The sequence below is a fragment of the Monodon monoceros genome, unplaced genomic scaffold (assembly GCF_005190385.1).
Source record: "Monodon monoceros isolate NGI ecotype Baffin Bay Population unplaced genomic scaffold, NGI_Narwhal_1 Super_Scaffold_6, whole genome shotgun sequence".
Classification (NCBI taxonomy): Eukaryota; Metazoa; Chordata; class Mammalia; order Artiodactyla; family Monodontidae; genus Monodon; species Monodon monoceros.
Genome location: NW_021703783.1, coordinates 42,411,938 through 42,476,195, shown reverse-complemented (window position 1 = coordinate 42,476,195; position 64,258 = coordinate 42,411,938). Strand labels below are relative to the sequence as shown.

The 64,258-nt window shown below is 48.5% G+C and overlaps 5 protein-coding genes and 1 non-coding gene across 17 annotated transcripts in view; 2 read left to right on the top strand and 4 right to left on the bottom strand.

The window, feature by feature from the left end:
• NABP2 (nucleic acid binding protein 2) overlaps nucleotides 1-1,576 on the bottom strand; it is a 6,649-nt gene extending 5,073 nt beyond the window's left edge. The window contains exon 1 of one of the 3 annotated variants that reach the window (XM_029205160.1): nucleotides 1,530-1,576. The gene's annotated coding sequence lies outside the window, so the exon portion shown is untranslated. Of the gene's footprint in view, nucleotides 1-900; nucleotides 1,069-1,248; nucleotides 1,442-1,529 lie in introns of those variants that run through there. The other 2 variants (XM_029205158.1, XM_029205159.1) reach the window with 2 other exon arrangements.
• A 41-nt stretch (nucleotides 1,577-1,617) lies between these two features.
• Nucleotides 1,618-28,017, top strand: RNF41 (ring finger protein 41). Of its 3 annotated transcripts, XM_029205458.1 has the most exons (8): nucleotides 1,643-1,803; nucleotides 4,239-4,422; nucleotides 17,344-17,391; nucleotides 18,817-18,929; nucleotides 22,671-22,942; nucleotides 23,644-23,779; nucleotides 24,198-24,301; nucleotides 25,101-28,017. In XM_029205458.1, the coding sequence occupies exons 4-8, from the start codon at nucleotides 18,840-18,842 to the stop codon at nucleotides 25,450-25,452; spliced, it is 954 nt and encodes a 317-aa protein (XP_029061291.1). In that variant the 5' UTR covers nucleotides 1,643-1,803; nucleotides 4,239-4,422; nucleotides 17,344-17,391; nucleotides 18,817-18,839; the 3' UTR covers nucleotides 25,453-28,017. The 3 variants fall into 3 exon arrangements, with proteins under 3 accessions (XP_029061290.1, XP_029061293.1, XP_029061291.1); XM_029205457.1 differs by lacking the exon at nucleotides 17,344-17,391 and having other exon boundaries at nucleotides 1,618-1,803; XM_029205460.1 differs by lacking the exons at nucleotides 4,239-4,422; nucleotides 17,344-17,391 and having other exon boundaries at nucleotides 1,639-1,803.
• Nucleotides 28,018-35,488: 7,471 nt separating this feature from the next.
• TRNAS-CGA lies at nucleotides 35,489-35,570 on the bottom strand. The gene has a single exon. It is a non-coding gene; the product is annotated as a tRNA-Ser (tRNA).
• Nucleotides 35,571-36,373: 803 nt separating this feature from the next.
• On the top strand, nucleotides 36,374-55,567 carry SMARCC2 (SWI/SNF related, matrix associated, actin dependent regulator of chromatin subfamily c member 2). Its single transcript, XM_029206449.1, has 29 exons — nucleotides 36,374-36,586; nucleotides 38,658-38,777; nucleotides 39,398-39,483; nucleotides 39,936-40,017; nucleotides 40,113-40,205; nucleotides 40,802-40,871; nucleotides 41,100-41,169; nucleotides 41,871-41,946; nucleotides 42,116-42,247; nucleotides 42,353-42,468; nucleotides 43,141-43,265; nucleotides 44,276-44,335; nucleotides 44,493-44,530; nucleotides 44,799-44,929; nucleotides 45,212-45,283; nucleotides 47,034-47,147; nucleotides 47,586-47,739; nucleotides 48,421-48,513; nucleotides 48,748-48,867; nucleotides 48,959-49,021; nucleotides 49,354-49,612; nucleotides 49,851-50,012; nucleotides 50,285-50,349; nucleotides 50,541-50,676; nucleotides 50,753-50,919; nucleotides 51,318-51,452; nucleotides 52,452-52,833; nucleotides 53,160-53,243; nucleotides 54,139-55,567. Exons 1-29 carry the CDS (start codon nucleotides 36,476-36,478, stop codon nucleotides 54,213-54,215), a joined length of 3,393 nt encoding a protein of 1,130 aa, XP_029062282.1. The 5' UTR covers nucleotides 36,374-36,475; the 3' UTR covers nucleotides 54,216-55,567.
• A 724-nt stretch (nucleotides 55,568-56,291) lies between these two features.
• Nucleotides 56,292-59,532, bottom strand: MYL6 (myosin light chain 6). Of its 4 annotated transcripts, XM_029206466.1 has the most exons (7): nucleotides 59,389-59,532; nucleotides 59,091-59,118; nucleotides 58,091-58,234; nucleotides 57,712-57,885; nucleotides 57,537-57,614; nucleotides 57,187-57,231; nucleotides 56,292-56,483 (listed from the first exon to the last, which is right to left on the bottom strand). In XM_029206466.1, the coding sequence occupies exons 1-6, from the start codon at nucleotides 59,389-59,391 to the stop codon at nucleotides 57,203-57,205; spliced, it is 456 nt and encodes a 151-aa protein (XP_029062299.1). In that variant the 5' UTR covers nucleotides 59,392-59,532; the 3' UTR covers nucleotides 56,292-56,483; nucleotides 57,187-57,202. The 4 variants fall into 4 exon arrangements, with proteins under 4 accessions (XP_029062299.1, XP_029062298.1, XP_029062297.1 ...); XM_029206465.1 differs by lacking the exon at nucleotides 57,187-57,231; XM_029206464.1 differs by lacking the exon at nucleotides 59,389-59,532 and having other exon boundaries at nucleotides 59,091-59,163.
• Nucleotides 59,533-59,766: 234 nt separating this feature from the next.
• MYL6B (myosin light chain 6B) lies at nucleotides 59,767-64,046 on the bottom strand. 5 transcript variants are annotated; one of them, XM_029206459.1, is made up of 8 exons: nucleotides 63,851-64,046; nucleotides 62,310-62,608; nucleotides 61,568-61,595; nucleotides 61,212-61,355; nucleotides 60,809-60,982; nucleotides 60,202-60,279; nucleotides 60,010-60,047; nucleotides 59,767-59,872 (listed from the first exon to the last, which is right to left on the bottom strand). In XM_029206459.1, exons 2-7 carry the CDS (start codon nucleotides 62,496-62,498, stop codon nucleotides 60,019-60,021), a joined length of 642 nt encoding a protein of 213 aa, XP_029062292.1. In that variant the 5' UTR covers nucleotides 62,499-62,608; nucleotides 63,851-64,046; the 3' UTR covers nucleotides 59,767-59,872; nucleotides 60,010-60,018. The 5 variants fall into 5 exon arrangements, with proteins under 5 accessions (XP_029062292.1, XP_029062291.1, XP_029062294.1 ...); XM_029206458.1 differs by having other exon boundaries at nucleotides 62,310-62,544; XM_029206461.1 differs by having other exon boundaries at nucleotides 62,310-62,525; nucleotides 63,851-63,889.
• Nucleotides 64,047-64,258: the final 212 nt, after the last annotated feature.

Here is a 64,258-nt window from a genome sequence, read left to right as displayed (position 1 = left end):
GGCGGGCATCCTCCAGCCAATCAGCACCTCCCGCCCCCCCCCCCGCGTCCCGCCTCCAGTCCCCACCCGGCCAATCGCGATCCGAGATTCACGCGCCGCGAAGCGGGTGGGATTTTAGGTATTAAAGGAGCCAGGGAGAGGGTTGGCTGCGCAAGAAAACACGTGGACCACCAGGGGGCGTCTCAGGTACCAATTTTCCTCCACTTGACTAGGAGAATGCACTAAGATTTGTTTCTCCTAGACGTGACCCAGTGGAAAAAGAAGCAAAGGTTTTTGGAATCCGGAGGACAAAAGTATGAAACCCGGCTCATAACTTCTTTTCTCGACAGTTCTTCAATATGTGATTCCATTTTGCAGACGAGAAAAAGAAGTTATATAAGAAGCTGTGTCTAGCACACAGCAGGCAGTTTCCTCCTCTTCTCCAACTGCTTTAACTCTCATCTTTATTCCTGATTTGGGGTCCTCAACTTTAATGCACTATCCAGCTTGGTCAAGATCTCTGGAAAAAGCAGCATTCACAGCAGAGACAGACAACAGGCAGACTCACCCCCTCCCCCTTTGGAAGTAATGGAATCTGGGGCACCGAAAGCAGCATTTGCATTAGACTCTCCCAGTTTGAAAGGCACCTGTTCCTAATGCACTTATCTCACTAGATCTCAGGGTCCCCTCAGAGACTGAAAAGAGGCCCGAACCTTTAGTTCCCTTTGAGACTTGTTACATAGTCAACAAAAGGCAGCTAGCTCTGTAATGTTGCCTATAGGCCAATTATATATAAACAATATACGTACATGTGCATTACCATTTGCTTGGCGAATATCCATATCAAATACTGCTTACTATCAGATTAGCCTAAGAGGCCATGTAATTGTAATGCCTTGGTTTGCTTAATCAATCCCTTACCTTCTCCTAGAGGGCTTTAGGGTCCACCTTGACTTTCCTCGGAGCTCAAGTTCTCTCCCGCCCACACCCCCAGCCATGGTGCTGTACCCTAAGGAAATCAAACCACAACCCGGGAAGAGGGACATTTTATCTCCCTCCTCTCCCGTTAGGTGTTTCAGGGAACTGTACAAGTGTTTGGAAGGCCGACGTAAAGACGTCAGGAGTGCGACTGGGAGAGAGGCGGGCAACCCTGGATCAAAGTTGTCCGGTCAGACACTCCCCCATTCCCCACCCCGTGGTCGCCTTGTTGACTACATATCCACTCCCATGACCATGAGTCATGAGATCGGGAGGCTCCGGGATGCTGACCACAGCTCTGGAAACGGGAGAGGGACCGGGGAGACGGCAGATCACTGCAGGCCAGCCTCCTAGAGACGATCTCGCAGCAAGCCGCATCAGCTTTAGGGCACGAACACGTGCACCCCTCCAAAGCGAAGTCTCGCGCTCCGGGAGAGTCGGCCCCCAGCTCTGCCGCTGACGCTCACGCTGGGAAGAACATAGAGCTCTCCCTCCCAAATGGCTATCTAGTTCTCGCTGGGACCATAAAGACTTCCGGTCTAGAGCGGAGGCCTGGCTAGCCTTCCACTCACCTCGTTGGCCGCTTGTGGCTTCTAGTTCGGGGCTGAGTTAAACAAAGAGGCGGAGTTTGGTGACGAGCTTCCGCTAGGTTGCGTAGCAGCGGTGGGCGGGGCAAGGGATCTGTCCCACACCGCGAAGAGTGGTCGGAACCAGCTCTCGTCTTCTTCCCCTTCCCCTTCCCCTCCCAGGAAAAGCTGGGACCCGGCACCCTGGCTATCCCTTGGCCGCTGCGGCCTCAGCTCCAGCCAGGCCTGGGTACGGAGAGTCCAGACCGCTTCCAGGGCGGTGCGTATGGCGCCTGCGCGAGCTCCCACCTAAAAGAGGGTGTGGGAGGGGAGGGGGCAAGGTCCCAGGGGGGTTGGGACGGGGGTTCGAGCTATTGGAGGTCAGGAGGAGGGATGGGAGTAAAGATGAAAAATGGAGGAAGGGAGCAGTAATAGGGAGGAGTCTAGAGGTGATACAGGGGCGCTGATGGGTGGGTTGTTGGGGAGGTCCATTGGAGTGGGGGAGCCTTAGGAAGTGCGGGAGGGGGCCTGGGCTGGCTGGAGGACAGGGAGGGGGTCGAATTGGGGGAACCACGTGGTGTTTAAATGGGCAATGATTGACGGGCCGGAAGGGGAGGCAGGGAACATACTGGGGGTCAGTGTGGGCAGGGGCGTCGGAACCTGAACCCCCGCCCTCGAAGCGCCATAGCTTGGCTCCTCTCCCATGCCTTGTCTTTGACAGCCTTGTCTTCCTCCTCCATTCCTTCCCCCCTCTCCCTCCCACCCCTCCATGAAGGAATCTCACATTCCTTACATCCCTGCCCTGGATTGCCAGTCCCTCTTCACACACTTCACACACCGGAAAGCCTTCTCCAAACCAGAACGCAGAGGAAATTGAGGATTGGGAAGGAGGGGGCCGGAGAAGGAGCAGAAAGCTGAGAGGGGTGAGGGTGTTTTGCCTGAGGGACTGACAGACATCTCCATTCAGAAACTGACTTCATTCTACCTAGTAGCAAATGTGGCTGTTAGAGACCACTGAATCACCGTTCTTGGGGACTGGGCTGTGGTAGTGATAGTCTAATCCCTTCCTATACAGGTGGTTTTAGTCTGACAATAGAGCAAGAAGCTGACAATGTTGCAGGCTGATAGTTGTCCCCAGATAGGAATGGCAGGGAATCGGAGTGATGCAATAATGTTACTGCCCTGTGTGTCCAGCCGGCTTTGTGGCTGTGCCTGGTTCCCAGTAATGGGAAAGAAAGAACAGGCTTCTTTCAAGCATTTCCTCATGGGCCCTCAGTACTCTAAATTTATTTTGCAGTCTGTTACTACAAATACCTTACCTATGAATAGCGGTATTCAGTATGCTTTCACATTTATTATGTCATTTGCTTTTCCTGGACAATATGTAAGGTCGATAACGCAGTTATCATTTTCCTTACTTGACAGGTGAAGAAATTGAAAATTACAGAAGGGATACATGGCTTGTTAAAAGCCATACAGTTGGTAGAACTGGGACCAGAACCCAAGTCTCCTGACTCCTGGTCCTCCTCTCAGTTGAAAAATCCTGTTTTGTTCTGGTAAAGGGAGCAGTGAAGGACGATTGGTTTTCCCAGGCTAGATAACTGTTTGCTTTCTGAGTCTGAAACTTGTCACTGGAACACTGAACATAGCCAACAGCGCTGGCTCCTGGAAGCATTTATTGACGTGCAGGTGCTTGTGCCAGGCTGTTGCTGTGGTCAAAATGGAAGAAGCATTATACCCTCCTCTGTATTATGGATGGGAGAGACAGATCAACTTCCCCCCACCTCCAACTACAGGGAAGAGAAAGTGGATCTGGCCTTGCACTTTTATCCTCTGATTAGTTTTAAAATACCATACTAATGTGTTATGGCTGATGAACGTAGTAAACTAATGAGCACGTATACCAGACTCAGGATGAAATGGTCTCTGTTTTATGACTAAAAATCGTCATCCTTTCTAACATAGCTGTTAACATTGATAGATGTGAAGGTAAGGAAAGGAATTTGAATAGTTTCTATTCTGCGTCTGAAGCCTTGTCTCCTTCTACTTAGTTTCATCCTTTTAGTAATGAGAGTCTGGTCAGCTTAATCATACTGCTACCTCTAGTCTTTCCAGTTTCCTACCCTAGAATAATTTCCTGATTCACTGCCTCTTCATTTTTTTTTTTAAAGCCTGATCCCCTCAGGAATATTTCTGGACTTGGAAGTAGAATTGCACCTGTACCAACATTCTTGAGCATCTTCTTATGAAACAGTATTTTCCAAGTGGAGAGTAGGACAGAATTCTTTTTATATGAAATAATTTTTGTGAAAGCACTCTGGAAACATTAAAGCATCATACTGTACGTGTAAGCTGTCATGGCTCTCTGCATTGTATAGCCACGGATTTAGACTCATTGACATTACTTTTAGTTGTATGCACTGAATAAAAGAACCTTTTTCTATCTCAAACAGCTCCTCTTCCCTACCTTTCTTCTTGTCCCTTTCTCTCCCCCTCTCAGCTATGTTTGAATCACCTGGTCCGTGCGTGTGATTCCTTAGCTGATGATCTCACTCCTTAGAGGGTAGCCTGGATGCCTAGCCTTGAAACCTATAGTTCTTAGTGGAGTTGTCTCGTCCTCCTCAACCAACCACCAGATCCCAGTCTGTCTAGTTTCACTGCCAAGTGCAGGTAGTTCTCCTGACTCACCTTTTTCTTCCTTGTTCCTATTAATAGAGTGCTCCTGATTGTGACATCACATCCATCCCCTTGGCAATGGAGCTTGTCCCTAGGAAGGAAGACTCAGTCGGAGAATAGCCAACAAGATGGGTTACTGGGAATGTCTCCTGAGTGGCACTGAGTGGAAGCATCAGGGGGTTGGAGCCTTGTGAACAGGGAACCTGCCCCCAACACTTGGAAGGTAAAGAGCCTTGATTCAGAATCCCATTCTGGGCTAGAACCCTCTTCTCTGCCAATCCGGGTTCCTTCTGCTCTTGAAAACCTGATTCTCAAAACTCTTTTATGTATAAAACTTTCTGTGATTAACCCACATCAATCTGTTCTTCTTTGCATACTTATGTCTTACGTGAACTATTAACTTTTATTTGTTGGTAAATTGCTTAGTAAATTTTACTCTTTTTATGTGTTTTATATCCTGTATACTCAGCCATTGGGCTCAAGCCTGCACCTTAGTTTGAGGACAAGGATTGTGTTTTCTGTTTCTTTTACATGTCTATACTGGCAAGGGGGCTGTGTATATAGGATGAAGATGAGGTTTGGGGTAACCACACAAATAGTGCTTGGTGCTGGTGATCCAGTGGGAGGTCCTTGCTGGTCTTTGAGGCCTGGTAAGCCTCACTTTAGGTGTTAGAGTTGTTAGTTGGGAGTTCTGGAAGAATTGTGTGCCCTCTGGATTCTTTTTTAAATTGAACCAATTAAAACGTGCTGAAGAAGCCTAACTTTAAAAATCTCCTGTGCTAAATCTAGTCTGGATCACAGCATTCTGGAAGTAAATGGGACTTTAGAGGCAATGAGGAACCTGAGTTCCTAAGAGCTCAGTTCTCTAAGAGGGGGAGTAACTTCACTCTAAGGATTCTACTGCTTAAATGAAAAAGACCACTTATTTCACTTAGAAAGTGAAGAGGGTTGCCAAAAGAGAGCAAGGCCAGACTTTGCTCTCATAAAGCCAGGGCACCTTTTATAATATAATTATCCCCTAATTTAGCCTATTCTTGTACTTACATAGAATTTATGTAGTTTCAGATGTTTCATTTCATGTGGAGTAAAGGGAACTGAGGCCCAGAGAGGTTAAGTAACTTGCCCAAGGCTACACATTGGTCGGTAATATAGCTAGAACTAGGACTCAGGTTTCTAGATTCTCAACTCAGTTTTCTTTTTTTCCAGATCTATTTCTTTATTGGGAGACAGGGAGATAAGATGAAATGTTTTAGGGACACCTGTGAGACACCTCCACCACCTACTTTCTTCACTAGGGTGAAATTCCTAGGAGTCGCCTGTTTCATTACACTGGGGCAGGTTATGGGGCCCTTTTCCTATGTGTCTGGTGATTTGTAGTAATTGGGCTGAATCCTCAGCTCTCTGCACCTTTGCTGTATTTAGGGCATGGAGGAGAGAGAATTAGAAGGAGACTACAGCACATATACTTGGCTTTTACCTGTATGCTTTTGCCACGAATTGGTGACAGCATGCCCAGTTACTCTAAATGGGTTGGAGTGGTTGCTGTAACGTTTCTCTTCGTGTGTGTGCGCCTGTGTGTGTGTGTGTGTGTGTGTGTGTGTGAATGTGCATGGTTTGTACACCTGTACCTGGGTTCAAGAAACCCTGAATAAGGGAGGATAAATGTTCAGGCTCTGTTAGAAACAATCTGTTTTTTAAAATTTATTTATTTTTCGCTGCATTGGGTCTTTGTTGCTGCACGTGGGCTTTCTCTAGTTGCAGCGAGTGGGGCCTACTCTTTGTTGCAGTGCACGGGCTTCTCATTGTGGTGGCTTCTCTTGTTGCGGAGCGCGGGCTCTAGGCACACGGGCTTCAGTAGTTGTGCCATGTGGGCTCAATAGTTGTGGCTTGTGGGCTCTAGAGCGCAGGCTTAGTAGTTGTGGCTCACGGGCTTAGTTGCTCCGCGGCATGTGGGATCTTCCCGGACCAGGGCTGGAACCCGTGTCCCCTGCATTGACAGGCGTATTCTTAACCACTGTACCACCAGGGAAGCCCAGAAACAATCTGTTTTGAATTCCTAGCTCTCTCTAGGGGTAGAACAGTGAAAACAACTGCAACAGTAAGTTAAAAGGGTATAGGAAGGGGTCTAATAAAGTTCTCACATTTTTATAATAATGCTGACCAGGAATATAGAGAGACATCCCAGTGTAACAGTGAGGAAGTATAGCAACATAATTACCTGGTTTGGTTCTGGCCTGTTGGGAATGCAGTTTTCGGTTTGGGTTCAGGATGTTCAAATCAGGGAATTTGGCAGAACTCCTATAAGTCTAAAGGGACACCTCAGTGCTACTTTAGTTCAGCTCCCCAACTTGAGTAATACCTTCCAAGGCCTTTTCCTATTCCATAACTCAAGGAGAAGATCTAGGAAACTGTGCTTCCAGTGGATGTGGTCACTGGCTGTGACTCCTGAGGTCCCCGTGGTTTCGGTTTTATTAAGGCTTCTGCCCCTAGGGCAGTGAGCGGTTGAGTTCTTGTACTGCATCCCCCTTGAAATGATAACCCACCCCAGTGACAGCCCGACAGCAGTGTTGAGAGTCCCCGAGGGTAGAAGGAATAGTCAAGGAGCCTAGCCTGTCAGCTTGACTGTCTACTTAGGGGCAGGGCAAGACGAGGCAAGGAGCTAGATTCCAAGATTGTGTATAACCACTTCAACATTTGTTTCCCATAGATGACAAATAGGAAATGCCGTAATCAGAATCGAAATCTAAATTTCCCCTTAATTCTCGAGGCCACACCTCTGAAAGGATATAGTTATAGGAGGGTAGATAAAACAGGAGCATCTCCAAGCACATAAAGTGGAGGTTTCTATTTAGAAAGAACAATGCCCAGCATCTTTGCAGAGTTTTGTAAACCTTGACTTTATAGTAGGAACTTTGCAACTCCTAAGCCTGGCTGGTGGCTTCCCACACCCTCTGGCCATCTCTGCACCAACTGAGGCTGTTTCTTTGGGGAAGTTCTCTGCTGTTTCTTTTGGCGATGTAGGATCCCCTGAGACCCCATTATGATAACTTTTCAGAATTTGTATTCCCCCTTAAGATAACATTGTTAGCACTGTTTTAAAATGAAAGCACAGTGAAGCTATACAATACAGGCTCTCAGCCTGCTTTCTGCATTGCCCCACAGCAACAAGGGAGAAAAGGGTACTGTTTTAATTTTTGCCCCTTGCTCTAAAGTAACTGATTTTTAAAAATAATTAAATCTTGCAGAAATATGTAACGTAGATCAAAAGTATAATCTCAGCATCTAGATTTTTAAAATGTATACGCTACGTATACCACTTTAAAAAAACAGTTTTTATAAAAATGGGACCATACCGTACAAAATGGGACCATACTATTTTTGCAGCTTGCATTTTTCAGTTTGAGAGGCAGTTTAGCACTGCAGTTAAAGGCTTGAGCTCTGGGGCCAGTCTGCCTGGGTTGGAATCTGTCTCCACCACCTGTTAGCTATATGATTTTGAAGAAGCTTTTTAACCTTTCTGCATCTGTTTTTCATCTGTAAAATGTGGATCATGGTAATGCCGACCTCACACAGAGTAACTCATAGAGTTATTTTAATAATTAGTTGAGTTAATATACGAGAAATGCTTAGAATTGTGGCTAGCATATAGAAATAAGAAATATTGATTTAATTATTATTTAATCATATAAGTAAAACATGATCACTGTTTAAAAAAAAAATAAAAGAGGAGGAAAAGCTAAGAGCAAAACTGTGAGGGATTTCCCTGGTGGCAAAGTGGTTAAAAACCTGCCTGCCAGTGCAGGGGACACGGGTTCAAGCCCCGGTGCGGGAAGATCCCACATGCAGCAAAGCAGCTAAGCCCGTGCGCCACAGCTACTGAAGCCTGAGTGCCTAGAGCCCGTGCCGGTGCTCTGCAACAAAGAATAGCCCCCGCTCGCCACACCTAGAGAAAGCCTGCGCACAGCAATGAAGACCCAACGCAGTCAAAAATAAATAAATAAAATTAAAAAGAACAAAAAACAAACTGTGAGTGAAATTAAAAGTACTGATAGGGCTTCCCTGGTGGCGCAGTGGTTGAGAGTCCGCCTGCCGATGCAGGGGACACGGGTTCGTGCCCCGGTACGGCAAGATCCCACATGCCGCGGAGCGGCTGGGCCCGTGAGCCATGGCCACTGAGCCTGCGCGTCCGCAGCCTGTGCTCCGCAACGGAAGAGGCCGCAGCAGTGAGAGGCCCGCGTACCGCAAAAAATAAATAAAATAAAAGTACTAAAATTCTATACTTAGAGACAGCTTCTCTAATATATATCCTTCTAGATGCTCTCCAATATAAGTGTGTACACACATAAAATTTTTTAACAAACATGGCACTATAGTATATATAATATGTATGTGTTATTTTACTTATATATAAGTAAATTTATATATAAGTAAATATATATGAATAAATTTATAAATGAATAAATTTAAAAATCTAAATAAATAAATATTAATAAAAGCAAATATATCTAAGTTATATTAATGCTACATTGTATCCCATTTTATGGATGTAAGGAATTATACTGGATATTTGTGTCATTTCTGATTTTTTTTTTTGCTATTATAAACAATGTTTAGATAAACAACTTAGTATATTGTTTTGTACACTTGTGTAATTATTTCCTTAGGCTAAGTTACTGGAATTAGGATTGCTAGGTAAAAGGTAAAAAAATATACTTTTTTTAGGGGCTTCCCTGGTGGTGCAGTGGTTGAGAGTCTGCCTCTCAACCCGGTCCGGAAAGATCCCACATGCCACGGAGCGGCTGGGCCCAATATATATATATATATGCTTTTTTAGGACATTGGTTTTTTTGTTATGATTCACCTTGATTAACTTTTTCTTGCAAGAGTACATTTTTTCCAGACCTTGCTATAGTATATTACATGTTATATGTATATGCTGTATATGTTATATGACATAAATGACATACATAGTATATGTGACATTGAGTATTTTGGACATATTTTTTTATTTAATCTTAACACTTTCACAATTTAGGATAATTATAAATTTATTTCTTTATTTGAATATTGAGTGAACACACAGAGAAAATCTTTTTCAAAGGTACAAAGGGATAACTGAGGAAATTAAAATTTTCCCCCTGTTCCTGTCCCTTAATGACCCTTCCTGAGAAGCAACCACTGTTGGCAGTTTCTTATGTATCCTTGTGCAGAGTTCCATGCATATGAAAGCATAGTCACATACATATTATTTTTGGCACATTTATGTGGCACATCATGGTGGCACATTTACATATACTATTATATACTGTAGTTTTTTTCTCTTAGTGTATCTTGGAAGACTTCATACCTGGTTCATTTTAAGGCAGCAATAATTTTTTTCCTCTGATTGATTTAATAGCTATTGTAGAGAAACCAGATTACAATTTGTTTATTTGAGGTAGATATTGTAAAGTTAGCAGTTCAACAGGTGAATTATGGATATTTGGTGATATTTTTGCTATCATGTAGAGGCTGTCTCAGGTAGCACCTATTCTTGACTCTTTCTCTTGTGCCTTCCTTTCATCCCAACTCTGTGTGTTTGTCTTGACTATGAGAGTGGTGGTAGCTATCATCCAGAACAGCACTAACCAGTGTCAGTTTGCATTAATTGAAGTAGAGAGGAAAGGTGCTAATAGTCCCATTGTGTTCATATTGGTCAGTCCACAGGTGAAGCTCTGGGTACCCTGTTTTAGAGGGACATAGGCATTCTAGAATGCTATGGGAGATTTGAGTTTAGGCTAGATATTTCTCATCTGTGCTCCTGCTGCACCCTATCTTGGCCTTTCCCTGGACTGTCAAAGCACAGGGTGAATGACTGTTGGGTACTGTGGAGAGGATTCCAGCCCTGGGATGTTAAACTAGATGGTCTCTTATGGCCCATTCTAACTCTCAATGCAAAAATAAGACTGTCTGAATTAAGTCAATAGGGAAAACTTCTGGGTGAGATCAAATTCTGTCACCTTTTATTCCTGAACTTCAAAAGTAAAAACATTCCTATACTTTTTACTCTTAAGTAATTTCTAAATTGAAAAAAATATTTTTCCATATTTGTGGAAGACTGTTTAAAGTTGAATTATGACAAAAAAAATGTATGCTCAATAAAACGTTTGATAGTTAAAAATAGAAGAAAAACATTATTCTTAGTTCTACACCTAAATAAAACAATTGTTATTGTGATAATTCTTTCTGGTCTCTTTGTACATGGATTATTTGTAAATATATACGTTTTTGTTTTGTTTTGTTTTTGCGGTACATGGGCCTCTCACTGCTGCGGCCTCTCCCGCTGCGGAGCACAGCCTCTGGACGCGCAGGCTCAGCGGCCATGGCTCACGGGCCCAGCCGCTCCACGGCATGTGGGATCTTCCCGGACTGGGGCACGAACCGGTGTCCCCTGCATCGGCAGGCGGGCTCTCAACCACTGCGCCACCAGGGAAGCCCAATATATACGTTTTTAAACAGATCTGTATTCAAATTTGTGTCGTACTCTTTTCATCTATTATTGTATCATGTTACTGTATATTCCTCATAAGCATCATTTAAAAATAGATATGCTGGGCTTCCCTGGTGGCGCAGTGGTTGAGAGTCTGCCTGCCGATGTAGGGGACACGGGGTCATGTCCCGGTCCGGGAAGATCCCACATGCCGTGGAGCGGCTGGGCCCGTGAGCCATGGCCGCTGACCCTGCGCGTCCGGAGCCTGTGCTCTGCAACGGGAGAGGCTGCAGCAGTGAGAGGCCCGCGTACCGCAAAAAAAAATAAATATAAATAAATAAATAAATAAATAAATAAATAAAAATAGATATGCTATTCCATCAGATGGGCTTACATTACCATAATTAAGCATAACTATACCTTCACTGTTCACTTAAATGAATAAGTGATTATCTGAATTTTAAAAGTTTACGGGTGTGATTTTTGAAAAACTATCTGGGCCTCTTTTGGTACCATCCTTTCTTTTTTCCTGCTTTAAGTGTGTCCCTCTTCCTGTTTGACATAATTCCGGATCCCCTTCCTACCTTTTCCCCAGTGACCAGATTCTCTCCCATCTTTACTTTTCCTTCTTCACTAGTGCTTTCCTCTCAGTACATAAACATCCTCAAACCTTTCTCATCATAAGGAAAAACACCCCTACACAACCCACTTCCTCAGCCTCCAGTGCTCTTCTAGCTGGTTCTCTTTTCCTTCCTTGGAAATCAAGCTTTCGACAGGGTTGTCTTCAGTCCCCATCTCTCTGTCTCACCTGTTCACTGTGAGCCACTGCAGTCTGTCTTCCACTCCCAATGCCTCACTGAAACTGCTCGCCACAGTGCCACCCAACTCCATGGAACCGCCTTCTGCTGTGGTGTCCACAGTCCCACATCCTGGCAGTTTTTGCTTTTTTTAATTTGACTTGTGTTTGCAGTTTTTGACACTTCTTTTCCCTCTAAGCATTCTACTTCCTTAGCTTTTGTGTGTTTGGGGGGGTAAAAAACACATAACATAAAATTTACCACCTTAACCATTTTTGAGAGTATATAGTTCAGTAATGTTAAGTATTTTCACATTGCTGTGAAACAGATCTCTGGAACTTTTTCATCTTGCAAAGCTGAAACTCTACTCATGAAACAAGCATTCCCCTTTCCCTCCCTGCTCCCTACACCCCCAACTCCCTTAACTTTTGTGACCATCTTCTCTCCAGGATTTTCTCTTATCTCTGGCCAATCTTTCTCAGTCTTCTTTTGCAGGCTCCTTTTTGTCCCCCTTTTTAAATGTCACTGATAAAGTATTTTCATGCACTGTTGTTGGTAGTGTAAATTGAAAAGGCCTTTCCAGAGTACCATATGGAAGTGTCTAGGAAAACAAATAGCAGGCACACCATTCAGTACCGCAGTTCCACCTCTCAGTGGAATCTGTCCTAGGAGAGAGATTTGTTCTTGTGCTCCAAAAAATCTTGTTACAAGGGATGTTAACTGCAACATGATTTGTTTCAGGGGAAAACTTGGCAGTCAGGCAAACTTCAGTCATGAGAGGATAATGGCAGAATACGTTGTAATCAAGGCTTAGACTGGTGGATTGGAAATTCTTACCACTAGAATATAAACTACATGAGAGAAAGACCCTTATTTGTCTTACTCATACGTGAATCTGTGCAACTTCCTTGGAGGTCCAGTGGTTAAGACTCCGTGCTTCCACTGCAGGGGGCGCGGGTTCGATCCTTGGGGAACTAAGATCCCCCATGTAGTGCAGCACAGCCGAAAAAAGAATCTGTATAGCAAAGAAGGGCAGTTGAAAGAATGAATGTTCACCAATCAATGGATGGGGAGAGGAAGGTGGGAAGAGAGGCTATATTCTTTTTTTTTTTTTAAATATAGATTTATTTATTTATTTTTGGCTGCCTTGGGTCTTCGTTGCTGCTCGTGGGCTTTCTCTAGTTGTGGTGAGCGGGGGCTACTCTTGGTTGTGGTGCGCGGGCTTCTCATTGCGGTGGCTTCTCTTGTTGCAGAGCACAGGCTCTAGGTGTGCGGGCTTCAGCAGTTGTGACTCGCGGGCTCTAGAGCCCAGGCTCAGTAGTTGTGGCGCATGGGCTTAGTTGCTCCGCAGCATGTGGTATCTTCCTAGACCAGGGCTCGAACGCGTGTTCCCTGCATTGGCAGGCGGATTCTTAACCACTGCGCCACCAGGGAAGTCCCGAGAGGCTGTATTTTTTTAAAATGAAAATATAGTCATATATACTTGTGAAAAAAGAAAAACTAAAAAAATAAGCAAAGAGTCAGTGCTCCCCAGGGTTCTGTAGTCTTCAGACCAACCCTTATTTTCTGTTTTCATTCTGTATACTTTCCCTGTGTGGCCTCTGAAAACCCATCAGCTACTACCTTCATGATTTCTACTTGGAATCTCAAACTGTACATGTCTAAAACTAGGATCATTGTTTTTTTACCCCATCCAGATCTTTTTTTTTTTTAATTCTTATATTGGTAAATAAGAATTCACCACTACTTAGCCAAGGCAGAAACAAAAGAGTCATCTTTTTATTACTTCCTGAACTAATATAGATTCAGATTCCTTCTTTTTAAATTTTTATTTGTTTATGTTTTTTTTGGCCACGCTGCCCAGCTTGTGGGATCCTAGTTCCCCGACCAGGGATCGAACCCGGGCCCCCCCGCAGTAGAAGCGCAGAGTCCCAACCACTGGACTGCTTGATTCCTGATTCCTTCTCTGAAATGTCTTGCTTTGAGCCTTTATACTTTTTCTTAATCTGAATTTTTACAATAAACTCCTACAAAGGTCTCACTTTCTCTAATCTTCCCTACTCCGTATATTTTCTGTACAGCTACCAGAACCTGCCAGCCTAAAACAGAAAGCTGATCATGTCAGTTTCTTAAAAATCCTTCAGGTGTACACACACTTAAAGAATCTCCCCTACAACATTTATACTAATTACAAAGGAAAAAATAATAACTCTTAGAGTAGAGAAACCTGACAGACAGCACTTAACCAGAGGGTCAAAGTTAGTATCACCAGGAACAGTACAAATCAACATTATGTGCTCCTGATATGATGCATTGAGAACACGATGCCACTTCCTTGGTATTTTTGCCCAAAATGAAACCTGAATTTAATCATGAGGAAACATCAGACAAATCCAAATTGAGAGACATTCTCATATACCTGGTGTGTATTCTTAAAAATGTCAAATTTATGAAAGACAAAAAAGATTTAGTAACTTTTTCAGTTAAACGATTAAAGAAGCTTGACAATTCAGTGCATAACATAATTCAGCATAATCTTGAATGTTCTTTTGCTAAAGGAGATTATTGGGACAGTTGGAAAAATTGGAAAAAAGGTTTGTAAATATAGTATTACATCAGTGTTAATTTCCTGATTTTCATAATCTTACTATCAATATATAAAATAATGTTCTTTTTAGGAAATACAGTACACAGTAAAGTTATTTAGGGTTAAAAGCATCAAGTCTACAGTTTACTCTTAAGCAGTTCAGAAAATTTTTATCCATCTATCAGTGTATATATATAGCAATGATAAAATAAATGTGGTTAAATGTTAACATTTAGGGAGTCTGTATGAAGGATATATGGGATCTTTGTAAGTCTGAAATTGTCAAGATAAAAAATTAAACCCTGTAAATTTATGTCAACAAAAATCCTTCAGGTGCTCCCATAGCTTTCAGATTAATTCTGATCCTAGTGTCCTAGCGCCTTCATTAGTCCTAATTTAAACCATCCCTCTCCAAACTTCTAATGCTGTATGCTGTCTCTTTGTTGTTGTTTGAGCCAGGATTCTTTTGGCTGTAAGATACAGAAGTGCAGGGACTTCCCCGCTGGTCCAGTGGTTAAGGCTCCGTGCTCCCAATGCAGGGGGCCTGGGTTCGATCCCCAGTCAAGGAACTAGATCCCGCATGCCGCAACTAAGAGTCTGCACGCTGCAACTAAAAGATCCTGCATGCCGCAACTAAAAGATCCTGCATGCTGCAACTAAAGATACTGCACACGGCAACGAAGATCCCGCTTGCCACAACTAAGACCCGGTGCAGCCAAATAAATAAATAAATAATTTTTAAAAAGGTACAGAAGCCCAACTCAAAGCTTAAGCAAAAAGAGGATACACAGGGCTTCCTTGGTGGCACAGTGGATGAGAGTCCGCCTGCCGATGCAGGGGACACGGGTTCGTGCCCCAGTCCGGGAAGATCCCACATGCCACGGAGCGGCTGGGCCCGTGAGTCATGGCCGCTGAGCCTGCGCGTCCGGAGCCTGTGCTCCGCAACGGGAGAGGCCACAGCAGTGAGAGGCCCGCGTACCGAAAAAAAAAAAAAAAAAAAAAAAAGAGGATACACAGGGTGTCTCGCAGAAGCCAAAGATAGGAAGGCAACTGGGTCTTGGGAACAAACCAGTCACTCTGAAGCCTCAGGACTTTCCAGCTCCCATCCAGGCCTTTCTCACTGTGTCTGTTTCAGTCTTTTCTTTCCCTCTGTAGATTTGTCTTCCTCAGTCCACATTACAGGCAAAGAAAGACCAACTCATCTTTCTTGGTATCAAGCTCAAATTCTCAGAGATAGGATCCATTGGCCCTGCTTGGGTTGCGTGCTCACCCTTGTCCCAGTCAGCTGCTGCCTAGGTCTCACAGTACTAGTGAGGCAGCTTCTCCTGGAGCCATGTGGATGAAAGAGAAAGGGAGTAGAATTCCTAAAGTGAACAACGCCATGGTCTGCACTACAGCGCTCAGTAGTGGAGGTCCACAGGACAGTGACACTGGACTGCTCTTGGCTGTCTTACCACTGTCCTCATTGTTCAGTTCAGTGAGTTGCAACAAGGAGAATCACAAGGGGCCTTAGTTCTGGTTTCACATTTCACTTTATGATGTCTTTAATATTACCCTTCATGCACTCACTCTAATCCATTACTGTTGATGGATTATTCAAGGGAATGTTGGCATAGGAACAGAAGGTCAAAGGTCTGAGGAGAGACAAATAGATGGATATCCCTATTTTAGAGGAAGATAGCCAGACCAAGGTGGTTTAGAGTGACAGTTTCAGGGGGATTGTTAGTAAGCCCAAGGCCCTGAACTTAGGCCCTAGAGATGGAGGAACAAGAATACAGAGAAGTGGTGGTGATGGAGGTCAGTGTAATCGTAGCAATGTCATTGGGTATCGTTGTTCCTATATAAAATGGGTAAAGAAAGATAAGTGGTTCCAAAGTGAGCCTTGTGATTTCTTGTCTCCATTAGCCTACATTAATCAGGATTTTTGTCAGTTTAAAGAGATAAAAACCCAGCTCAAACCAGCCTAAACATAATAGGGAATTTACTGACTCATGTAACTTATGTTCAGAAAGTGATTGTGGCGTCAGGCATGGCTGAATCCAGGCCCTCAAATGATTTCACCTGAATTTGATTTCTCAGCTCTGCTTTCTGCATTATGGCGTCATTTTTTTTTTTTTTTTTTTTTTGGCCATGCTGTGTGACATGTGGGATTTTAGTTCCCCGACCAGAGATTGAACCCATGCCCCCTGCAGTGGAAGTGCAGAGCCCTAACCACTGGACCACCAGGGAATTCCCAATTATGGCGTCATTCTGTAAGTAGGCTGTCCTCATTAATGGCAGAGATGGTCACTGACCACTCTGAATTGTACATCCTACCAGCTATGCAAACCCCATGAGAGCTCCAATAGAAGTCCCAGGCATCTCTCTCACTGTCCTAGGTTGGGTCACATGTCCGCTAGGAAACAGGTTCTGATTCCTGAAGGAAAATTGTGATGCTGTTTACAGAAAATGGGATGTTAGGTAGACAAAATACATGTCCACTGTACTCTGCTGGGAAGCTTCCAGTTAAAGCAACATTTAATCACACCAAACATTTTACTGTTTTGTAAAGAACTGTGCTTGGTGCTAAATTGGATGTAGCACTTGAGTTCCTACTCTTAAGGAATTTCTAATCAAGTAGTAGAAATTAGATATGTACATAAATAGGGAATTCCCTGGCGGTCCAGTGGTTAGGACTCCGCACTTCCACTGCAGGCGGCACGGGTTGGATTCCTGGCTGGGGAACAAAGATGCCGTGTGGCTTGGCCAAAAAAAAAAAAAAAATGTATACCTAAATAATGGTTACTCTTGTGTATTGAGTGCCTAGTATGTGCCAGCAGGCATTGTGCTAAATGTTTTATATGTATTGTTTTTTTGAGGGCAACCCTGTGAGAGTCACTTCTGTTGTTACTTATACCAATGTTATCTGTTTAAAAAGCCATGCAGGCTTAGGAAGTATACTAAGCCTGCCCAAGGTCACACAGCTAATGAGTAGTGGAACCGGGCATCTAAATCCAGTCAGTCTTGACTCAGTCCAGTGCTGTACTTTAGCTTGCACTTGACCTATCAAGGCCTGTCTGCATCCATCCCATTCCCCACCCTTTTATTTATTTATTTTTAAAGTTTATTTATTTATTTTTAATTTTTGGCATGCCACAAAGCTTGTGGGATCTTGGTTCCCTGACCAAGGATCAAACCTGGGCCGTTGCACTGGACCGCCAGGGAAATCCCTCACTCCCCACCCTTTTAAATTGAACAGCCTGATTCTGAATTCCTGAGAACTACATGATTGACTCAGCTCATTTTTTTCAGGACATCACAGCTGATGGCTGGTCTGCAGATTGTCTGCCCTTATATCAGGTACCCATCCTTGCTCCAATTAGCCCACTGGCTGGATGTCCACAGGGGAATTGCACTTACTGTTCAGTGATGTCTTGTTTGGGTTTGACCCTTAGGAGCCCAAAGAAGGGGCATGGCAGCCTCGCTGCTCTTTGTGTCTTTGTTCTCCTGAACTTCCCTCCCATCACCACCACCTAAATTCAGACACTCACTACTTCTCTTCTGCCTAGATGTTCTTCCTGTCTCTAATCTCACCCCTGTTTACAGAGTGATTCTAAAAAAGAACTTTTATCACATCATTCCTTTTAAGTCTTTCAGTGGCTCCGCATAGCCTTCAGGGTAAAGTCCTAACTCCTTACATAACACTTCTCATGGCCTGGCCCTTACTTGCCTTTCCAGCCTTGTATATTGACACTCCCTCTCTTGCACCCTTCAGATCGAACTTTTTCTGAACCACTTAAAGTTGTCTGAACTCATCATATCCCCTCTTACCTTCTTTTTTAAAATATTTATTTTAATTTATTTATTTTTGGCTATGTCGAGTCTTAGTTGCAGCACATGGACTCTTTAGTTGTGGCACGCGGGCTCCTCCTTGCGGCATGCAGGCTTCTCTCTAGTTGTGGCGCGTGGGCTTCAGAGCATGTGGGCTCTCTAGTTGTGGCACATGGGCTCAGTAGTTGCGGCACGGGGTTAACTGCCCCAGGGCACATGGGATCTTAGTTCCCGGACCAGGGATCGAACCTGCGTTCCCTGCATTGAAAGACAGATTCCTAAGCACTGGACTGCCAGGGAAGTTCCCTTCTGGGCTCTTAATATGCTCTTTCATGTGCCTAAAACCCTAATGCCCCACCCTGCCCTAGCTCCCCCCGCCCCCCACACACAACCTAGCTAACTTCTTGCTCGTCCCACTGGTGTCCTGGAAAGCTTCTCAGCCTCCCTCTCCTTTCAGCCTGGGTCAGGTATCCACATCTCTTGGTCTCATAGTGCCCTGTGCTCACCCTAAAAGCATTAATCACTTCATTTTTTTTTTTTTTTTTTCGGTACGCGGGCCTCTCACTGCCGTGGCCTCTCCCGTTGCGGAGCACAGGCTCCGGACGCACAGGCCCAGCAGCCATGGTCCACAGGCCCAGCCCCTCCACGGCATGTGGGATCCTCCCGGATCGGGGCACGAACCCGCGTCGCCTGCATCGGCAGGCGGACTCTCAACCACTGCGCCACCAGGGAGGCCTAGCACTTGATATTTTAAGTGTATATTTATATAAAATCTTTTCCCATTAGAATTAAATTTCTTGAGTCAGCTCCCCCACCCACCCAAATGACTGTCACATAGTAAGCTCTCAGCAAATATTTATCGGACAAATGAATGAATCTTGGCAATGAGATCAAGTTGGCACATATCTGTAATCTTCTGAACTGGCCTCTTTTTTCCTCTGTTGTTCATTCCAGGACCTGGGTTTCAGTGATGAGACATGGGGTATGATGTAACCCGTTTCCAGGGGGATGTTGACGAAGACCTTATCTGTCCTATTTGCAGTGGAGTCTTGGAGGAGCCAGTCCAGGTGAGTCGGTCTGATGGCAGGTTTGGTGGGGCAGTAGATGACAGTGGAGCTAGTACAAAATATTCAGGGACTTCCCTGGTGGTGCAGTGGTTAAGAATCTGCCTGCCAATGCAGGGGACACGGGTTTGATCTCTGGTCTGGGAAGATCCCACATGCTGCAGAGCATCTAAGCCTGTGCGCCACAACTACTGAGCCTGCGTTCTACAGCCCGCGAGCCACAACTGCTGAGCCCACATGCTGCAACTACTGAAGCCCACGCACCTAGAGCCCGTGCTCCACAACAAGAGAAGCCACCGCAATGAGAAGCCCGTGCACACAACCAAGAGTAGCCCTTGCTCTCTGCAACTAGAGAAAGCCTATGCACAGCAACGAAGACCCAACGCAGCCAAAAATAGATAAATAAATGAATTTATATATATGAAAAGAAAAACATAATTGGAACATTTGGAAATTAAAAAAATATATATTCATAGGAAATGGGGCCACTGTGTTCAGGCCCCCCTTCCCCCACTCCCCGCACTCCTGACACACACAGAATAGAGGTTTGGTGCAAAGGAGCAGTGGCCACTACAAGAGGAATAGGGCCTTCCAGAGTCTGTCGAGAGGTGGACACCACAGAAGTACAGTGGTTCAGATTTTCTTCAGAGGTCACCGTGAGACTTCTGTGCTGTAAAATGGTCAGCTGTTTGTTTCTGTCCTCTTGACAGTAGTTTGGTAGCTTCTTTTTCTCTTCAGGGGCTCTGACTAGGTTCCATCTTCCTACCCATGACTGAACTCCTGGACTCTTCTAATAAGTTCTCTCTCCATTTTCATGATACAGTGTTTCAGGTAATCAGCCGGTCTTCCTGCGGGCCTGCGTACTGTTTAACAAATAGCAAGTGGGGAACTGTGTGAACTGACCTAGTTTCTTCCTGGGATTTACTGAAAAAAAAAAAAAAAGTTTTTGATGCAGCCATGTACTCTGCATTTTGATATGAAAGCTGCCACCTTCACTAGGTCATTTCTCTACCAGCTTTGCCAGACCAGAGATAATTGTATCTTCCTGGGGCAAGTATGAGGAGAAGCTCATGATTACCAGGCAAGTATAATGAGTGAGATGAATTCTTAACTGTTGTGTTCATGGGACACCATTCTGCACGGTCCTTATTGCCTGTACTCTGTAAATACCGATTAATCCTCTGCCGCTCCTGGCTGGCTGGAGATAATCCCATTTTCCAGACCAGGACACCAGTCAGTGAGGTCGCATGACCCTTCCCCCACGCACTGCTAATACCACTCCCTGGGGCTCCCCTTGATTCTTGGAGTTTATTCTTACTCTCCAGTTTTCAACTACCCAAAGGAGAACAGATGCCTGAGCTGAATGAAAATCAGACTGCATTCCAGTGGCAGCTAGCCCTGGACCATTAGAAGCAGATTGGCTGGGTGTGGAGCAAGCTCTCCTGGTGGTGTCAAGAGGTCATGGGGTATGTCAGTTCCCTCCCCACCCTGGCAGGGCCTTGTCTGTTTTCTAGCACTATCATTTGAGGTGAGTCACATGTGGAGAAGTCAGTGGCCGTTGGTGACTAAGGCAGAACCTCCCCGCCCCCTCCCCGCCCCGACTCAGGCTTTACCTTCTGAGGAGCAGGCCAGGTTCCAGACACATTTCCAAGGGTAGAAAGCCTCTGCTAGGGATGCTGATTTCCCTACATCATATTTATTTTTTTTTTGACTAGATAATAAATTCATATGGTTCAGAAATCAAAACAGTATAAAAAGATATATGGTGAAAAAAAAAAAAGAGAGATGGTGAACAGTCTTGCATCCATCTTTGTCCCAGTCCACCTAATCCCCCCATAGATAACCATTTTTACTAGTTTATTTGATATCCTTCCAGTGTGTGTGTGGGCAGATACAAGCAAGTATGAATGTATATGTATATTTGCCTACCTTTCTTACACAAAAGGTACCGCATTCTATATACTTCTGCAGGGGTGGCAGGTTTAGATAGGAAGGTCACCAAAGAGGTTCAGTTGAGCTGAGATCTGAATGATAAGGGGCCATTCTGGCAAAGGGGAGCAGCAAAAGCAAGAGACAGGAATGAGCAGGGTGTGGACAGGGAACAGAGAGAAAGCCAGAATGGCTGAAGTCAGTGCTGGGAGCATGATGTGAGGTGAGGAGAGGCCAGAGGCACAGGGCCAGATCAAACAATTTTATAAGTCCTGAGCAGGAGTTTGGACTTATTTTAAGTGTAATCGGAAACCATTGTAAAATTTTAAGCATGATCTAGTTTGCCTTTTTAAACGATCACAGCTGCTGAATGTAGGATGGATTATAAAGAGGCAAGGTAGAAGTAGGAAAACCAGTTAGAAGACATAATAATATAGATGAGAGATGATCGTTTGAACTGGATTAGCGGCCGTACAGATGGGGAAAAGTAGACAAACAGGATTTTTTTTTGGAGAGAGGGCCTATAAGATTTTGAAAAGAATCAAATATTATGTCTTTAAGTGAAAAATAAAAATGTACTGACAGTTGGATTAATGATACTGAGAATGACTTCTTTCCTTATGAAGCCTTTCTGTGTTACAGTCTTTGGTGTCTGTGAGCACCTTGAAGGCAGAAACTGTCTGTTTTTTTTTATCTTAAGCACGTAGCAAAATGTTTGGGACATAATAAGTGCTCGAGTCATTCATCCATTCATCAACATCTAGTGAGTGCCTACTGTGTTTGTCCCATGCTGGAGGCCAGATTGTATCTCCACAGAGGCCAGAGAGTCCTCTCTCTTTGCATTATCAAGGAAGTAGGCTGAAATATGATCTTTGTGAAACTGAAAAGAATGTGATTCTACAAAAATCTAGTCCTGTTTTGGAGGGTAGCCCTGGTCATTGGGACTCAGGGCAACGCCTCAGGTTGGGCCTCATAAAATAAGAACTTGGGGGAGTTCCCTGGTGGTCTAGTGGTTAAGGAATCAGCACTTCCACTGCTGTGGCTCACATTCAATCCCTGGTTGCGGAACTGATATCCCGCAAGCCACTTGGTGTGGCAAAAAAAAAATTTCTTTTGAACTTTTGCCAGTAAATCTCTGCCCCCGCCTCCTCTCTACTTATCCCTCAAGACCCATATCAGAGTCTGTCCTGTCCATAAATACCTGCCCTGATTGACCTAGACTGGAAAGATCTCACCCTCCTCTGGATTTCTTTGGCAATTATTGAGTATGTAATCCAGTTGGCAATTAATGATTGACTACTGGGCTTCCCTGGTGGCGCAGTGGTTGAGAGTCCGCCTGCCAATGCAGGGGACACGGGTTCGTGCCCCGGTCCGGGAAGATCCCACATGTCGCGGAGCGGCTGGGCCCGTGAGCCATGGCCGCTGAGCCTGTGCGTCCGGAGCCTGTGCTCCGCAACAGGAGAGGCCACAACAGTGAGAGGCCCACGTACCGCAAAAAAAAAAAAAAAAATTGACTTCCTTATGTCCTCTCTCTCATTGTCCTGGAATATTATTTATATCTCTTACTGTTATATAATTTTTTACTTGTTTGTCTTATGTCACAATCCATTTGGACTATTGGGCACAGGAAACATATCTGAAGCCTGTCCCCCACAATGCCTTGCCCATAGTAGATCTATATTTTGCTGTGACCCCAGGGACCTCTGGTCCTAGAAGCTGCGCAGAGGCTTGATTGGCTTTGCGGAGTTAATCGTACCCAGGCTCTTAGCTCCTGCTAATTCTCTTGTGCCCCTTTTGCCCTGCTCTCCCTTCTAGGCGCCTCACTGCGAGCATGCTTTCTGCAACGCCTGCATCACCCAGTGGTTCTCTCAGCAGCAGACGTGTCCGGTGGACCGGAGTGTTGTGACGGTCGCTCACCTGCGCCCAGTACCTCGGATCATGCGGAACATGTTGTCAAAGCTGCAGATCGCCTGCGACAACGCTGTGTTTGGCTGCAGTGCTATTGTCCGGCTTGACAACCTCATGTCTCACCTCAGTGACTGTGAGCACAACCCAAAACGGCCTGTGACCTGTGAACAGGGCTGTGGGTAAGATTCCTGCCCTTCTTCTGCCCACACAGATAAGGGCCTTCCCGTTTATACCCCTGTCTCTGGATCCCCTGCTCGCTAGCTGAAGAGGTCTCCTGCAGGCAAGGAGTGTTCCTGGCCCCCCCTGGCTCCCTGCTCCAAGATCTCACTTCCGTGCTGCTTTCCGAGCTACGATCTTTTTGCTCTTGCTTTAATGAAAGAAGGGAGACAGCAATTCAGCAATCTCTATGATACCACTAAAGACTGATATACTTTATTCCTCCCTTTCATCCAGTACTACTTTTCTCTTTGTCAGATTGACTGCTCTAATATCCAGGCTTCTCATATTCCCTGTTGTCCTATTTTTTCTTTCTTTGGGGTGTGAAATATTTGATTAAATACTGATAGCTAGGGCTGTGAATCTAGGGCTTCTCAGAAGGAATGAGTGCACAGGCAGAATCTGTAGGAGGAAAGGAGAGCCACGTGGGAGATGAAACACTGTCTTAGAGAGGGAAAGAGGCCCAGAGGAAGTAGACAGCAAAGGGACGAGGGAGAGCTGGGGAGAAGGAAATGAAGGCAATAAGCAAGAGGGCGCCTGAATGTTGGAAATGAATGAATGTTAGTCATTTCAGGTAGGAAAAAGCCCTCTCAGCAGTTACGTGCCTTTGCTCACATGTCCCATTAATGCTCCTATCCTGTTCTTTTCCCACCCTGGGTGGCAGCCTGGAGATGCCCAAAGATGAGCTGCCAAACCACAACTGCATTAAGCACCTGCGCTCAGTGGCACAGCAGCAGCAGACACGGATTGCAGAGCTGGAGAAGACCTCAGCGGAACACAAACACCAGCTGGCAGAGCAGGTAGGGCGCAGGGAACACAGGGCAGCACACGTCTTTCACGTGCAGATAACCTCGCGCCTGTGGCCTGTGGGTGGCAGGCGTGGATGTGAGCGGCAGATCTGTGCGTGCGCTTGAGAGCCTGGTCAGTGGATACTCTGCCTGTGCATAGCAGTGAATCAGGCTGGAGCTCTTCTTGCTTCCCTTCATCCCATCAGTGGCATTCATTTACTTAACATTTATCAAATGCCTTCCCTTGAAGGCACTATGCTGAGCACTGGGGATACAGCTGGGAATGATACAGTCGTATCCCTGTCTTCATGAAGCTTCCACTCTGGTTTTTCCTCAGATCTCTCCATTTCCCTCATTCTCAGACAAACTTTTGTCTCTCATCTACTGTCTGTCTTAGCCATTATCCCTTGTTCTCCTCCCCCCCACACAGAAGCGAGACATCCAGCTGCTCAAGGCGTACATGCGTGCAATTCGCAGTGTCAACCCCAACCTTCAGAGCCTGGAAGAGACGATTGAGTACAACGAGATCCTAGAGTGAGTGTCACTCAGGACGTGGAGTCATTCATCCCACGTCCTGGCACTGAGCCCTGGGGGGAGGGTAAGAAGAGGCCTGGGCCGGGGGCACTGCTTCTCAGATGTTGGGATGAAGAACAGGGCCAGAGGAGGAGGCGATAACCTTCAACCCTAGCAGAGGATCTCATATTCTTTTGGCTGGTTGGAAGGGAAAGCTTACCCAAGAGTTAGATGGGTACCCACATGTACAAAGCCCTGTATTAAAGGCTGTGGAAGTGCTAGGAAGACCAAAAAGAGAAGATATTGTCCCTGACTTCAGAGAGCTTACAGTTCAGAGAAGAAGAGAGTACAAATCCAGGAAAGTGATCTAAAATACAGCAAAAACAAGTGAAGTAAACAAGCGAAGTCTAAGATCCCTTTCAGTTCTGGAGTTCTGCATAGTTCATAGACTAAACTGAGTCAGTCTGTATAGTGCAAATAGTGCTGCGAGGGACACAGTATAGAGGAATAATTGCTTCATTCAGTACACATTTGTTGAGCACTTACTACATGCCAGGCACCATGTGCTAAGTATTGGGATTTTTAAGAAAAATAACAGGAACCCTACTCTCGTGGAGTTTAATCTGGTGAGTAACATGTGGTGACACTCAGATGGGACCAACTAGGAAAAGATCTGGAGTTTCTGAACTAATGATGGAAGGAAAGAAGGAGGAATCGAGTTAGGTTGAGTGCAGAGCAGGCAGTCGTTCCTATTAGGAGAAAAGCCAATGCAGAGAAAGGGGACGAGCTGGACTGACCACCTCCAACTCCCTCCACACAGGTGGGTGAACTCCCTGCAGCCAGCACGAGTGACCCGCTGGGGAGGGATGATCTCCACCCCAGATGCTGTACTCCAGGCTGTAATCAAGCGCTCCCTGGTGGAGAGTGGCTGTCCTGCGTCTATTGTCAACGAGCTGATCGAAAATGCCCATGAGCGTAGCTGGCCCCAGGGTCTGGCCACACTAGAGACAAGACAGATGAACCGGCGTTACTATGAGAACTACGTGGCCAAGCGCATCCCTGGCAAGCAGGCTGTTGTTGTGATGGCCTGTGAGAACCAGCACATGGGTGATGACATGGTGCAGGAGCCAGGGCTTGTCATGATATTTGCGCATGGCGTGGAAGAGATATAGGAGATCTCGACGGGCTATCTGGAAGAGATGAAAATCAGAAAATCCTGTCACTCCAGCAGCGGGGTCCTGAGTCCTCCCCACTTTCCTTAATACCGTGGCTAACGCTAGAGCCACACATCTCCCTGCTCTTCTGCCACTGAAGAGGGCCCCAGGGCACTCTGCTCAGGCTTTCAGGTGGGAAACCCAGATTCCCTCCATTTGCCTAATTTCTTCCCCTAAAATGTCTGTATATTTTCCATCTGGTTGGGAAAGTCCCCACCTCTATTTCTGTTTTCCTGCCTAGGGTCCTGGTTCCAGATGTTTTCAGAAAGCACAAAGATACTCATTTTCTCTAGAGGATCAGGATGGAGTGAGGCATCTCTAACTGTTCCCCTCCTCCAAAACCAGGGAATCCAGAGCAGGCAGGCCTCTTGACTCTCTAAACAGCATTTAGAGGGCGGCTCTGGGGAGCAGACATCCTAAAGAAATGGTAAGGATGGAACAAAACCCTAGAAATAATGAGGCCAGTAGGCCATCGCTGGTGGCCCTTAGGGGAAGACTGGACCTCTGTGCCAAGCAATACCCTGTTCAGCCCACCTTAAAGGTGTGGGCTCCCGCCGGGTCTGCAGGTGTGCAGGTGGGGATGCCGAAAATTTCCAGATGAGCTCTTCTTTCCTACACTTTCTCACGATTAGGGAATGACAGGGTTGGGGTGAGGGGTTAGTCCATTGGGGTGAATATGCTCAGCAGGAAGCAGCTCTCTGGCTTTTGCTGAAATTGGGTAGGCACTGCCTCTGGCACAGGCCATAATAGTTCCATAGACCCCTCTCTCTCAGCCCTGTGATTGTAACTAGTTATTTTGATAATTTTCTTTGGCCATTGTTTGTTTATATTTTACTCCCTCCCTCACAGTTTTTCTTTTTTAAGAATGGCCTGATTATGGCTACCCCACTTTTCCAGCCCAGCCACATTGTTGGCAATTTAATTTATTTACTTTTTTTTTTTTAAGAAAGGAAAAAGAAAAAAAAATTTACAAAACTTAAAACTTTTCTTTTGCTGTTCCTATTGTGGGGATTTTTGGATAGGGTGGGACGGGGATGGGGTCTGTCTTATATTTTTCCTTTTCAGCACAACCTTTGGCTTTAATATAGGAAAGGCTAAGGGAGTCCTTGGCTGAACTGAAGTCTGCCCCAGTCCTCCATAACCCATCTGAGATGAGGAGCTTCCTCTATTCCAGTGATGGATGTGACAGTCCAGCATCAATGACTGTGCCCTGTGGAGAACTTTGCTCCCAGCCCATCTAGGGTCTCACTGTAAAACTCTGGACTTCGAGTATTAATTTTGAAGAAATCCTGCCCGCCACTCCCCCCAACACCCGGTTTCCTTGGAGATATATATATAGCTGGGTTCTAAGCTTCATCAGGCAAGATGGGATAGAAATTATGTCTCTGAGTACAGGCTGTGCTGTCTCACCCATACCCCCTTACGACTTCAGCTGCATTTCGGGATGCCCAGGGCATTCCTTAATCCCTGGGGTGACTAGCAGAGTAAGAGAAGGGGAGGAATAGTGGGTATGATTATCTTGATATGCAGGTGGAAGTGGGGCTGGAGAGAGATGGCCATAAAGCTTCTCTTTTTGGAGCTTTTTTCCAGGCCAGCTTGCGGTAGGTCTGGATAGCTGGGTCATGGCTCCACTGGAACTGTGGGGAGGAGGGAATACAGCTTGAAGGGGGTGAGGAACAGTCATATGTTCCAGCTCTAGGACATTGTGCTCAGGAATTTGAAAACGCTGCTATACTTAGTCTGGTTACTACATTTCTTCCACTCCCCTCTGCCCCTGCCTGCCTTACCCAGGCCCATACCCTCCTGTTGTCACCCTAAGATGGAGCCAGGAAGCTCAGTTAAGGCTTCCCTACCCTTTGCACTAGTGTCTCTGCAGGTTGCTAGTTGTGTTATATATGTGCTGTTCCATGGTGTTGACTGCACTAATAATAAATCTTTTACTCAACTCTCTCAATTCTTAATTCACATCACTCCCCTCATGAAGGTTCTCCTCTGCTTTGGCCTTTCTCTCACCTTAATTCCCCTGACTTCTTCCTTGCTTTGTAACCTACTCTTGTCTTAGAACTAACCTCTGTTTTAGGAGGAGTTCTATCTGGGAGGGGTGTGCACCTCATATATTCTTTGCCTTGTGTACCCTCCTACATCCTTCCCTCCTGACTCCTGTTCTGCACAGCTGAAGCACTCTCACCTGTCATCTGAATTGTGTTCTTTTCAGGGTTTACCTTTGCTCCATATCCATGTCTTCCCTATGTGTTCTGGGATTTGGGGACATTTTCTATAGACGATATGCAAGTACCTTTCCCCCTTGTCCCACAAGCACCTTTGCTTTGGAATCTGGGATTCCATTGAAGGCAGGGAAGCCTCCACCCCCAGTGTCTCCTAACCAAGAAAGTACACAGGAGGAAAGGAACCTGGAATGACTGCACCTGCTGTGGTTGTCAAATCTTGATAAACCCTTTTGTAGGCATTTGCTGCCACCTCCCTATCATGAGAAAAAAACTTTTACCACAGTGTACCATATTATAAATGTGTTGAGCATTTATCGTGCACCTAACACAAATCTAATAGCACGCTAGATACTTTAGTGGCGCCAAAAAAAAAAGCATAAGGACATTCCTGTGCCCACTGAATTTACTACACTTTCATACATACAAGGTCTGATTAGAAGATACTGATGAACGTATCACAGTATAGCGCACAAGTGGCGATATATGTACTCTAATGAGACCGGTAGTGCTTTTTTTTTTTTAAGCTTCAAAATTACTTTTAGGACCTGCTGCTCATTCTTTTGAATGTCATGAATGATGCCAAATCTTCCTTTTAAGGTAGATTTGTTTTTTTGGAAACAGTATTCGTTGAATATCTATTCGCCAAGAACTCACTAGGGTGGGGCTGGGGGGGGTGGTTCATGTAGCAAAATGGCACCTACCTTCAAAGAACTTACTCCCTAATTGAGATGAGTGTATAAGAAGACATCATAAATGTGGGAAGTGGATCTTACCACAAGAGATATGTGAGCAGAGGGAAGATAAAGCCACTGATTCTGATAGGTTCCAGGAAAGACTTCTCCAAGAGGTGTATTTGTTTTAGATCAGAGGTTGGCAAACTACAGGTTGCATGCTGCTGCCTGATTTTGTGGGAAGAGTTTTACTGGAACACAGCCATGCCCATTTGTGTTATGTGTATTGTCTATGGCTGCTTTTAGATTACAGCAGTAGAGCTGAGTAGTTGCCATAGAACTACAGACCACAAAGCCTAAAATGTGCTATTTGGTCCTTTACACAAAATGTGCCAACCTGTTCTAGACTTTTAAGGTCAGGACAGTGGGCAGGGAAGTAGAGAGGGTTTGTTGTTTTTTTACTTTAGTATATACATTTGAAAATTCAGAACATTTTTCTACGTTGCCAAAATAACAAATGCTTAAAGTTAACAACGTGTCCTTAATCTAATACAAATCTATGTTCACCCTTCCCCAGTTGGTCTAAGAAAAGTACTTTTAGAGCTGATTTTTGTCCAGCCCTGGATCCAATCCAGGAACCATGCCATTACAAAAGGTTATGTGTTTTAACTCTCTCAGTCTGGATTCCTGGAACAACCTTTTTTTGGTAACACTTATTTGTTGAAGAGAATTGGGCCAGTTGTTTAGAGAGTGGTCTCGGATTTGACTGATTGCTTCTTCACAGCGTCCTTTAACTTATTCCTCTGACCCCTATTTTTCCTAAACAGGATTCGATCTAGAGTCAGAGATTATTTATTTATTTATTTTTTGGCCACACTGCGTGGCTTGTGGGAACTTAGTTCCCGGACCAGGGACTGAATCTGGGCCCTCAGCAGTGAAAGCGCAGAGTCCGAAACACTGGACCACCAGGGAATCCCCTAGAGTCAGAGAGATTCAAATTAACCAGTTCTGGGGATAAAAGACATCACAGGAGAGATGTTCTTTATGTTGTGTAACATCAGGACATAGGCCCAGTTGTCCCAGCTCTGATTGGTCACCGCTGTACAAGAACCCAACATTGCCCCTATTATTTTTTCAAGAACTTTTGGACATCCTAATGTTTATGCTAAATGTCACAACTTTTAAATGTTGGCTCAATATATATATTTTTTAATGTGGGCCAAAAAAATAATAAAACAAAAACATAGGATCCACCAGAGGTTTTTTGTTGTTTTTTTTTTAGTTACTCATCAGTGTATTCAACCCATACTTATGGAGCTCCAGGCACTGTCCTGTGTGCTGGAGATACATACAGCTGTGACAAAACAACCAAAGCCCCTGCCCTCCTGGCTGTAAAACTCTGGTTGAGGAGACAGACAAGAAACAAGACAATAAGAAAAACATGTTATGTTTGGTAGCATGAGTCCTAGGAGAAAAATAAATTGGGAAAAGGGGAGATGTAATTACAAACTGTAATTAATGTAATTACAAACTGGGGTAAGGGTCAGGACAGACACAAAGCAGGGTTTCTGCCCTAGATCTGGTGGTCAGGGAAGATCCATTTCTAGAGCAGAGGTCATTAATTCTATACTTCATCAGAATCACCTGGGAGTGGGGCTTAGTGGGCCCGATACTCAGAGACTGGCATTTTTCACATGATGCTTCTGGTCCCTGTGGGCCATATTTGGAGATGTTTTGGTCTGGAGATGTGAAGGCAAGATAGTGGAGTGGCTAAGAGCCCAGACTTCAAGGACGACAGCTCTGCGATGTGTAACCTTGGGTAAGGTACTGATCTCTCTGGGAGTCAACCAGAGTTTGCAATCTCTATTTTAAGCTGAGATAATACCATGAATAAAAACAAATGAAGGTGAAGGACATGCTGAAGAGGGAAGAGACTAGTGTAATCTGAAGCGTAGAGTTTGTTGAAGGAAGCAACGGAAGATAAAACTAAAGATAATTTAGGGACAATTCTTGGTAGGCCTTGAATACATGGCAGGGAATTTGGACTTTAGTTTTACAGGTAGGTTTTTGAGAAGAGGAGTGACTTCCAATTCATGATTCTGATGACAATGGGAAAACAATGAAAATTTGGTGACAATATTAGTAAGCTTTGCAGTAATTCATGTGAGAGGATTAGAGCTTGAAATAGACCAGGAAAGAGGACAGAGACATGAGGGGGGAAGAATCAACAGGCCTTAGTAACTGACCAGATTCACTCAGCCAACATTTACAGCATACCAGTCAAGTGCCAGACGTGGTTCTAGGCATTTGAAATACACAAATAATTGTATATTCCTTGAAAGGAATTTAAAGCTTAGGTGACGTACGCTTGAACAAATAACGGGAAATACAGAATAGCATATTGCTAATAGGTAGGAATTAAGTACAATGGGACAACAGGAGGAAAGGGGTCAACTATCTACCTGGTGGGATGCAGGAGGGAAGTTTTCTCAGGAATCATTGGAGCTGAGTTCCAAATAGGATCAGATATTGGCAATGAGGAAAGGGGCTAACAGCCAGGTTGAGCACGTACCGTGAGTCACGAACTAAATATTAAACATCTAGTCATCCCAGCAGCTTTATAAAAAAGACTATTATCATGTCCATTTTCTATGTGGGGAAACCGAGACAAAGGACAAAATTCACGTAGCTAATAGTAAGAACTGGGATTTGAACCCAGAAAGTCATTCCAGAGCCTGGGCTCCCAACCAGTGCACATTAACAAGGGGCATGTAACTAAAGATGAGTCACAGATAAAGACAGAGGTTTCTAATCTGTGAATGAGAGGACAGTGTCATTAACCTGGATAGGGAGGACAAGAGGATGAGCAGGTTTCAGGGGTGAAGTAATGAGCTCATTTGGGGAACAATCGGTTGGAAGTGCTTCCCTATAAGAGGGGGTTAGCCAGAAAAAGGAAATGTGGGTCTACAGCTTAAGAGAAAGAAGTTAGGGTTAAAGATGTGGATTTGGGAGTTATCTTCCCAAAGGTGATCAAGAAATTCCAGGAATGAATACAGCCACTAGAGTGAACACGAAGAAAGCTAAGAATGTGACCTTAGGGACTTCCAGAAGTAATCTGGAACAAAATCTGGAAAACAGATGCATGATAAAGGTGGCTAGTGCTCAGCTTTTTTTTTTTTAAGTAATTTTGAAGTAATGAATCATTTAAATGTGGCTCATAAACTAGCTGTGAAGGAGTTCCAGAAATGTTTTGTGCTATGAGAGCATTCCTGAAATAAGTGTAGGTTGAGATCATTTCAGCTCAAGTCCTCTAATGATTTGCTTTACTGGATAAACTTCAGAGATCCAAGCCTCTTAACATTTGGAACAAGTCAACAACTTGCAAGGGGATAATAAGTTCCTGTGTGTTAGATTTCCCCACACTAGCTTTTTAGTCACATAAAAGCAATTTGGATTAAGATCTAAGAATTTGTAGCTGAAAAAATCAGTATAGGGTGGCATTAGCTAGTCATTGGTTTTAAGGTGAAGAGACAGAAGGAAGGAATTAGGCTGTGATGTGGAGACACCCAGCCTGATTAGATTAGGGTATCTTACTGGAAAGAATTAAGGATTTAAAAAATGGGTGATTTAGGCAAGGCATATTGATAATAGGAGCATGTGTTTGAACAGATAGGGCACTGAAATTCCTAGACGGGATTAATACGATGAAAGCAGTGTTTTAGATATTTAAGTTTGGTGAAACTGGGGCACCTGGAAGGCCATTGTAACACAAGCATGAAATAGATGATGTGATGGAGGAAGCAATGATTGATGAATGATGGGCATGGCAGAATAGAAAATGTCTGATAATTCTTAAGGTTGGAAATAGATGGAATTGAGAGAATAGTACTAACAAATGGAAAAAGTTGAGAATGTGATTCTGGGAAAGAAAAAGTTTTGTTTGTGTTTTAGGTTGGAGTCCCCAACCCCCAGGCCTCGGACCGGTAAGGGTCTGCACAGCAGGAGGGGAGCGGCGGGGCGAGCCAGCGAAGCTTCATCTGCCACCCCCCATCGCTCACACTGCCGCCTGAACCATCCCCCCCAACCCCTGTCCGTGGAAGAATCATCTTCCATCTTCCGCGAAACCAGTCCCTGGTACCAAGAAGGTTGGGGACTGCTCTTTTAGGTGACATTAGGTCAGCTGTGCAGACATATAGCCAGCTAGAGATATAGGACGATGGTGTGGCTGAGAGGCCATGCCTGGAATGGTAGCTTGGGGTTTCTCTTTCTCGAGGAGGGAAAAGAATGAAGCTTTAGTAAAACTCCACGGAAGAAGGGAGAAAATGAGATGGAGAAACAGTGTTCTAAGAGAAAAGCAAGGAAGTACAATGTCTCTCAAGCCCAGTAAGAAATCAATGGTTTCAAACATAGCAAAGTTTTCTACCACAGGCTATTAAAGATAGCATGGAGCTGGAGGCAGAGGGTATACATTTTATTTTATTTTATTTACTTTTTATTTTATTTGGCTGCACCGGGTCTTAGTTGCAGCATGCGGAATCTAGTTCCCTGACCAGGGATCGAACCCAGGCCCCCTCCATTGGGAGCTCAGAGTCTTAACCACTGGACCACCAGGGAAGTCCCAGAGGATACACATTTTATTTAAAAAAAAAAAAAAAGAGTAGAAAACAACATGGTGATTTGAAAGTGTCAAGTGAAGGTATAGTATTGTTTGTCCTAAATTAATGAAGGATTGAATGAGTAGAGTAGGAGAATTTTAACTTGTTATGGAAGGATATTCATGGAAGCTTCCTTAGGAGGTTGAAATGAGTGGGACTGCAAGCCAAGGTGCAGAAGGTAACTTCAGCTCAGAAGAGCAAGGCCAAATACTGAACCAGAAAATGAAGAATGCCAGTGGGTAGAATGTAGTAAATACGTAAGAATAGTGAGAAGGGGGGCCTCGTTATGCAACACAAAGAAAAATATAAGGATAGAGAGATAGGATTTGTTGGGATGGAAGGGTGAAGGAATTGTGTGGGTGGTGGGCTATGGGGATGGTTACAATTTGAAATTATCTATTGTACAGGAAGGTTCAGAGTCTTGGCCTCTCACCCCCAGAGTTACAAGTCAAGCATCTGAGAGTGAAAAGTAGTATCTCAAGCACCAAACAACCTCAGCCAGTTTATTCTGGATCCAGATCCTCCATTTTGTAAACCATGGGGGGTGGGGGGGCCTTCTTCTCTTCACAACATAGTTGTCGGTTGCCCTCTGCTGGTCAATTTTGGTCTTGGCTCTTCAGATATTTAAATTTGAGAGTGTGTGCAAAATGGGATTTGGTAGGAAGTCCAGTACAGAACCTATTAGATTCTATTCATTCAGTACATTTTTTTATCACATCTATGTCTAAGGCCTAGTAGAGGAGGTACAAACAAATAAAATACACAGTCCTTACTCTCAAGAAGCTTACAGTCCAGTCTGAGTGAAGATTAAAGCATGTACACATGACTATGTTAAAAAACATCCATGTATGCAAAAAGGTTTTTTTGGAGTGGCTTATATGTGCCAAGAGTGTATATTCTATGGGGGAAGAAGGATTTCACATAGAAAGATTAAAGAATAGGATATGGTGGGAGACAGGTGGTTAGAGAAGACTTCCCAGGAGAACCAACATTTAAGTGGAGACTGAGAAGAAGGTAAGGATGAGAAAGATTATTTCAGGCAGAGAGCAGCATGAACACAGAAAAATACTATATGCCACCAGTAACTAACAGAATACCAGTGGATGAAATGTAGTGAATATGAAAAAGTGGGGAGAAAAAAAGGGACCAGGTCATGAAATACAAAAAGCAACCATGGAAGGGTTTAAGGTCCCCGGCTACCTTAAACCGGGGTAGTGTGGATGCTTTAGTGAAGCTTTATATACATCAACTCATGTGGTCCTCAAAAGTACCCCTACCTTCAGCAAGTGGTGGGTCCAGCCTGCACTCACCTCTGAGAAAAGTGGACACAGTTGAGACTATTTAGGAGGTAGAATAATGTAACTTGTTTTATTTTATTTTAATTAATTTTTGCAGAAGTGTGTCAAAGCAGATGCCTTGCATTCAACCTAGTGGATGGTGGTGGTAGGTTCCAGCTGTTGTAATCAAGAACCTCAAAGAGGAGGGGTAAAAAGACAGGGAGGATGGCAAATAATAATGGTGTGGGGGGCAGGGGGAAGGAAGTGGTGAGGGAAAAACAGCATGAGTGGAAAAAACAGCATAAGCAATGATAGGAAGGTGGGAAACTCCAAAGTGTAAATGTGTAAAAAGCTCTGTGAATCACCTTTGAACCCCCTGCCCCCTGGGGAACCTTCTTGGAGATGTGGCTGTGCAAGAAATAAAATACAAAGAGAACATCTTCAACAGGTATCCTAGATATTCCCCACAGTGAGCAATTGGGAATAGGAAGAACGAGCTGAGGTGAGTACAGGAGGGTTAGAGGCTAGAGAAGGATTAATACCCTAGCTAGGAACTTGGAACATGGAGAATTTAGAACACATAATGAGCACTCAATAAAAAGTGAGTTATCTTCGCACACTCTGGCTCCAGCTAGATTGGCAGCGTTCATGATTCAATAGGTTACTCCCCACTAGCCCTGTGATACCTGAGGTGCAGCTCTTCACAGCAATCCCAGTGAGAGAATGCCTTGTTTCCCGGGTCTTCATTGTAATCAGACCTACAAGATGTGACGTCTGGTCATGAAATCCAGAGGTGCCCTCTTTACCTGGAAACTCCAGTTTTGACTATTATAGCACAACAGTTATTCACATTCCCGAACAAAACTTAACCTTTCTTCAACCAAATCCTTTGCTATGCCCTCCCAAAAGAATGAAACAAGGTATGCCAAAACTCTGCTTGCAAAGCTGAAGTTACAGAACTCGGAAAGTGCCTTGTATCCTAGCAGCCAATACAGTGGTGCATAATTACGCTTCTCATGGTCACCCTCATTCCCGCCCCCTCCCCCCAAATCCAGAGGTGAGACCTTCTGGCTTCTGTTTCTGAGACAAAGGGAAGTGCACGAAAGACACGTGGAAGACAAGGAGCTCCCTTCACACACTCTTGAAGCGGAAAAAAAAGCGGCCGTCACGAACAGGATTCGAACCTGTGCGGGGAAACCCCATTGGATTTCGAGTCCAACGCCTTAACCACTCGGCCACCGTGACTTCCAAAACCACTCTCTGCCGCGCATTTACAGAAGGGGTCCGCATAGCGACCCGAAGAGAGTGTGACACAGGGAAGCCGGGCCAGGCCCAAATACACACACCCTGTAACCTCCTGCCGCCCCGCTCCTTACCTCTTTCTCCACACCGCTCAGAGGAATAGAGTCTGGTGGACCGGGTGACCCAAGGAAGGAGGGTCTCCCGCCCCACGAAGATGAGGGTCTCAAGGAGCGTAAAGCTATTCAGGAGGCGACGGTGAGGCCTGCAGAGGAAGCAGTTGGAGAGGAGGGGCTGGGCCCCCAGGGTAGCGGCTAGGGGACTCCTCGGGTTACGGAGTGAGAGGCGGACCTGGGACATGGCCTTAGGGGCGAAGGAGGCTCAGAAAGAGCTTAAACGGGGAACTCCTGGGGATGGATGAAAGGAAAGAACTTCTTGCGGAAAGGGGTCCGGGGTTCCTTGGGATTAGGGGTTCCGTGGGGTTAGAAATGGGCAAGGTGAGGACTACTCGGAGCTATGCGCTGGGGGCTTCTCATGCCACGGGCATCCCCTTGGGGTAGGATAGAGAGGTACCCCACTTCCCGGGCTGAAAGACAAGAAGAGAAAAGGCTTCAGGTCGGTAAAGGGCGATCTCAGGGGAGTGTGCGCCCCCTCCAGGAAACAGCCTCCTCCCCGAAGCTCCAGCAGCTCCCACCGCCGCCACCGCCGGGGAGGCCGCCAGGGTCCGCCCAGCGCCCCGCGCTCCGCCGCCGCTTCATGCGGCCAGCCGGCAGGGGGCGCTGCGCGGGCCGGGGCCAGCCTAGGCGGCGGGAGGCGGCGGCCGCGGCGGCGGCGGGAGGCGGCGGGAGGCGGGCGGAGGAGGAGGCGGGAGCTGAGCGGGGCGGGCGGCGGCGGGGCCCGAGCCCGAGAAGATGGCGGTGCGGAAGAAGGACGGCGGCCCCAACGTGAAGTACTACGAGGCCGCGGACACCGTGACCCAGTTCGACAACGTGCGGCTCTGGCTCGGCAAGAACTACAAAAAGGTACGCGGGCAGGGCCGCGCGGGGCCCGGGGGCGGGACAAAGGGACCGAGGGCCCGCGGCCCCCCCGGATCCTGCCCACCCTCCCGCGGCCCGCGGCCCGCGGCCCCTCCCCCGCGGCGTCCTGAGCGGCCCCAGCGCGCCCTCCGCCGCCCCGCGCCCCTCCTCCAGCCTCTTTTACCGCCCCCCCAGCCTCTAATTCCAGCCCCCGCCCCCACTGCTGCGCCCTCTGCCCCTTGTTTTTCTCCGCTGGCCCGGCGGGTCCCGGTGCCAGCTGCCCACCCTCCATAAGCCATCGCTTTGCGGGCTTTTCCGGGAGAGACGGCCGGGGGTGGACGGGGTGCCGAATGCACACCCCCCACACACACACAGCGTGCCCGGCACGGTGCCCGCCAGAGCTCCCCACGGGGCCAGGTACCAGCGAGGCCGAGGCCTCCCCGGTGCTTTGTGTGTGTTCAGAGAGATGATGAAAGCGGGAGGGTAAACAGCTACAGAGCAGGCCCTGGACTGCTCATCAGCCTGAAAAAGGCCCCCACCCCGGGATCACCTGTCTATCGCTCGTCCCCCATCTCCGTACAAGGGGCAACAGAACCTCTTTGGGAGTCAGGGTATAGGAGTTCCTGGGCAGCTACCCCTTATAAAACCATTCCTCAGCTTCACATTGAAGTCACCTCACCACCTGGCCTTGCATTGCCTTGGGTTTGGGGTTCAGAGTCTAGGACACACTTTATGTCCGTAGTCCCCCATCCCATAACAGGAGATATAAGGTAGTGAACAAAGGGTTCAAGCCTTACCTGTCTTTTCTACCAGACCTCTTCCTGGTGGTGTCTTTGTCTATAGGCCTGGTTGAAAGGAGCATCTCTACATAGGGCTTTTCTCTGGAGATGGTCTGCCTTTCTTCCTTCTCACTACCCCCAGTTAGGGGTTCTCTTTCTGACTTTCCTTCAGCTCCCCAGTTCTTCCTGCCCAGCTTTGCAGCCTGTCAGAAGTGTGATGGGTGGTTTAGGAGGACGCCCCCCTGATCCTGGTCATGAGCCTGGGAGGTCTCTCTGGGTGTCAGGATCTTGACAAACAGCTGCTGGGTCTGTGGCTTGTCTGTACCCCAGCGTGAGGCTCTGGTTCCCAGGCATCTACCTTTGACCTTTTGGAAGGGAGATCAGTCTAGAGGCTTAGTCTGTGGCCCTGGGGGGATTGACAGCCTGTGACCTGGTTCAGCTTTCAAGCTCTTAGCTCTCTGTCATTTGCCTTTTCTTTCAGGGATCTCTTTACACCTCCCACTGAAAGGTGCACTTTTCTCTGTGATCAGGGTTGAGGAAAAAGGGGTCAAAAGGTAAAGAGAAAGTTAGCCTCTTGGCACAGTTTTTAAATGAGAACAGAAGGCTAGGATGCTAGGTAGCATAATATGGAAATATTTAAGAAGGCCCAGGGTTGCTTGTCTCCGATACAGTTTCCTCAGAAAGGACAGATGTTGTCTTGCTATTTCCCACCAGGCTGGGTAGTAGCTGGTCTTTTTTTTCCATCTAGCAAGGCCTCTGAAGACATTTGTGCCCAGTCCTAGCAGAAGCAGATGTACAAACTATTCTCTCAGTCCGTTTGCCCTACCTTACTTCCTTGCATCTTTTTTATTAGGCTGTATTATCGAGGGAATCTTGACCTTCCACAAAGTTACCCCAAGAAGTAGACTGTTGTCTCGCTTAGAGCCTTCAAGATGTTGCTTCTGTGGCCTGAACTCCGTGAATCTTCAGAATTTTACAACTCTCAGTGCTGTTGGCTAGAGATCAGGGTCCTGCAACTCCATTTTTAGGGTGTTGCTGAGGGAGAGTAGGAGACTGCCTTTACCTCCAACACCAAAGACTGGTAACCTAGGCTGGAGGCAGCAGAATTTCAACTTCTTGGTGAGGGGCATCTAGGGCCTTCCTTCTGCCATTTTCTTTTTAGAGACTAGACACGTGGGGGAAGAAGACACTATTTCTTTCTGCCCCAGATGCTTCCAGAGCTCCTGGGGAAGAAATAAGGGAGATGGTGGATAATTGATCTGGGGTGTATTTTTCTTTCCTTTTCCCTGTTTCCCCAGTATATACAAGCTGAACCACCTACCAACAAGTCCCTGTCTAGCCTGGTTGTACAGTTGCTACAATTTCAGGAAGAAGTTTTTGGCAAACATGTCAGCAATGCACCGCTCACTAAACTGCCGGTGAGTGCAAAAAGCACGGGGGCAAAGCCTCCAAACCCGAGAGGGAGTTGTTTTTTCTGTGTTTTTGTAAATTTCGTAATTTTTGAGATTTGGGTTATTTCCTACCATCCCTTTCCCTGGTTGGGGTGTTACTGGCTTAGCAGAGTCCCCAGTTTACCATTCCCTTTGTCCTAGGAATATTCTGTGCAACAGGTTATCTCACGGTGTCTAAGCTCAGTCATGAAACTCATGGCATGGTTAAAACATATGAGATTTGGATTTGCACAAGCTTGTGTTCAAATCCTGGCTCTGCCACTTGGTGTCTCTGTGATCTTGGACAAGCCATTTATATCTTTTGAGTCTTGGTTTCTTCATCTCTCCATGGGATTAATACACCTACCTTGTAGGGTTTCTGTAATGGTTAACGAGGTAACCCAGTAAAGCATATGGCGGGGCTTTGTGAATATTGGTTTCTTTCTCTCGTCTCTTCCAGGCCTCATGATAGAATGGCACAGGGGTTAAAGAATTCCAGCTTCAAGAGGGAGATCAATTCAGCATAGGATTTTGTGAAAGGATTGTTAAAGTCATAAGAAAATTTAGGATGTAACTCTCACATACTTCTTCCCTTCTCAATTTTGTAGATCAAATGTTTCCTAGATTTCAAAGCAGGAGGCTCCCTGTGCCACATACTTGCAGCTGCCTACAAATTCAAGAGTGACCAGGGATGGTGAGATGCCTTCTCTTCTCTCTGTGCTTCTTACATTTAGTTTAGAGGGAATCCCCCTTTATGATTCCCTGGGCTCTTTGTGGGGTGGGAGAGCATAGTCATTCTTGCAAGTCTCTTACTTTGCTAGGTCAGTAGGCCTGACCTGCTAGGTTGGCTGGGAGTCAGAGCCAAAATAGTCTCCAAGAGTGAGTGAGTATGTGTATGTGCATCAGTGTGTGTATTGTAGAGGAAAAGGGATTCTTAGGTTGGCATCTCAAGCTTTTCTTTGTCCTTTTGCACTAAGTACAAAGTGATTCACGGAGTTTTAATCAGTGAACCCCAGATCCCAGGTGATTTTGGCAAAGCTGAGGGCACGATTGCCTCCTAATTTCCCATGTTAAAAAAGTCACATACTCTGACCTCATCCCCAGACTTGAGCTATACCACTCACTAGATTATTGCCTCTTTACAAGGCGGCGTTACGATTTCCAGAATCCATCACGCATGGACCGCAACGTGGAAATGTTCATGACCATTGAGAAATCCTTGGTGCAGGTAATAGGAACCTCCTCCATCCATCTCCCTTCCCTTGGTGAGAATCCAAAACCCCTTCCCTGTAATCTCATCCCATTTATTTCTTCTCCCTACAGAATAATTGCCTGTCTCGACCTAACATTTTTCTGTGCCCAGAAATTGAACCCAAACTGCTAGGGAAATTAAAAGACATTATCAAGAGACATCAGGTGAGTGGGTGGGTCAGGAGAGGTTTTAGAAACTCCATGACTCTCTTTCTGAAGTTTTCCATACAAGAAGCAGCCCTGAGGTAGCCCTACCTACTTGGAAAAGTATTAGAATTAAAGCCTTGAGACTCTCTTTCTCTGTTCCTCCCCTTTCCCAGTCTTGGCAGATTTGGATCACTGTTCCTAGAGACTGCATGTGCCTGGGGGAAGAGCATCTACTTCCACTGAGCTAGAGATTGCCTGGTTTCAGATCAATGAAATCTTTGCTCTTTGGAACTCTATATAACAAGCAGATGTTGTTGGGACATACAGGGACATAAAATCGACTGTACGTTTCCCATGCGTGACAGATTATCTACTCAGAGGATTATCTGCAATTTAAAATTCTTTGATTTGTCTCCATTATTTGCACAATCCCAGCTGTTTCTCTCTGCCACTTAGCTGATGTGTGCTTAGAGAATGCAAACCAACTTTGATACCATTCTGAGCAAAATATGATTAGGAAGGCAGATCTGTGGTTAAACCTTACTTTGGTTTATTTACATCCATGAGTAATTCGGAGGGGACCATACTTACCTGCTTCTCCTTGTGCCATCCAGGGAACGGTCACTGAGGATAAGAACAATGCCTCCCATGTTGTGTATCCTGTCCCAGGGAACCTGGAGGAAGGTGAGACCAGGGTTTTCTTGGTCACTGCAGTGGACAGCTTGGACTAGGAGGTGGAGGAGTGCTCAGCAGCTATGCAGTGCCTGGGCTCTTCTCTCCTTTCAGCCCTGAATCCTCTTACCACCTTTGTTGCTATTTCCAGATCCCCTGCTGCAATAGGAGTTGTGTACAGAGTTATTTTGTGTGTATCTCCCTTTAGCTTATGTTTCTCTCTGCTCTCTCGATCCCCAGAGGAATGGGTACGGCCAGTCATGAAGAGGGATAAGCAGGTTCTTCTGCACTGGGGCTACTATCCTGACAGGTGAGGATGGGTTCCTGGGGCAGGTTTAAGTACAAGAGCCAGACTGAGAAGCCCTAGAACATCTAGTAAAGCGAGAAGGCACTCTTCGAGGGTTATTTTTAGGTCTAACGTTAATTTGTTCTCCTCCCACCTATTACGCGAATCCTCTGTCTTGGGGGAAGTTTGGATTTATTGGACAAGGCTTAGTCTAAAAGGATTGGGGCTTTCTGTGTGAAATGGTTAGCGTAGTATAATTTTTGGTAAGTAAACATTAGAAATAATCTCAATATCTAACAGTGGGAAAATGTTTCAGCAAATTTAAATATCTAGTCAGTGGGCTATTTTGCAATCTTTAAACTGATAGAGATAACACGTGATTTGTAGATAAATATTGCAAAAAGTAGGACGTACAATAACATCTAGCATCAATGCAATTATATAAAAACAAAATTGTACAGAAAAAGTTACTGGGGGAAAAAATATATACTGAGTGTCGCAAGAACTTGTGTTAGAGTGATTCTTCTCTATTTTTGAAATATTTTATAATCATTTTTATTACTTTATAGTGAAAAGAATCCCAATATTAATTGGAAAAATAATCATACCAAAAAATAACCCAACAACCCATACTTTTTGTAAATGGGAAAGGTAAAAGGTTTGCACTTTATTTTTCCACAACTCTATCCCATTGATTGTGCTTTACGTTCAATTTCCCGTGGCAGTTACGACACGTGGATCCCAGCCAGTGAAATTGAAGCATCTGTGGAAGATGCTCCGACTCCTGAGAAACCTAGGAAGGTGAGCTTTTCTTGTCTGTGCCCCCTCCCCCAAGAAGAATGCCAGGGCCAGACCACTCTTTAGAGGTGAAGCAGAGGCTCCTGTGCCCTTGGGCTCCTCTGTTAAGGATCCCCAGACAGAACTGGGGCTTCCAGGCCTCTCTCCAGGACAGTCTGCCTTTGTACTTCAGGTTCATGCAAAGTGGATCCTGGACACAGACACCTTCAATGAATGGATGAATGAGGAAGACTATGAGGTAAATGATGACAAAAACCCTGTCTCCCGCCGAAAGAAGATTTCAGCCAAGACACTGACGGATGAGGTGAAAGCTCTTCTTCTTTTCTCCTTGAGCCCTTAGCACAAGTCCCAGAACAGATCTTTGCTAGAGATTGTTGGCTGACATTTGCCCCAATTCTCCAACCTGCAGGTGAACAGCCCAGATTCGGATCGACGGGACAAGAAGGGGGGGAACTATAAGAAGAGGAAGCGCTCCCCATCCCCTTCACCGACCCCAGAAGCTAAGAAGAAGAATGCTAAGAAAGGGTAGGCCAGCCCCTAACCCGCCCCCGCCTTTACTGCTCTGTCCACACCATGGTGAAGGAAGGAAGGACAAATTGCCTCCCGTTAACCACTGGGCCCTGACCTGGCTGAGCCTGAGAGGGAGGATGAGGAGGTCTTCAGCTGTCCAGTGGATACTTCTGATCCCGGCCACTAGTAAACTCACAGAGAGCTTAATCTCCAAATGAAAGGCCTTTGCCTCTTCCCATTACTCTATAGTGATGGGTTTCTCTTTGCTCAGCTCTGCCCTCAGGATTCTCTCTCCCTTTTTTATTTCCTTCCAGTTTTATTGAGGTGTAGTTGACATACAGCCCTATATAAGTTTAAGGAATACAGTATCATGATCTGGTTTACATACATCATGAAGTGATTATCATAATACATTTGGTGAACATCTACCGTCTCATGTAGATAATAAATGAAAGAAATAGAAAAATAAATAAGTAAAAACATTTTTTTTTCTTGTGCTGAGAACTCCCAGATTTCCTGTCTTAACAACTTTCATGTATACCATACGGCAGTGTTAATTATATTTATCATGTTGTACCTCACCATCTCTTTGGGAGTCTTTCTTGCTTCCCTTCCGTTGGACCTCACCTTCCAGGGATTCCTTGTCCAGGGGTGACTAGATTCTCTTTCACTCTCTTTCCTTCCCAGTCCCTCAACACCTTATACCAAGTCAAAGCGTGGCCACAGAGAAGAGGAGCAAGAAGACCTGACAAAGGACATGGATGAGCCCTCACCGGTCCCCAATGTGGAAGAGGTGACATTGCCCAAGACAGGTATGGGCCAGACCAAGCTCCTGGGCCCCCGCTCCCTGTCCAGCTCTTCCTGTGTCAAACCCCCTGGGTGGGCTGACTTCCCAGGCCCAGCTCCAGGTGTAGAGGATCTTTCCCTTCAGCTTAGCTGGTTACTGAAACCATTTTCATCACCACAGACAAGCCTTGAACTTCATATCCGTATCTGAGTTGTGGACTGTGCTCTGTCTCCAAACTTTTTTATTACACACCGTCAGTAAAATATATTTGAGCACAAATTATACACGTGTACTATTTACCACTACTTTAGGAGCGTTATAAAACACATACATTGTCTAAAAATGGGCAAATGTAGATTAATGTAAGATTAAAAAATATAAAGAGAGGTTCTGATATTCTTTGCCTGTATTTCAGTGGACCCTCTTTTGCGTCCCCATTTTGGAGACCATTGCTCTGCAGTACTGGTTTACAGTCTGTATTCCACAGACATCCAGGAGTGGGTTTCCGGAGTAGGATAGGGGAGGCCACTGAGAGAGAGGAGTTCCGGCTTCCACCCCCTCATCAATCAGAGCAGCTCTCCTCTCTATTTGTGTTTCCTCCTGAGCTGCTGTGTATGAATTCAGTGGAGGAAAATGTCCTCTGCTTTCAAAAATGTTTAAGATCCAACTACTCCTCTACAGAGTGATTTGGTCAGACTCTGTCTCAGTCCATGAAGAACTTACAGACATGTGAATGGAGATAAGGGCCAATCAAAGACAAGAATGATTGATGAGTGTTCATAGAGTAGAAGATGCTTCTTTATAAGAAAAAAGTTGAGTTAAATGAATTTTTGGTTGGGGAAGGGGAGAAAGTGGCAGGAAGGGGAGAAAGTTTCAAGCCACAGAATGATTGTGACTGGAGGAAGTTGCTACGTTTTGTGATCAGATGGGGCAAGCTTTTGGAGAAAGTGAGCTCTCTGGAACTGTTAGCAGTGGCGAGGCGAGGGCTTGATTTAGGCAGAACCTGTCTGTAAAAATGACTCTCTCCCCTGGCAGTCAATACTAAGAAGGACTCGGAGTCAGCCCCAGTCAAAGGAGGCACCATGACTGACCTGGGTAAGATGGGGAGCTTGGGGCAGGGTGGTCAACGCCTAAAGGAGGGGAGGGGAGGCTGCCACCTGCCCCTAGCCTGCCGGGGCCTTTCCGAAAGCACACTAGTTCTGCGGCCCCTGAGGAGGCTCCAGCCTGCTATCTTGCTGTCTCTCTCTTTCAGATGAACAAGAGGATGAAAGCATGGAGACCACGGGCAAGGTGGAGCCAGTTTAGAGAGGCCCTACCTCTCTATGTGATTCTGACTTGTGATTATAAAGTTCCTTCTACCCAGAACTTTCCACTGCCCAGACTTCTCCCACCCGATTTCTAGCTGTTGCTCAAAACTCTGACGCTTTGAGTCCCGGGGCCCAGAACTGTTCGTTCCCATCCCGTCTTTAGTGCCCACATTCCTGGGGTATAGGAGAAGCAGGGGCTTGCTAGGGGCAAGGTGGGAATGCTGAGAGCCCAGCAGCCTCCGTACTCGCAGGATGACGATGAGAACAGCACGGGGAACAAGGGGGAGCAGACCAAGAATCCGGACCTGCATGAGGACAACGTGACCGAACAGACGCATCACATCATCATCCCAAGCTATGCTGCGTGGTTTGACTATAACAGGTACCGGCTCCACCTTCTCACTAAATCCTCATTTTCCTGCTCCACAGATCAACATGGTGTTCCTCCTCCTGCCTCCAAATGAGTTACCTCTTCCTCAGCCAGGTAGACCGGGGTGTAGTTCAGTTTTAGGGAAGCTCCTGGTCTCAGAGTCCTCCAGCCCTGGCGGAGAGTTCTCCCCAAGCGTCTCATTCCTTCCCGCTGCCCCATCTTCCAGGCTCTTCCTCCCTTTGGGGTCTCATCTCTCCTCTAGAGCCTCTGAATGCACCCTTTCTTGTCTTGCAGTGTTCATGCCATAGAGCGGAGGGCTCTCCCTGAGTTCTTCAACGGCAAGAACAAGTCCAAGACTCCAGAAATGTAAGGAAATCTCAGCTCATGATGCTCTCCTTCCTGTGTCCCCATTTGTTCCTCCCAATCCAGTGTGGCAAACATTTCTTGAGCTCCTTCCATGAGCCAGGCACTGTGCTAGGCTTACAGAGACATGGTCTCTGCCCACAGGCAGCCTCAGCCCAGCACTGTGACCACTGCTCTCTAGGATTTGCCTGGGGGCCGTATTAAGCATATGCCTCTTCTGCTCAAAACAAGTATCTGCTCCGGTGCCTGCAGAGCCTCTCCATCCATAATTACTCATGCTGTCTAAAATGCACATATCTCTAGCATAAGTAGTAGCTTTGACTAAAATATAACTGACTGCTATTGGTCCCTCAGAGTAGGTTTTGATAGGAAAAAATGGGAGGAGGAACTATTAAGACCCAAGTCTGTGAATTTAAGGGATGGAGAGATGTGTTTTGTAAAGCCTGGGCTTGGGGCTCAGAAGTCTTCCATCTCCTTCAAGCCTCCTCCTGCCGGGCCAAATCTGCCTGGCTTCAGTTTGGTGTTTTCCATGGTTAGGGATGCTCCAGGATATATATGGTGAGGCAGGTGGGACTTAGTGCTGAGCCCAGGCCCCCTGAGGACTGAACCAGCTGGCTTCCCAGCTGCTCCTCGGCTTCCCCACTCCCTGCTCCAGGGCCACCTTCCCTTCCACCATGTTTCTTTCCCTGAAGCCTCGTATGGTTCTCTCCTCCTCCTCTTCCTGGGGAAAACAGTGTGTGAAAAAGCCTTACTCTCTCCAGAGGAAGTAGTGACAGATGACAGGAGTGCCACTTGATCTGCAGGCAGAGTTGGAACTAGAACTGTTCTACACTTTGCACTGTTGGTGTAAAATAGTAAATGATAATTGCCTACATGTATTGAGAGCTTACTATCTCCCAGGCATTATTCTAAGTGTCCTACATACCTTGACTAATTTAATATTCATGTCAGCTTTAGAAGTAGGTCCTGTTATCTTCAGTTTAGTGATAAGGAAACTGAGGTGTAGAGGTGTTAAGTCACTTGCTTAAGGTCACACAGCTCATGAGTAGTAAAGCTGGGATCTGAGTCCTTTAGTCTGGTTCATGTTCTCAAATTTTACACTATACCACACAATAGCTACCATTTTGGGGGCTAGTACAGTGTGCCCGGCACTGTTCTAAACCTCTACAGACCTTTCTAATTCTCAGTAGACACTTCATTTTACAGATGAGGAAACTGAGGTTCAAAAAGTTTAAGGCCATCACAGTAGAACTAGGATTTGAACTTAGACCTTTCCACCTTTGAAACACGTTTTCTCAATACCATGCCATGCTGAGTAGGTGGAGGCACCGATCAGGACTTCCCTTTAACATCTGCCTTTGGAATTAAGGGCACTTTCTCTTACCTTTTGATTCCTTTTCAAAAAGTTGGATTGAGGGAGTTCCCTGGTGGCCTAGTGGTTAGGATTCCAGGCTTTCATTGCGGTGGCCTGGGTTCAATCCCTGGTCAGAGAACTGAGATCCTGCAAGCCGAGTGGCACAGCCAAAAAACGTTGGATGAAACATCCCCAAGTACAGCTAAGGAGATAACTCATTTAACTAAAAACCCCATCAAAGGTTTGAACCCCTCGTGTCTAGCACACAGTGACCCGCAGTGTGTATTGAGTCAGCTGCGGTGTTCTTCTCTGTCTCGGTCACACAGGAGGAGTCCTTAGCTCTCTTATCATTTTACCTACCCTTCAGCCCTCTCATCGTTCATCTCTCTCTTTTCTAAGCTACCTGGCCTATCGAAACTTCATGATCGACACTTACCGGCTGAACCCCCAAGAGTATCTCACGTCCACTGCCTGCCGCAGGAACCTGGCGGGTGATGTCTGTGCCATCATGAGGTGGGTCTGCAGCTGAGGGGCAGCGGGTACCTGAGGATGAATGCCCACAGATGTCTCTTGGCTGATGTAGAGAGGCCGGCAAGGAGCATAGGGGATGAGCAGGAAAGAACATCTCTAGAGAAAGGCGAAGTTCAGGTTCGGGTACGGGTGACTTAGGGAATGGCAGGGGCGCTCTCAGAAGTGTGAAGGAATGGAGGAGGGGCGCGTCTGTAGTGAAGGAGCCTACCCAGCGAGATAATGCAAGGGGAGATGTTTAGTAGCTGGGTGGGTATGGAGAGAGGCCCCCGCTGTGGATGTGGACGTGGGTGTCACTGGCATATAGGTGCTGGGAGGAGGCGGTATTTCCCAGGGAGTGGGAGGAGTGGAGAAGAGGGTGCCCCAGCTCCACCCCAGCCCTCCTCCTCGTGTGTGACCGTGTCTCTGCCTCTCTCCTCACAGAGTCCATGCCTTCCTAGAACAGTGGGGTCTTATTAACTACCAGGTGGATGCTGAGAGTCGACCAACACCAATGGGGCCTCCGCCCACCTCGCACTTCCACGTCTTGGCTGACACACCGTCTGGGCTGGTGCCTCTGCAGCCCAAGACCCCGCAGGTAGGGCGAGGGGCTGTGGGGACAGGGTGGGATTGGGCAAAACGGGGCTTCTTCGCACTTTTCTTTTTCTGGTTTTTTAGGGTAATGGTTCAGGAGTGTTTTGAGGCTTCTTCCTTTCCCAGGGGATGCAAAGGGCCACAGGAATCAGCCCCATGTATTTAGCAACCTCTCTCAGCCTTTGTGCCCAAGACTGTGAGGACTTGCTGAGGCAGAAGAGATGCTTCTTGTCCTTGGGGAGCAGATAGGCTAATTAGGGGACGGAGCGGATAGAGAAAAATGGCTTAAAATTAAGTTGCATGAAATTTTTTAACTTTGTCACGTTTCCAACATTTTTTCATTTTTGCTTCATAATTTTTGTCACTTCCATTTTTTTTCCACTTCCATTTCATACATCACAAAAATTAAGAAGAGAAAAGTTACGTGGCTTGCCCAGGGTCACACATGTAGGGTTAGAGCCTACTTGTTCAGCTCCTGAATCCTAAGAGAACCTGTAAAGATCCATGTGAATACAAATGGATATCATGCCAACTACAGATCTAAATAATCACTAAGGGAGTACGGAACAGTGGCATGAGTGCCCCCCAAGTTTGTGAGCTGCCCGGCATTTGCTCTTGAGGCCTCCAGGGCCTCGGCCTGGTCTTTTCCTGCCCAGCCTCCATGACGCCAAGCTCTGTCCCCCAGGGCCGCCAGGTTGATGCTGATACCAAGGCTGGGCGAAAGGGCAAAGAGCTGGATGACTTGGTGCCAGAGACGGCTAAGGGCAAGCCAGAGCTGGTAGGTGGGGTGTAGACCCCGCTGGGCTTCTTATTTGCCCCTTTATTGGGGGGCCCCTTGCCCGGGAAGAAGAGCCATGAGAGCAGAGGAGCTACAGCAGTGAGGGAGGAAGTCCCGCCCAGGGGTGTCCCTGGCTGTGGGAAGGAAGCTCCTTCTGTCTGTCCTGTCTCTCTGTCTGCCCCTGGCTCCTGGCAGTCACTCGGACTCACCTCTTTCTTTCCCCTCCACAAATAGCAGACCTCTGCTTCCCAGCAAATGCTCAACTTCCCTGATAAAGGCAAGGAGAAACCGACAGACATGCAGAACTTTGGGCTGCGCACGGACATGTACACAAAGAAGAACGTCCCCTCCAAGGTACGGAGGTGGGGGCTGCCTGGGCGTGGTGCACCTTTGCTCCTTGAGGCTGCGGGCTCCTCCCTCTGACCCACCTGTGTTTCCCCTGCAGAGCAAAGCTGCGGCCAGTGCCACTCGAGAGTGGACAGAACAGGAGACCCTGCTACTCCTGGAGGTAAGTAGGGCAAGGGAAGGGGAGCCCTATGAAAACGGAAGTGGCCAGGGGGCCGGCTGCACTCGTGAGCGGGGAGGGCATGATCTTGCCCCAGTCTCTCTCCTTCCTGGCGCCCATTGCACCTGCCCCAAGGACCAGCTCCAGGCCAGGGACTGGGACCATTTCGTCAACCCCTTGTCCTTTCTTCGTACTACTTGTAGATCCCCCTTGGACCCAGCAGAGTACACAAATACCACAACCCAGAGAGCTTTGAAGCAGCTCCGTTTAGTGGGGTGGGGGTGTTGACCTTCAAGGAAAGTGGCTAAGTGAGGTTGTGTCTCCACCACCACCAGGCACTGGAAATGTACAAAGATGACTGGAACAAAGTATCAGAGCACGTGGGAAGCCGCACACAGGACGAATGCATCTTGCATTTTCTTCGGCTTCCCATTGAAGACCCGTACCTGGAGGACTCAGAGGCCTCCCTGGGCCCCCTGGCCTACCAGCCCATCCCCTTCAGCCAGTCCGGCAACCCTGTGATGAGCACCGTTGCCTTCCTGGCCTCTGTCGTCGACCCCCGAGTGGCCTCCGCTGCTGCGAAGTCAGCCCTAGGTAATGCGGAGGGGTCCTGGCCCTCTCGGTTTGCGTTTGAAGGGCTGGGTACTCAGGCCGTGAAACCCCCTCAAGTTTGGCTGCCTTCCTGGCCTTGTCGGCTGCTGGCATCAGCCCAGGCACCTGTCCAGCTCCATGAAGGTGTAGATGAAGAGCCGGGCTTGTGAGGAAGCTCTCACAGGGAGAGCCAGAACTGCCTACCGCCCGCTCCCAGCCTCACCCTCTCTGGGTCTTACAGAAGAGTTCTCCAAAATGAAGGAAGAGGTACCCACAGCCTTGGTGGAGGCCCACGTTCGGAAAGTGGAAGAAGCAGCCAAAGTGACAGGCAAAGCAGACCCAGCCTTTGGTCTGGAAAGCAGTGGCATTGCAGGAACCACCTCTGATGAGCCTGAGCGGATTGGTAAGACCTGGCATGTTCCCGGACTCCTCCCTTTTTACCAAGAGCCTGAGCCACCTGGCCTCCCCACACCATCCCTGCGTCCAGTTGGCCTAAGAGCACAAGACGAATGGGGAGAATTGGTGGGGCTTTTGTTTTTCCCAGGGCTTTACCTTAGGTACCGTGGCTCCCCACTGGTCCTCCCAGTAAGACCTTGGCTAGGAGAAGGGGCTGTTGGAAGAGCGTTGTAGACAGACTGTGTCAGACATTTCCCGTTTCCTCTCCCCCGGGCCCAGAGGAGAGCGGGACTGACGAGGCGCGGGCGGAGGGCCAGGCCACAGAGGAGAAGAAGGAGCCCAAGGTATAGCGGGACCCACACAGGCTGGGAGGGCAGAGGGGACAGGCGTGGACCGCGGTGGGGGGAGCCGGCTCCGTTCAGCTCAGGCAGGCTGGGCTGGACCTCCCAAGTAAGAGGCGTAAGCTCAGTTCCTGGTCTGGGCCCTCTGTGTGCGAACCAGCGCCCTGATGCTCCCCCCTTTCCTGGGACTCCAGGAACCACGAGAAGGAGTTGGGGCTATAGAGGAAGAAGCAAAGGAGAAGACCAGCGAGGCGCCCAAGAAGGATGACGAGAAAGGGAAAGACGGCGACAGCGAGAAGGAGTCAGAGAAGAGTGACGGGGACCCGATAGGTGAGCCTCGAGCATGGTGGTTGGGGTCCAGGAAGGAAGCGAGGCTGTAGGGCTCAAGACCCTTTTCCTGGCCCAGTTGATCCTGAGAAGGAGAAGGAGCCCAAGGAAGGGCAGGAGGAAGTGCTGAAGGAAGTGGTGGAGTCGGAGGGGGAAAGGAAGACGAAGGTGGAGCGTGACATCGGCGAGGGCAACCTCTCCACCGCTGCGGCCGCTGCCCTGGCTGCCGCTGCCGTGAAGGCCAAGGTGAGGACCAGAGACCCAGGGGAGGAGGTGCCCCTTCCCTCATCTCACGTCACCTGGAAGAAATCCTTTCTTGTCATCCTTAAACGACGCTGGCCTGTTTCCTTTCCCTTTTGGTCGTGAGAGGGAGACTCGGTCATCTCTTCTCTAAGCTTTTTTAAGCCTTTACCACTGGGCCTGTTTTCACCCTCTAATTATTTGACCTTGTCTTATCCTTTGCCACTCTCTCTCTCTCTTCATGTTCTTTTAAAAATATCGGTCAAGCCTGTGCTGCTTTCTGGGTTGTGACCACAGCAAGTTCTTTCTTGAAACCTGGCAGCCTCCATGCTACCCTTCTCGGTCCCGGAACGTCTTCAGCTGGGTCCTCCCACTGACGGGCCGCCCCACCCCTCCTTCCTTAGCACTTGGCTGCCGTTGAGGAGAGGAAGATCAAATCTCTGGTGGCCCTGCTGGTGGAGACCCAGATGAAAAAGTTGGAAATCAAACTCCGGCACTTTGAGGAGCTAGAGACGATCATGGACCGGGAGCGAGAAGCAGTGAGTTGTGTCCCCTGGGTGTTGGTGGGGTCCCACCTTGACACTGGGCTGGGCCCCAGTTCAGGATGGAGGGAGCAGCAGTGCAGAGAGCCTGAGGCCAGCAGGGCAACACAGCAGAGCGGGCTAGCCCAGGCCGGAGCCGGAGTCAGCCCAGGCAGCTGAGGATAAGCAATCCACAGGTGCAGCCTGGAGACCGAGGTCCCACAGAATGTCAGCTCCAGGGTCACGCTCTAGTCGGTTCTTTGATTGCTGCATCTCCAGGTCCTTGAAGGGTGGTTGGCCCATAGTGGACTCTCAATAGAGATTTGTTGAGTGATTGAACAGGTTTAAGGCATGATGAGAGGGTAAGGGCTTCAGATCCAGGAGGTGAACTTGGAAAGGGAATGGGATGGACAAGGTGTTGAATCATTTTGATTTTGAGAAGATATAAAAGAACTAGAAGACAGGGACTCTGACCCTGATCTCCCCAATTGAAGATATCAAACATACAATATGGAGACATCAAAACCAGTTAATGCTTCAGGTATCTGACAAATGCAAATTAAGAGGTCTCCAATTAAGTATAAAAGTCCTGAGAGAGAACGAAATAAAGGCTGAAGCTCAGAGGCTAGGGAGTTGATCTGGGATGGCTTCCTAAGAGTGGTGAGTTTTTCTCCAGTTTTGAAGGAAGAAAAGAACATGATTTGACAAGAGGAACTGGAGGGGTTTTCCAGATTAAAGTAACGACAGATTCAGAGCTTTGGAGCTGAAATGAGCAAGGGCTGCCACCAGATTAAGTCCACTGCAGTGAGAAGCCAGCGGGCAGCCAGAAGACCTGGTGGGGGGAATTGGAGAGGGGAGGGCGGGGGGACACGGAGGAAGCCAAGCACAAGGGTGAGATTTGGCATGGGGAACTGGCAGAACGAGAGTCTGGGTTTGTCAGAAGACAAAGCAGGGGACAAGGCGTTCGCCTCTGGGGTCTCCTGAACCCGAGTAACCGTTCTTCGTTGGCCCTGGCAGCTGGAGTATCAGAGGCAGCAGCTCCTGGCCGACAGACAAGCCTTCCACATGGAGCAGCTGAAGTACGCGGAGATGAGGGCCCGGCAGCAGCACTTCCAGCAAATGCACCAACAGCAGCAGCCGCCCCCGCAAGCCCTGCCCCCGGGCTCCCAGCCTGTCCCACCTGCGGGCGCTGCTGGGCCACCCGCTGTCCACGGCCTGGCTCTGGCTCCAGCCTCCATGGCCCCTGCCTCTGTGGGCAGTGGGGCCCCTCCCGGAAGCTTGGGCCCCTCTGAACAGATTGGGCAGGCAGGGTCAACTGCAGTGCCACAGCAGCAGCAAGCAGCTGGAGCCCCCCAGCCTGGGGCAGTCCCACCAGGGGTACCCCCCCCTGGACCCCACGGTGAGTGATGGGTTCTGAAGCTCTCGCTGACTGGAGGGATCCAGGTGACCGTTCCAGTTCCCCTCAGAGGGGATATGGGATAGGACTGGAGATGAGGCTCAGCCTCGATTTCTATAGATTGACCTTGGTTATATCCCTAAGCCAGCAGGGATCCCTCCCCAGTCCCAGACTTTGGGAATTTTGTTCCAAGGCTTTACCACTTATTCTAGTATCAGGAAAAAGGAAGGTGGCACCTAGGAGTGACGAGGTTATCCTCGCTGTGAAAGTGAGTTGGCAAGTGAGATTGTATGCTTCTAATCTTCTCGATCTCTCCTTTCCATTCCCAGGCCCCTCACCGTTCCCCAACCAACAAACTCCTCCCTCAATGATGCCAGGGGCAGTGCCAGGCAGCGGGCACCCAGGCGTGGCGGGTAATGCTCCTTTGGGTTTGCCTTTTGGCATGCCGCCTCCCCCCCCTGCTCCATCCATCATCCCATTTGGTAGCCTAGCCGACTCCATCAGTATTAACCTCCCCCCTCCTCCTAACCTGCATGGGCATCACCACCATCTCCCGTTCGCCCCGGCCACTCTCCCCCCCCCCTAACCTGCCTGTGTCCATGGCGAACCCTCTACATCCTAACCTGCCGGCGACCACCACCATGCCATCTTCTTTGCCTCTTGGGCCGGGGCTCGGATCCGCCGCAGCCCAGAGCCCTGCCATTGTGGCAGCTGTTCAGGGCAACCTCCTGCCCAGTGCCAGCCCACTGCCAGGTGAGAAGGGTCCTGGAGGGGAGAAGGGTGAGGGAGAGGGGTCCACGTGGAGGGCTGGAGGGCAGGGGGGGGGTGGGCTCAGGTACTAGAGCTTCCACTATCCCTTTTTGAACGCTCTGGTAAAATTAGAACACAGGAGGGAAGGGCCTCTCTGGCTGTCCTCCACCATTCCCCAGCCTGGCAGCTGCCACCCCTGGGATGACGCTGGGGCCTTTCACTGGTGGGTCATGGAGGAGTCCTGTGGCACAGAGCATCTCCGTTGTAAACTGGAAAAACGGCTACTTGTCTGCATGATGATTGGCGTTCCCTTTGCTTGTTCCCGTCACGTTCAAGTGCCCCATGTAGAGAGTTCCCTTGGGGGCAGAAGGATGATTTGGGGTATCCCAGTTTTCCCAGCGTATGGTGGGAAAGGGTGTCGGGGAAAGGAAGTTGTACACCGTGGGTACTCTTTCATCTCCTGTCCATTGCATGCCATGCCCGGTTGTTTGTCTGGTGGCCTGGGTCTGGAGCCCTCTCCTGCTCACCCCAGCTGATGCAGCTCCCTTCTCTCCACAGACCCAGGCACCCCCCTGCCTCCAGACCCCACGGCCCCGAGTCCAGGCACAGTCACCCCTGTGCCGCCCACACAGTGAGGAGCCAGCCAGACATCTCTCTCCCTCACCCCCCATGGATATCAAGGTTCCAGGAACAGCCCTCTCCCCACCACTGGGACCCTTCCCCAGCCTGGAGAGTTCATCACTACGTAAGGAAAGCTCCTCCTGCCCCTCCAAAGCCCCCACCATGCCTGTCAGAGGCATCCACTTTTATATTGGATTATTCAAGGACTTCTGTTGAAAAGATGTTTCTAATGTCTGGGAGAGAAGATAGGATGGGGATGCTGCCCTCAAAGGAAGGGCCGGGGGAAGTGTTTATACAAGGTTCTAATTAACCACTTCTAAGGGTACATCCCCTCAAAACTATTGCATTTTTTATGGATTGAAAAAAAGTGAAGCTCTTTAAAAGGAAGTAGAGATTTAAAAAAAGCCACATTGGAGCTCCCTCCACCCAGTGGAAAAAATCCAACTTTTTCATATTTTGAGGAGGGAGGTGAGTTTTAGGAAAGGGGAATTTAGGTTCTGGGGAGAGCTCTGGGGATAGAACAGGGTGCAGATACCTGTCTCCTCTGGCCTCTCGTTAGTGACTGAAGCAGCTCCCGAACCCCCTTGGCCACCCCACCCCCAGTTTATTCCCACTAATCTCTCCTGCTGCTTCCTCGGTGTTGCTGTTTTAGGCCACCCCAGCTCAGCCAATGGCCCCTTTCCCTCTGAATGTCAGCTTTGTTTTAAAGTCTCCTGCGTAGTTGATGTCAGCGTATGTGTATTTGGTGGGGACACATTTTGGGGGTTCCTGTGGCAGGCAGTAGGGGAAGAAAGGGCGCTCGGGGCTATGCTGCCTCCTGCCTGGGCTCTGTCAGCGAGCGGGCTCCCAGAAGATGTGGAGAGGGGCTCTAAGAGGATGGGAAGTCCTAAAAACGTGAAATTGTCAAAAGCACTTAAGCACCTCCTTCTTAGGGCTGGGTGGGTCACCCCGCTCACCTCTTCCCTCTCCCACCAAGACCATCAGAGCCGTGGCTGGCAGTAGCTAGGGATTCCTTGGGATTTGGGGCAGCAGCCGGGGAGGGGGTGCCCGACCTAGGGTAGGGCCGACCCCCTGCTCGCAGCTCATGGCTCAGCTCTGCTCCCCGGATCCCAGTGCCCCCAGTACCAGCTCCCCGCTCTTCGTCCTTGGTGTGAAGGCAGAAGTGACTCCAGGCTCTCCACCAGTTCTTCCTGGTTCCTCCCACCAGGCCTTGTGTTCCTCGTGTCCCCATATTTCTCTTCCTCTGCGTCTTGGCACCTTTCTTCTGTTCAAAAGTTTTCTGTAAATTTTCTCTTTTTTCTTTCTTCTTCTTTTTCTTTTTTCTTTTTTTTTTTTTTTTTTATAAATTAATTTGCTTTCAGTTCCATCTGTGGATGCCTTCTGTGTTCTCTTACCTGTGGCTGTTAGGCGGGGCGGGGGGGGCGGGGAATCAGGCTGTGGGCAGCACTCCTGGAGTCTTTCCCAGTGGCGCTCGGCGGGGCTGCAGAGGCACTGGGCCTCTCTCCCAAACAGGCCAAGGGCAGCACAGCTGTCCAGACTGTACGACTGGTGCAGGGACTGGGCAGAGGCTCTCTCTCACATGCCCTCAAAATAGCCATTTAAGACTTGGAAGGACATCCTCACATCCCAGAGATTTTGTCTATTTATCCTTTCAGAAGTGGTGGTTTCATATCTTCCCTTATTAGGCGGGGAGAAGGCAGGCATCTCAGCTACTTGTTACTGTTGGCCCCTAGCCTTGCTGAAGTGAGAGACAGGCTCAGGCAGTGCTAATATGGCCTGGCTTTCGTGCCAATAAACACTCCCCGGGCTCCCTGACAAAAGGCCTTCAGTGCTGGGGAGGGCTAGGAGAGGACTCAGCGCCACATGGGATGGCACAAGGGTGGCCAACGTTGGTGTTACAGGGATTTATGGCTTTCCTAATCCCCGAGGGGTAGCCATTGTAGCATCAATAACTAAGGCCAGCATTTCTTAAATCAGGCAAAGATGGTTCCTAGAGGCCCTTTGCCGGCTGGCTTTCCCCAGCCTCTGGTCCATTGACCCCAGACTGTCCTCCCCTTCACCCTGCTCAGGAAGGAAAGCAGAACCGCATGTAGGGCAGAGAGCAAGTTTATTTGGTGAATGCTGATGGCAAACATCATCCAAGAGAGACAATCTGGGAAAACTACTGTGACAAGAGCACCTAGGAGGCCTCTGGGGCTACATACACAGTCTCCCACAGGGGAGGCGTGGTTTCCGCGCACACTGGGAATGTCCTCAGCCATTCAGCACCATGCGGACGAGCTCTGTGGAAAGGAGAGGGGGTGATCCAGGGAGCAGGGCCAAGGGGAGGGGTCCACCAGGGGCCAGGAGACCACAAGACCACAAAGGTAGCCTAAGAAGGGATGTGCCCACAGCAACCAACCTTGGAGTCAGTTTGCAGAGGGGCCACCTTGAGTCTGACCAGTCCTCTCAGCCCCCAGCTCCCCTCCCACCAGCTGTTATTTCCCCACCCCACCCTGAGCAGCAAGAACACAGCAGAGGCAGAAGAGTTCTCAACTACACCTACAGCTACTGTCAGCCATTGGCGGGAGGAGAAGACAGAGTTTTGGGTTAGGGTACCTCCGAGCTGCCCAGCAGAAGGACGGGAAAGAGACTTCAGCTACAGTAGCACAGTGGGACAGGCAACCCACCCCCCGCTGCCAGCTGCCCGTGCTCCCGGGCTAAAGGATGACCATGAAGCAAGACTGGGATAGGCTGGTGTGAGTTCCCAGACACCAGCGCCCTAAGAAGCAAAACCTCAGCCCATTCTAGGAGAAAAGGAGGTACCACACCCCCAGGCTGTCTTCCTCTTTGAGGAACCCCTCCTGTCCCCAGTCAGCTCCATGCAGAGACATGCCAGGAGGAAGTCAGATGGTAGTAGGGGAAGGGCAGGGGCTAGAGAGCAAAGGCTGGGAAGAAAAACACTGGGGAGGTCAACTAGAGAAGAGGGGCTGGGAGGAGCCGTACCCGCCCCATGGGCCCGTCACCCCGACAGGATATGCCTCACAAACGCTGCAGGAAGGAAGAGACATTAATGGTGAAGACAAGACACAGACATGGGGTGAAGGGGTCAGGCGGCGAGGGATTAGACATCCATTTATTTTACTTCCCATCCCTTTCCCACCCTTCATGCCACATAAGCCCTTCCTTTCCTGTCATACCCCCCTGGCCTCCCACTCCTGGGCTGGGCTGGGCCCTGCCCCTTGCCTGTTGGCACTTTTTGGAGCCTGAATCCAGGGACAGGGAAAGCCCCAAATGCTGCACTTGACCTGCCCTGTATGGCTGCTTCCTCCGTGAGACCCCAGTTAGTCCCTCACCTTCATAGTTGATACAACCATTGCTGTCCTCGTGCCCTGCCACCAGCATCTCTACTTCTTCCTCTGTCATCTTCTCACCTGCAGAGGGGAAGAAAGAGTGAGCGTTCTGGAATTGGATGACACATGAGGTCTATCAGGTGGCACCTCAGCTCAAGAAGGAAGGGCAGAGCCTTACCCAGTGTGACGAGAACATGCCGGATCTCAGCACCCATGACGGTGCCGTTCCCTTCCTTGTCAAACACCCGAAGGCCTTCGACGTAGTCCTCATAGGTGCCCTGGTCCTTGTTCTTGGCCACAGTCTGCAGCATGGGCAGGAAGTGCTCAAAGTCCAGCACCTTCACGTTCATCTCTGCCATAAAGGAGGTGGAAGCAAAGTCACATGCATTCTCAGGACTGGGGATTATGTGGTTCCCACTCGAGGCAGGAGAAATCTTATCTGGGATTTGCTAGACAAGAGCCGCTTGAGTTCAGGGCCTAAGAAGACAAAGCGAAGCTATCAGCTAAAGACTGCAGACCCACTACCACACTGCAGAGTTATTCTTAAGGACCCTCACCATCACTCTTGGGGTTCCCCAGGACCTTGAGCACCTCGGCGTTGGTGGGGTTCTGGCCCAGGGCCCTCATCACGTCCCCACACTGGCTGTACAGGATCTTGCCATCCCCTGTTCGGTCAAACAGCTGGAAGGCCTCCTTGAACTCTGAGGATTCAGATAAACATCAGCACTGGGCACGTGGGGGTTGACCCAAACCCTCCCTTACAGCCCCTGCGGCCCATTCCACTTTGATCATGCTGAGGAAACCAGATATTTATACCGCTGTGCACCCAAACCCTCTAAGAGGGATCCAGCGTCCCTTCCTCCGACTCAGGTGTCCCACATAAATACCCAGCCTTCCTCCCCTTGGCAGAGGTACCAGCCATTTACATACCCTCCGCCTGCAGCAGCCTGCCCAGCCTCCTCACCTCACTACTCAGGGCAGGGATTTGCCACCGCCCTGTCTGGGCCCTGTCCTTATAAGGAAGTGGGAGCAGCAGCCTGGGACTGGGGTCATCCCAGCCTGCCACTTCCCACCCCTCCAGTACAGAGACCTTTCAGAGAGTACAGCTACAAAGAAGTATGCTCAGCAAGCTCCCCTGCTCCATTTTCACAAAGTAACAGGTCACTGCTGTCTACAGCCTTCACGATTCCAAGCTGGGGGAGGGGGAAAGTTATCACAGGAGGAGAAAAGAGGCAGAAGTAGCTAACTAAGGAACAGGGGAGCACAGGCAGCTTAATACACAGTCCCCAAGCCCCACACACAACAGGCATTAGTGACCAAGTTGTTTCACATGCCCACACCACCTAAAACTCACCCAGTGCTTGGGGCTCAGATCTAGAGTACAAGGGAAGGGAGGAAGAAAGAGTGAGAAAAGAAAATGGAAGATCCAGAAGGAGGGAGAAGGGAATCCACGAAGTACTCCCCTGGGGGGTGCTGAAGAGAAGACAGGTGGCTGGAGGGTGCTAGAGGGAGCGTCCCTCTCCCTAAGATGACCTCAATAGGGGTCAGATTACCTACCTGCGGTCTGGTCCTCGGTGAAGTCACACTGCTCAGAGAAGAGGGGAGCGGTCAGCATCTTAACTCCAATCCCCCAAGCTTCTATCCCAGTCCCAAGAACTCTGAACCACAAACTCCCGTTCCATGCCGGGGACCCGCTTCCCAGCAGGACAGGATCCGCGACACTCCAACCCCACCTCCAACCTTTAAGGCCCTCAGGTTCCTTTACCCCCTACCTTTTGCCTTCTCCCCGCCCCCTATCCCCGGCTTCCCGCCTCTCGCCCCAAATCCCGCTCATCTTCCCAGCGCTGGGCCCCACCATCTTGACTGCTCAGCTCTGCGGGACCTTTTCCTGCAGTAATGGCTCCGGTTCCGGGCCCAACCCTAGTCTTAGTACGTCCCAATTACGTCACCCCCAGCCGACCCAGCCAATAGGAATCCTGGCCCGGGTTTATGCAGATGACGCTGCTATATTAGTAATGAGGTGGGCGGGACCCACTGCTGTTCGTTTCCACTGAGCAGCCCTATCTGGGGCACAGAAACTGCAGAAGAGGGTGGAGTGGGGCGCGAGGAATCTGCTCCTCCGAGAAGCAAGAAAGTCAGAGGTTGTCGGATTGGGGAGGGGTGGGGGGAGAAGAGAGCCCTCCCTTTCCTTCCTTTCCTCCCCCACCTATAAAGAAAGCAAGAGTCGGAGACCAAGGGAGGAACCGTCTCTTTATTTTGAAACAATAGCCTCCTGGTGGCAGGAACTTGCTTTCGCCTGCGGGGGGCGGGAGGGGGGGAAGTATCCGACCCCACTGCACCTGTGGAAAAAGATGAAAGTTGCCAAATCCTGGCGCTCTCGCGCAGCAGGACATGCAGACGTACTTCCCTGCTTTTCCACCCTGGCTGAGGGAAGGGAAGGAGGCTTGCCTCTCAAGGCAAAGTGGGAGGGCCCTACCTGTGGAGCTCAGACGCTTAGGATGTGCTTCAGGAAGGCTGCAGAGAGAGGAGGCAAGAGGGGCTGCAGAAGCTGGCCTGATGATGACCCACCCGACTTTAGATAATATGGGTCCCAGGGTGCCTCACCCACATACCTCGAACTTCCTGCCTCCCCGCTTCCCCTGTCCCTTCTGCTTGTCTGGCCCCTCACCTTCATAGTTGATGCAGCCGTTGCTGTCCTCATGTCCTGCCAGAACTGCCTCCACCTCCTCTTCAGTCATCTTCTCTCCTGAGCCCCAGACACGGCGTTTTAGCCTCTGCCTTCCCTCCCTCATCAACCTAGGCCTCTTTCTTCTGAGTGGTACCTCCTCTTCTTCCACCCTGGAGACTTGCCCACAGCAACAGTCCCCCAAGAGAATCCTCTCCCTGTAATGAGCATGCCTTGAACGTGTCCCTGAATCTTGCTTTCCGTTTCACCTCAGTTACACCCGGTGAAAGTTTTGACAGATAAGGAAACTGAATTCCAGAGGATTAAGAGACATACCATATCATAGAGTACGACCATCTCTTCCAAAACCGAAACTCAAATCTCCCACCTCATCCCCTTTCCTCTGCCCTTTGGGAGTCATCTGCAGCCCACACACTTTAGCCTCCACAGGAGTAAGACCTTCAGATTGTCCCCAAGGCTCTGACCTTCTCAGTCTCCTGCCCATGACCTACAGGAAAGTAATCCCTCCCTGGCTCTGCCTACTTAGCCAAGCTTCTCCTTAGTTCACCCCCTCCTCTCAGCCCCACAGGAGTTCTGGTGCCTGCCTCACCCAGGGTGGTGAGGACTTGTCTGAGCTCTGCTCCCATGACTTTGCCATTCGCCTCTTTGTCAAACACCCGAAGCCCCTCCAGGTAGTCCTGGTATGTGCCTTGGTCCCGGCTCTTGGCCACTGCCTGGAGCATGGGCAGGAAAGTCTCAAAGTCCACACGCCGGGACTTCAGCTCTGGAGATCAGAGAAGTGAAGGAGAGGTCACTGTAGTGTCACCCAGGACCCAGCTCCCATACCCACCATGAAGGGTTTTATCCCTTCAACATTCACGATGCTTTTCTGCCCCTGCGTCTGACAGTTTCTAAAGTCCTGGGACCCACCTCAGCATTTTTTGTCACCTTACCAACATTCCTCGATTCCACCACCAAACTGAAAACCCGCATCGTCCCAGAGGTCCCCTCACCATCACTCTTGGGGTTCCCCAGGACCTTGAGCACCTCGGCGTTGGTGGGGTTCTGGCCCAGGGCCCTCATCACATCCCCACACTGGCTGTACTGGATCTTGCCATCCCCTACTCGGTCAAACAGCTCGAAGGCCTCCTTGAACTCTGAAGTATAAGGAGGGGTCAGTGTTGACAAGGGGTCCCATCACCACCAGGAGAAAGGAGATTCAGAAACTATGTGCTTGAGCTGAGCAGAACCGGGAACACAAAGAGTACTAGTGTGGGAGTTTTCAAGGTCGGGAATGGAGTTAGGGGAATAGAAGGAGGATCTGAAGAGGGACTTGGGATGGACAGTGGGCTCAGGGGCTTTGCCTCACCCTCCAGCTGGTCCTTGTTAAACTCGATCTGTGGAAGAAAAGAGCAGGTGAGGAGAGATGACAGGGCTCATTCAATCCCTCTCCAACACTCCTCCCGACCAACTGGCAGCCACTTCTGGGGAGGGGCCCAAAGGGACCAGGCTGGGAGCCCAGCCACCTCAGTCCCATTCCCAGCTCAAGACCTTGGGAGAATCCCAAGAGGAGGAATTATTGGGGGGAGGGTTTCCAGGGAACGGGGTTAATCCCATGCCACCTGTTCCCCTCCCTCTACTGCCCTGAGCCCTGCATCCCTCACATAACTGGGGGCTGAACAAAAGCTAAATTTACCCCTGGCCCCCAGCTGTGATTGTCTAACAAGTCTGTCCTCTTCAGCCTTTCCTCCTGGGGTTCAGAGCTGTGGCCTTTAGTGTTGAATAGTCAGCCAGGCACAGGCAGCAGCTCCCTCCCTTCACCTTGAAACTGTCCTCAGAACCCAGATGTTTCCCATCTTACAGGCCCTGCCTCCAGCAGGAGGGTCGGTGAGAAGGTGGGGGTGTGTGGGTGTGTACATACACACACGTGACAACAAAGACAACAGCAGAGTCATAAGCCTGGATGCTTCCAAATGGGGTACTAAGAGAAAGCGCCACTGTTATCCAGTGCTTACCGATTCCCTACCTTCTAGATACCCCTAGTCCCCTAGGTTGTATCCCACCCTTGTACCACCCCCTCCAAACTCTTTTCTCATTTTCCAGGGACTCACCACCACTTTGGAGAGATCGATGGGGGGCTCCTGGGTTTTCTCAGGGGTTGGAAGGACACCTGGCACTGGTGCTGGCACTGGCTCAGCCTTGGTCTTGGCTGGAGGGGCCCCTGCTGCTGGCTTGGCAGCAGGCTTGGGGATAGAGGGTCCTGCTGGTTTCTTCACGGGAACATCCTTCTTGGGAGGCATGATGTCCGGTGGCCAAAGGACAGTGTGCTGATGGGGGCACCCATCTCTGTTTAAATAGCCAGGGAGTCTGGGATGTCAAGGGGCGGGGGCAGGGGCAGGGAGCCAGTTGGCTGTGGGGAGGGTGAGATAGAGGAGAGATATGACGGCCTGCCCTCACTCCCCTGGCCTCCTACAGTTCAGGACTCCTGCCCCAAGGTTTTCTCCCTTCTGTCCACCCCGCCCCAAATGCTGACCAGAACAATGGCCGCTTTGGGGGGGAGGGGAGGAGGAGGAGGCCAGAGACTGCCCAGAATGGGGGAGTTAACCTCCAGGGTGAGGATAGGATGCTTGCCAGTGACAAACACTGAAACAGGGGTGAGGCAAAGAAGGGCATCCAGGCATTTCAGGCCCCCAACCGCCTGACTCAGAATAGCCCTTTTTCCTAGCAGCTTTAGACTCTTGAAGGCTGAGGCAGGGATGGGGGCCTTGCGAACTGGGATTGTTCAAGTGGAGTCTGGGAGTAGTGAAAGGAGAAGGAAACAAGCAGCCCTTCCATTTCCCTCTTACCATGGATAAGGAGCAGGGTAGTTGGCCCCACAGCCTAATAATCCTTAATACCTCAAGTCCCTAACCCCCTCCCTCCCAGCCCAGAACTGGAGCTGTGCACAATATAAAGAATAGCAACAGAAGAGTGTGACCCCCCCCCCACCCCGCATTGTACCCTGTGCCCAGTGTTGTTTTAGAGGTGGGGATGAAGGCAAGGATCAAGGAAGGAACCTTGTCCACAAGCTTATGGTCATTCAAGTCAGACAAAGGTAGGGTGCCTGCTGAACCTGCAGGGACTCCGTGGTGGCACCTGGGGGGGAAGGGCAAGCTCTGAGAGGCAAAGGGCCTAATTTCTAAAATCTCTAATCCAAAAGGATGCGAGAGGTCCCCTGGGCTCCATGAGTACTCATACCCAACCAGAGGGATAATAGAACCCTGACTCAGTAGCCAGGTTACAAACCTTGCTGGGGGCGCTGGGGAAGGGTGGAAGTCGATGGGGGGAGTACGGAAGAGGGGATGGGTTGCTGGTTACTTTTGTTCTGGGGGTAAAGAAGGAGACGATTTAGATAGCATTCTGAGGAAGATAGTAGTGATTCCTCTTAGGCCCTGGGATTCAGAGAGTTGATGCTGGGTCTCCCACTCGCAAATAAAGCATTTGAATGTCATTACTGCAAATTGTCTCATTTTAGGAAAGTCAGAATCATTCCTCCAGCCGGGAGTACATCACACACACACACACACACACACACACACACACACACACACACACACACACCCCTAAGCCTTAAATAAAGGAACGAGTCCCTCCCCAGCGCCCCAAAACTCACCCTGCGGGGTCCAGGTAAGGGGCGGAGGCGGGGCGCAGGGCATCCGCGGGCCCTGAAGGGTTAATTCCCGTGGCCTCTGAGCATGCCGGGAGTCGTAGTCCTCGCGCGCCCGCGGGCTCACGGGAAACGCCGCCCTACAGAGCAGGGCGGACGCCGGCTCAGTGACTTCCGGCCCGCGGCGGCGGTTGGTGACTCACGATCGTTGGGAAGTGATTCTTGTCCCGGAACCGAAAGGCAGTGAGCACTTTACAATCCTCTTCCCTGACCCTAAAACCGCGCGCGGTCCCCCAGGATATCTCCCTTGCTCAGGCCTGCGTTACGCGTTTAGTGTGGGCGGGGGTGATATTTTCCTGAATCCACTGGTGAGAACGCAGAACGTGGGGAAAGGCTGCAGTTGCAGCCGGCCGG

Coding starts and splice junctions, on each gene's coding strand:
- SMARCC2 (XM_029206449.1), top strand. CDS start 36,476: ATGGCGGTGCGGAAGAAGGACGGCGGCCCCAACGTGAAGTACTACGAG. Junction 40,018..40,112: donor TTGAGAAATCCTTGGTGCAG/GTAATAGGAACC, acceptor TTCTCCCTACAG/AATAATTGCCTGTCTCGACC. Junction 53,244..54,138: donor CGGGCACCCAGGCGTGGCGG/GTAATGCTCCTT, acceptor TTCTCTCCACAG/ACCCAGGCACCCCCCTGCCT.
- RNF41 (XM_029205457.1), top strand. CDS start 18,840: ATGGGGTATGATGTAACCCGTTTCCAGGGGGATGTTGACGAAGACCTT. Junction 22,943..23,643: donor ACCTGTGAACAGGGCTGTGG/GTAAGATTCCTG, acceptor CCTGGGTGGCAG/CCTGGAGATGCCCAAAGATG. Junction 23,780..24,197: donor AACACCAGCTGGCAGAGCAG/GTAGGGCGCAGG, acceptor CCCCCCACACAG/AAGCGAGACATCCAGCTGCT.
- MYL6B (XM_029206459.1), bottom strand. CDS start 62,498: ATGCCTCCCAAGAAGGATGTTCCCGTGAAGAAACCAGCAGGACCCTCT. Junction 60,280..60,808: donor ACAAGTCCTCACCACCCTGG/GTGAGGCAGGCA, acceptor TCTGGGGCTCAG/GAGAGAAGATGACTGAAGAG. Junction 60,048..60,201: donor CGGCTGCATCAACTATGAAG/GTGAGGGGCCAG, acceptor CTCTCTCTGCAG/CCTTCCTGAAGCACATCCTA.
- MYL6 (XM_029206464.1), bottom strand. CDS start 59,148: ATGCTGACCGCTCCCCTCTTCTCTGAGCAGTGTGACTTCACCGAGGAC. Junction 57,886..58,090: donor GGGGAACCCCAAGAGTGATG/GTGAGGGTCCTT, acceptor CCTTTATGGCAG/AGATGAACGTGAAGGTGCTG. Junction 57,232..57,536: donor TGGTTGTATCAACTATGAAG/GTGAGGGACTAA, acceptor TCCTTCCTGCAG/CGTTTGTGAGGCATATCCTG.